Below are 72,089 nucleotides of genomic sequence, written 5' to 3' on the forward strand. Positions count from 1 at the left end.
ACATGTTTTCACACTTCCGAGCATATGAGAAGAAATGAACATTGTTGGGAAGCTTGTACAAAACTTAATGATGTTTTTCAATACAATTTAAGAGCGTGTTTAGGTTGAATTATTAAAGCTAGGTCTAGTCAAAGAGCATGTTTTGGTTAGATAATTTGACAAGAGAGAGGTATTAGAGCGTGTTAATATCTTTCAGTACCAAGTTAGAATGACAATCATTAATTACATCAAGTCATAATCAAGTTGAACAACAACATTAAGAACTAAAACTAGAACCATTCAATCAAATTGTTTACAAGTTTATTTCATTTTGTGCATGCTTTTAAAGTAGATTGTTATTTTATTATTTTACTTTTGCAAAAACCCCCTTTGTGACCAAAGTACCTTGCGTAAAGAGGTATAGACTTTTATCCCGTGTCTCTGTGGTTCGACCCTGCTTGCCTTGTACTACTTTTTAGTGCATTAAAGCAGTGCATTTGGAGTCTGTTGTACCCCTTTTATTTGTTGGGTTTTACACGCCTAATACCAGGGTTTTATGGAAACAATGATTTTATCTAAATGAAAAATGAAAATTTTATCATGATTTTTGGGATGTTACAGATTCTTTTTCGCCGGCAAAAATGGATCTCGTGAAATCCTTATCGCCAGAAAAACAAATTTAGAACCCCGGCGAACAGAAACCCTTGACACGATCTCTAGAATAACATTCGGAGAAGATCTTCATACAACATTCGTGCATATGTGTCTCTTAGAGTCAAAATCTACAAACGATTTCTTGCATCAAACTCCAGATTCAAGAAATTGGTCGGAGTTGTAGGTTTCGAAGTGGAGATGAAAATTGTCTGACTTGCAGGTTTCAAATGGGAGATGAAAACGATAGAGAGCTTTGGCTTTGAATATGTTTCCGGTGGCGAAACTTGAAGAAAGAGGTAGAGGTGGAGCAGCAATGGCCAGCGGTTTCCAGTGGAGTTATGGTGGTCGGAGTTTCCGACGGAGAGAAAAATATCCTAGTGGTAATATTGTTTACCGATGGCTGTCCGGTAGATGGAGAAGAACGAAGCTAAGGAAAGGGAAGAGGGAGGGGTAGGTTGGGGTGTAAATATCTATTTTCGTTTTCATTTTTTTTCAATTTAAAAATGATAAGTAAATAAAATAAAGGAAATTATTAAGGGCAAAATAGTCATTTTTTGTATGTAAGGACGAACCGAGTGAAAAAACTATTATATAAGGACGATCCGAGTTATTTTTAAAAATAATGACTAAACGTATATTTTGACACATGCACGAGGCATGATTTGTATAATTTACTCAATAATATAATATATTAGTGAAAATTGAAAAGGTTATCACTGTTTTTTCTAAAACAAACTATTCAAATTGTCTTCAATTGCCAACAAAACCAATATATTGTATAAAAAGTAATCAGCTTAGGTTTTATGTGTTTTGACATGCTATTAAAAGCTAACCATGTCATTTACATGTTTTTATTTTAGCAAAAGTTTTAAATTTTATTATAAATTTTGTAATAACTTTTTTTTCCAAATTTGTTTTTACAACTTTTTAAAAGAATTTTGCACAATTTTTTTAGAATATTTTATAGACTTTTTTTTACAAAAAAAGTAAAATAAAAATAACACTTTTTTAAATGTTTTGTAACTTTTTTTTATAAATTGTTTTACAACATTTTTGAACTTTTGTATAACTTTTAACCTTTCTCTACACAATTTTTAAATGTTTTTTATAATCTTTTTTATAACATATTTAAAAAAAATTTACAAATCTTATTAAACTTTTTTTTACAGGTTGAGGAACATAAGGAAAAAGTTTAAAACGTAAATAATTTTTTCTTAAAAAGATGATTTCACAACCAAGGTATAGTAGGTTTAGAGTCATGAAAAACTTTCGAAAAATTTTGATTTTTTTTTAAAACCTATAAAAAGAAATCTTCATTCTTCTTAAATATTTTTATTTTCGTTTCAAAATTTTAAACATTTTCCTTATGTTTTGTTCAACCTTCTTAAGTTGTAAATTAAGTTTAAAGTTGATATTAAAAAAAAAAAAGATATTGTAAAAAGGTTAAATGTGTTATAACGTAAAAAAATTATAAAAAGATTTTGAAAAACTGTGTAAAAAATTAAAAGGTTATTAAAAAATTTTAAAAAGGTTGTAAAAAATGTTAAAAAAAACTTGTAAAAAGGTGTAAAAAGTATTTTAACTTTAAAAAAAAGAAATTGAAAAGAAAAATAGTTTTGAGACAGTTTTGTAAAAATAAAGTTTGGACCAAATTTATAACAAAGTTTAACTTTGTCCAAAAATATAAATTTCTGGTATAAAATTGTAATAGCAGTTCAAAGCACATAATTATAAGTTTGTTACATTTATACACATAAATTCCAATTGTTCGCAGCTTGAAGAGAGCTTGAATAGTTTGTTTCATAAAATCAGTGATAATCCATATTGAACATAAAAAATGTGTCGAACTCAACATAGAGCATTTGTCTCCCTTAATTGAGATTACTAGTTTAAAACCAAGCAACTTTTTTTTTTAATAAAATCTGTACAAAGAAAAGGTTCGACAGTAAATTGTTTACAAAAAATTGCCATAATTAAAGTTCAGCAATCACATGACATCTTAAATATGTATTAAAAACCTAGTGGTAGTTTTAAACAAAAATAAAAAAATTATTAGTAAATCATATAAAAATTATTCACTATAAAATATGTACAAAATAAAAAATTGGTTATCATTGTAGGTTATTATTGTTTTCCTTTCGAAGGCAAACAAAATCACTTCTTAATAGGATGTCGCTTTTATAAGATATACAAATAATTTAGTTGTCATTCAAAGACAAACAAAATAATTCTTAATACGATGTTGCTTTTATAACATATATAAATAATTCAGTTGTCATTGTATTCCAATTACTTGTATTGTTAAAACTTAAATTTCTAGAACATTTTGCTATTATATATTGCCTAATTAAATAAATATCTTTTACGCTTTCTTGGATTTTGTCTATATATTATTTTGCTATTTTATTGTTTTACGTGAAAGAAAACCGATTGACAGATATCGGTTTAACCTATAAAGTGAATAACAAAAACAATTTTTTGGAGGGGAAAAAGGATTTTTTTTTTTCCAACGAAATCAAGTCGATTCATGTTAACCCCTCCATTTTCTATAGAAAAAAGAAAAAGAAAAAAAGATCAAATCAAGTAAGATGAAATCTTTGTTACATCTATTATAACTTATAGTAATTCATTGGACAATAATTAATAGATGAGATGACGTTAAATAATTACACAAAAGGGCAGGGCATATCTTCTCTTAAGTCCAAGCTGCAAGAGAAGCCATTAATCCAGCCCCAAGAAAAAGCGCAATAAAAGACACCATTTGATCCCCTAATTTGCTTCCCATCCTCTTGCTCAAAAACTCAGCAGCAATCAAATCCACTAAAGCCATATAAACTAAAATCCCAGCAGAAATAGAGTCCAAAATACCTTCAATAATCAGAGCTTTAGGGCTATTAGGATTATAAAATGAAGAGATCCCTATCCCTATCCCGACACTTAAAGGTGTCGTTATTGCAAAAAAAAACGCCATCACTGTGGATCGAAGCATCCCGAATCTTGCTTCTGAGATGCAACCAGACAATGCAAACCCTTCAAAGAACTGATGAACAGATAGTGCCCCGAGCAACGGTCTAATCGTACATGGGCTTTGTGAAACTCCGAGCGATAGACCAATGATGATCGAATGTGACACTATTCCAAGTTCCAGTACCTGTGTAAAAGTTAAGTTGTTAACAGGTACAGTACAAGTACATGAAAATTACAGGTACAGGTACAAATACATGAAAATTACCTGTACGGGTATATGATGATTACCTGTACGGCTGTACCGATACAAATACATGAATTTCATGTACATGTATATGTACTAGTACTCGACTACTGTTACTAGTACCAGTACTAGTACTGGTACGAGAACAAGAAGATTACCTGAGAAACGACAACATTTCTTGCAACACCGTCGGTATCATCACCAAAAGTATGCGAGTGTGAGTGGCTGTCCGAGTGGTCGTGCATTTGACCATATTGACCATCCACACTCGCGATTTGAATCCCACCGCCATCCTCGTCAGCACCGCCATCTTTCACCACCAACGGAACCACCACGGATGCAAAAGCCAAGTCATCCGGCTCAATTTTACTAGTTTTAATCTGCGTATTCTTGTGTTTGCTCTCATAATATTGAGTGGTTATGAAGTCAGCAAGCAGTGTGGTCAAAGCAGCCATCATTGCAATGAAACCAGCAAAAGGGAAAGTTGACCAAGGGATTTCAGGGAGACAAGGGTTAGATAATGCTGACATGGCATCTGGTAGCATGTGGACGAATCCTGTAGCAAGGATGACACCAGCTGCAAAGGATTTAATGGCAAAGAAGAAACTGGACTCCGTTTTGAGAAGTCGCCAGTTCTTGCCAACTAATGGAATGGCCGATCCTAGGGCTCCGGCGAGAAAGATGGAAGCAATGGCCACAATTTTGAGAATCAGAGCAGTTTTTTCATCCCGGCATGCTTCTAATTCCGGCGACCCACTGCAACTACTGGTTGACATTGATATTGAAAGATTGCGTGAAAGGGAGCCCTTTTTTGATCCAAAAGGAAGAAAGTATCAATTTTGGTACTTAGAACAGGAAGCTATCATGAAGTAGTTGCTGACTGACAGAATTGAAGAAGTCCATCAAACTGTTCAAAATAAATTCATTTTCATTGAAAACTAATTGTCGTTATTACAATAATAACGCCAAAAAAATCTCATTGACAAAATCGAAATATCTTTGTCAAATTCTGCAAATGTAATTGCTCAGTTTCACCAATAAAAACAGAAAAAGATGTTCAGATAAATAACTTCTCGATCATGTGATGAGGTGGTTTATTAAGTCACAAACAATTAACAAACATGTCTAATAATATCTAAACAAAACTGAAATTTAAAGCAATCAACAGAAAGATGGACAAGCTATGATCATCGATCAAATGGAACTAAACAGATATGCTACTGAACGGATAAATGGATTGTCGAAATCACCTGGTGAAAAGGGAACGTTTTCTTTGATTATGTGTAGAAAAAGCAATGGGAAGAAATCCTGAGAGAAGAAGAAAAACAGTGAGGAGTTATAGATTTGAAGAAACAACTGGAATTAAATGAAAGAAAGTAGGATGGGGAAGAATTGCCTGAAGCGGCGACATGGAAGTATTAAATTCTATGAATGATAAATTTGGGGAAATAAGATAGCGTCTGGTGTGAGAATTGAATAATATTATTGGAGTTTGAGGAAGATCATGGACGCACGCTTTCTCTCCTTCTCTTGCAGTTGACAATTGGGAAGAAAGTGAATATAAATGCCTTTTCAAAACTTTTTTATTCTGAAAATACTATGAAAAAAGCTATCTCTGTAACATGAGAATTTTTTTATTCAAAACTTGTTTTTTAAGAAATTTATAGATATACAAGTTATTGCATTTTCTATTAAATTTTGTGGTGGGCCAATGTATATTTGTTTGCGGTGGGCCAATGTATAACTTAAATTTTAGTTTTAGTTGTGCGATAATAAATGAAGATAATTTTGTCACATGTCAATCTCTAATGAGTTTTGACACTTGTTATTTTGTAATATTTTTTAAATAAATAATATTCACATGTCAACTTATGGTTTTTTTTTAATTTTTAAAATTAAAAACCACATAATACTTATAATTATATATGTAAACTATCAAATGTAATAAACATTATAATAAATTGCGATTAATATGTTTCTTATTTCAAAATTTCATTCCTTATTTCAAAAAAATTTATTTTAGAAAATACTTATTATTTATATTTTAATATTTTTTTTTAATCAATCCGTGTATTACACGGGTTTTATACCTAGTAAAAAATAATAAAATAAAATAAATAAGTTTGTTTGTGGTGGGCCAATGTATATTCATAGTCAATTAATTGTAAGCACCAAAGGTATATAAAAGATAATAAAATAATATAAATAAATTTGATGAGTCAAATAAATAAGTTAACGAATAAGCTTTTATATTGGAGATTTTTGTTAAGTTTTTTGAGTTAATGAGTTGAGTATAACATGATACAAGAAAGGTTTTATGACTTTAATAAAGATCTATGCGTACGATTATAAAATATATCATCAACCTGAAAAAGAAAATGATGTTGTTTTATGTACCCCATAATTCATAAAATTCCTTATGTACTACTTTTTTTTGTAATTTTATTGTTTTTAAAACTTTTTTATTAGACATATTTTGTCTTTTTGTTATTTTTTGTTTTGTTTTGTTTTTTTTTTGTCTTTTTTGTTGTCTTTTATTATAAGTATTATTATTATTATTATTTTAAAAAAAACTGATTTGATTAAATGTCTCTTTAGTGAAAAAAAATCACACAAGGATAATCTTAATGAAAAAAAATACAAAGATAGTGTCAATGAAAAAAATAATATATGAATACTCCAAACGGAAAAATAACAATCCCCAAAAAAGACAAATATATGATATATCTACGATTTCAATAATGTGCACTCAACGACTCCTAAAATCATATACATCAAATCAACAAACCTGGCTACATGAGTGACGTGTGTCGAATGGGTAGATAATATCATAGTAAATTATTTGGAAAATTCTATATGTTTTATATCCCCTTTGTAAGCGAAATAGTGTGTACCCCTCATGATTTGACAATTTATGTGAGTGAGGAAGATACATATAATAACACCCTAAAATTCAACGAGATTTAAGACCCGTGAAAAAGTGCAAGCAATCATCTCATATTTATATTCATGTTCCTTAATTTATATTTTCTTTTTAAAAATTGTTTTCTACATAACATATTTTTAGAAAGAATAAATAAAATATTCGACAAATTCATCGTCAATTGAGTTATTTGTAATGAAGTCATAGAGTAACATTTTCTTCGTCCTCAAATAAACTACATTTTAGAAAAAGAATAAATAAGATATTCGACAAATTCATTATCAATTGAGTTATTTGTAGTGATATTCATAGAGTAACTCAAATATAAAGCTAATGGTTTGATATATAAGTTAAAAGATGTTTGGATATGTTGCAAACATTATTATATGGTTTGGTAAAATCATTATAACTTAATTTCTTGTTTTGGTTACGAAATTATGACTTTTAGATGAGAAACAATTAAGTGGATGTATTCTTTTTATACAAGAATAAATTCCACCAACTTTACTGATTTGATACGTAAACGACAAAAAAAAAATAAAAAAAAATAAAAAAAAATAAATGACGTGTAACAATATAAATCAACCAAAGTGTCTTTGGCCTAACGGGGTAACGATATAAAGTGACTCTTTCATTTGGAATGTCATGAGTTCAAGTCTCACTTGAGACATAGGTGGTTATACTTAGGGATGAACAAAAGCAGGTACCCGGCCAAATTGCTTGGAACCGGAACCACCTACACCGGTTCTTAAGATTTCAGAACCGGTCCTGGAACCGGTTGAAAGCGGTTTCAATACCGGGTACCCAGTTAAAAAAAAATCTTATTTTATCACTAAAAGTCAATGTTTCAATACCCAGCTAAAAACTAAATTTTTAGCGAAAAAAGGTTTAAACCCCTTCTCTTTTAGATAGAAGATGGTTTAAAATGGCCAATTATAAAGACCCTTAGAAGGTGGTTTAAAAGGGCCAATTATAAAGACCCTTAGCTGTCCACAAAGATAGGCACACCAACGAGTGCTCTCAAGGCTTTTCCCTCTTGATTCCTTTACAAGCTTTCCCTCTTATAAGGAGTAACATTTTCTCTTTTTACTTCCCACCACCGATGTGGGATAGGAAGATTGAAACCGACTTCCCTTTATTCCTTCGACGCTTTATTTTTTTCTCATTCACATTTGATTTATCGTGTACAATTTTTGCTTAAATCTATTAGTGACCAACATATTACTAATTTTTTTTTTGTAGTATCTACTGTGGTTCATATAAACAAACATAAGTAGTAACATATGCAATAATTTATATATTTGGTAGGTAAGAAAACTTAGTGATTTCATGTCCTTGATGTGCAGATTTAAATACTGAGATTTGTATAGTTAGATTATAAGAAATTCATTTTAATATAAAATTCCATTATGAAAATTCATTTTAAGCACTCAAATTCCAACGAAACCATATAACTTATTATTATTATTATTATTATTATTATTATATATATATATATATATATATATATATATATATATATATATATAAACATGCATACAACCGGTTCCGGCGGGTACCCAGCGGGTAGCGGTTCCGAAAAAATGAGAACCGAAACCGGAACCGCTTAAGGCGGTTCCAAAACTTTAGGAACCGGAACCGGAACCGCCTTAGGCGGTTCCGGTTCCGAAAGCAGGTACCATGTTCTGATGCTCACCCCTAGTTATAGTTAGGAGTACACCACCATACCACGAAACCTATACCACATCATCTTCCACACCAATTCATTTTAGCTAGAAAATGGTCACTACACCACCATACCAACGAAACCTATATCGAACAACCTTATGAAAAAAGATAAGTTGCAATGCAAGAATTACTAGTGAGACATTGTTGCAATAAGCACAAATGTAAATCTATCGGAAGACTTGTTTGCTAAAATAGTTTAGTTATTAGTTATAGTGTCTAATTGTTTCAATTTCCCGAGTTTAAAGATAGTAGTTTTGCCGATTTTTCTAAAATAGTTTGATTATTAACTATATAAGTAAGACCAATGGGAACACCTCTTGTAACACCCTTTTATTTATTAAATAAATAAACAAATTAATGAACGAATAGAAGCCCTAAAATAAATAATTATATATCAAATGATGGTCTCGTAGAGCTAATTGTCACACTCTAAGAGATTGGGGGTTAAAAGTGTAAAATCCAGACTTAATTTCTAAGTTTTATGGAAGGCGGGGACTAAATGAAAATTATGGGGACTTCATTGAAGAGATTTTTGAGGCCTAGGGGCTGTTTGGTAAATCAGGTATCAAATTTGAAGGGGGTTTCCGAAGCTGGGGTAGAAAAGGTAAAATTTGGGCCTAGTTTGAAAAGGTATGGGCAGTGAGGGACTAATTGTGGCATTATGGAAGAATGTTTAAGGGCATCGGGTATATAGGGAACAAACCCTAACCCTATTGACCATCTTATGCAGCCGTCACCCTCCAACCTTATACCTCCCTCACCGGCCGCCACGCTCTCCATTTTCACTTCCGACTGCTGCCATCACCATTAGAGCCCTCGTCGGCCACCAGTTGCATCACCGAGTCCGACAGCTAGGTTCCACCTGCTGCATTGACGTGGGACGTCTGCCATCCTCCTCCCCCACTGTTTTTCCAGCCGCCGTTTGAGTCGCTGCACCGCCTGTGAGGAAGACGAAGCCACCGCCGGACGCCGCATCTCCCAGCGACGTCGGTGGCCCTTGTGCCGTCAGTGAAGACCGAGCAGATTCCCTCCTTCGTAGCTGCTGCTGATGTTATTTGCTTCATCCCTCCTCCTCCGTAATTTCGGCGCTAGACCACAGTCACGACCCGTCGCCCGCTACTACTGTCGTTGTGGCTCGCCGCCACCGTTGCCTCCTTACGGTTGGTTTGCTCCGTCCAGTACTCCGGCATGGGGCAGCCTCAGCTTGGCTGTGGGTTTCACACATGTATGTGCTCGGGAGAATTTATATCAGTTTATGTCCATTGTGTGTGTGTGTATGGAGTGGTTGGGTCGCCGGAAAGCAAGTGCACCACCATGGCAGCCAACCATGGTGGTTGTCGCCGTTTATACCTTTCTGCCGCTGTGTACCACCACCGACCACCACAAGGGTGGTAGCGGGTGTGTGTTTATTTAGTATCGTATGTGTGTGTTTATTTCGTGAGTTCATTGTAATTGTAAAAATTGGAATAATGAAAAGAAACTCAAACCACCACCGTAGGGTGGTGGCTGCCGCCACCGGCCGCCGTGTCGGGTGGCGGTGTGCCTTGTTGGATCGTGACTTGTTTGGATGTTTGGACAAAGGGACTAACAAACCCTAATGGGCCTAATGAACCCTAAGGGGCCCAATGAAGCTTAATGGACCTAAAAGCCCAAACAGATGACTAATGGGCCTAGTAAAACCTTAATGAGTCTAGTTAACCTTAATTGATCAAAATACATATCATTTGGGCCTAATGGACTAAGATGGGGTTGGAAACCCTAATTAGGGTTTAGAAAACCCTAATATTGGATTTATGGGCTTGGACTTATTGGGACCCACTTTTGGGCCATTGGAATAATGGAATTGTGTGATTAAGCCCAATCACACCATATGACTTATTTAGAAGAATGATGGACTTAATGGATTAAGTCCTTAATGGGTTAAGTGAGAAACACTTAACCCTAATCGTCATTTTATGTGAAACCCTAATTTCACATAGGTGTATTGTTGGGCCTTCTATTGGGCCTTGATGATTGTGTTATTAATGGGACTGGGGTAAGGCCCATGTAAGGGGTTTGGGCCCAATTTGGAAAATTGGGCCATAGATGGGCCATAGTTTGGGCCTTAATGATTATATGATGTTGGGCCTTAGAATGAGGCCATGTATAGGCCTAGGCCCAATTTGGAAAATTGGGCCATGTGTTGAGCTTTGATTCCTAATTGACTTTGGGCCTATGGTTTGGGCCTTGGGCTTGAATAAGCCAAGCTAGGGGTAATGTGGTAATTACCCAAAGAACGTACTTATGATTATGTAGTAGGACCCAATTATTAATTGGGTGTTATTTTGGTGTTGACAGTTCGGGAATCTGTCATCCAGCAGCTGGGGTTGAGTCTGCGGGACTTCAGCAGAGTGGGATTGTGTCTTCGGGACTTCAGCGGTGTGAGGTGAGTTACCTTCCAGTAGCGGTGGGTCTACGGCCACAATGTCGGCCCACCAGTAGGAGTTGTATGATAGATGATTGTCTTTGTGATATTCATCTAGGATTGCTACTACCTGATATGTTTATGTGCTAGCATGATATGTTATATGTGATAGTGGTAGTAGGGGGAGCATAGTCCCCAGGTTCGGTCGTTAGGACCGAAGGGTAGGTCGAGCACCCCAGAATTGTCTGACAGTATGTTTATGTTATGATATTATATGGTAGTAGTAGGAGGTGAAATAATCCTCGTATGTCGGTCGTAAGGACCGACGGGTACGTCAAGCACCCCAGAATGGCTTGACCTGGGTAAGTCAAGCACCCCAGAATGGCTTGACCTGGGTAGTCTGGCACCCAAGAATTGTCTGGCAGTATATGTGTGTTATATGGTAGTGGTAAGGGTGAAATAGTCCCCGGTAGTCGGGTGAAACAGACCGACGGGTAAGTCAAGCACCCCAGAATGGCTTGACCTGGGTACGTCAAGCACCCCAGAATGGCTTGACCTGGGTAAGTCAAGCACCCTAGAATGGCTTGACCTGGGTAGTCAGGCACCCCAGAATTGCCTGACAGTATGTTATTGTATGGTGTGTGGTATGATGGGGGAACCCACTAAGCTTCGTGCTTATGTTTACAGTTTTGGTTTCAGGTACTCGTTTTCAAAGGAAAGGAGTCGGCTTGATCGCAGTGCATCACACTATGTTTTCCGCACATGAGATCTTTGGGATTACACTCTGATATGGTTTTATGATAATATGTTTTGATTATTCACACTTTGGTTTTGACATGAGATATTAATATGAATGTTTTTATACTGATGGTTTTATATAATAACATAATTAACACGAAATTTTTGGTCTTGAATTGTGGGATGTTACAAGTTGGTATCAGAGCCTTGGTTTGAGGGATTCGGGCACACTCCCGGGTGTGTCTGAACTCAAACTAAGGACTTGGTATGGAAATTTTCAAAAGTAAAATCATTTTATAAAAAGAAGTTTGAAAAGAATTTGAAAGAGAATAGAACATTGAAAAGAACAAGGTGTGTGATGCGTGCAATCAGCCGAGCTCAAGTAAGTTTTCCCCAAGATACCTATACATGTTATGTTACGATATGATATGATATGATTATGAGAACTAAATGCTAGATTAGGGCTAAGGATCTAGGAAGGATGCCTTATATGCCTATTGTATGTGCTTGTAGACTCGCATGCTAGTACTGATCAGTTAGTGATAGGATAGCCTGTTTAGGTTATGCCTGATTGTATGAGCCTTTGAATTGCATGTACAGATTCCTGATTAGAGGATAGAATGATTTGATTGGAATATGATGGTTAGAGTTTCCATTGTCTGAATGATGCTTGCTTTGTGCTTTGTGGGACTCTTTGTGATGTGAGTTAGCTACTAAGTGAATATGCTAAGTCACATGGAACACAGGCCGGATAATCTCAGAGTGACAGATTGGACCCTATTGCGCAGCTCTTGTTTGAGTCCAACCATTCTAGGGATGGGTCTTTTTCTCGAAGGATTATCTAATCTCTGTTGCATGTGGCTATATTCATAAGGTAGCTAGTTGACATTACTGGGAATCTTCCAGCAGCTGAGGACTGGGTGGGTACGGGAACCTAGGGAAACCTAGGATATGATTCAGTGGGTTAGTAGTGAGGCTCAGTGAGACTTGGGTGTACCATTTTGAGGAAGTGACTTGGAGGATTCGGGAGGATTGCTGAGGAAAGTATGGATAGGTGTGGAAGGTAGTATTGGGCCCGTACTACTGAAAGCACAGGATCCATACTCGAATCGGTGAGAGTCTTGGAGAATCTAATAAGCTTCAGGGAAGAGTTTGTGACCCAGTTTAGGTACAGAGGATTTTCCAGTTGTTGCAGCTTAGTCATCGGAAAGCGAGCTAGTGAGCGTGACAGGGTGTCAGACCCTGAAGGATATGATTTCCAAGAGTTGCAGATGCAGGATCGATTTGGGAGCACCCTGGAAAGAGAGGTGTGTGCCAGGTGCGTATAGTAGAGGGTCCCAGGAAGAGACCCATGACTTCTGATCATCGGGTGAAAGGCCAGCAGGGCCTGATTCAGTGCAGCGCAAACGAGAAAGTACACGAGGGAGTTTGTCACTCCAACGGTTTAGGCTGCTACAGGTGTGGTAGGGTTGATCATATCAGCTGGAGGTGACTAGGATTCCTCCAGTTGTTGCGGGTATGTCATCTTTTACTGTTACTAGATGGACGTTAGGAATACGTATTGCGTTGGAATTGTGAGCAAGTTTGGATAAGTCGGATCTCGGGTCAGTTTTCTGCTAGTGTTTGGGTTATCAAGGATCATATATGCCATCATGCATGCCGAAAGGTCCTTGATGAACCCACAGAGGGATGCATCTAGCGGAGTGGGTTCCGCGTGTACCGTTATCATTTCGGATCTTTGTCGGGATCTACGCAGGAGTATTATTTAGAGGATACTCGGTCAGGGTTGGAGTGATAGTTCTCCAGTGAAGTCAGCATTCAGAGGTTCTATCATTCTTCAGGTATGGTCGGTAATTGTCTATGGATGAACTTTGGAGTCCAAGGCACTACTATTGGTAGAACAGAGCTGGTGACATGAAGAGGGTAGTGTCAGTTGCGGGTGTTAGATGCACGAGTGTTCGGTCATAGGATGTTCAAGAGGGTGGTATTTTCGCATGGGTTGTGTTCGGTTAGAGTTCAGTGGTACTACAAGATTGGAAGTGGGAACGAGGATTCGTCAGCTAGAGTGAAGATTAAGGTCTTCAATTGACAGCATGTTAGATGGATTGAGGTGTCAGACTGGATCAGATTTCAAGAGTACTCATCGAGATTTCCGAGGATGGGAGATCTCAAGGTTTAATCGGCAATTAAGCACTAGCATTGGCAGGCACAGGTTGTCATCAGTGGGATACTAGAAAGCGAGAAGGATTGGGAATCCCTCAATTCTCGCAGGCCGTGAGGACTTAGTTGAGTTTAAGTGAGGGAGAGACTTTTTATAAAGTCCTCCAAATGTGAGTTCTGGTTGCACGGGGTGCAATCTCTTGGGCACCTTGTCAACCAGAAGGGTATTCTAGTCGATCCGGCCAAGATAGAGGTCGTGATGCAGTGGGAGATTCCGAGGTCTCCATCTGAGATTCGGAGTTCCCTGGGTCTAGCGGGTTATTACCGGAGATTTATACAGGTCTTCTCCGAGATCGTGGTTCCTTTGACCCGACTGACCAAGAAGTCAATGGCCTTTCGTTGGGGGCCTGAGTAGCAGGCAGCCTTCGAAACTCTTAGACAGCGGTTGTGCGAGACACCGATCCTCACCCTGCCGGAGGGTGTAGATGATTTTGTGGTTTACGGTGACGCTTTGATCACGTGCATGGGTGCAGTACTGGTACAGTGGGGTCACGTGATAGCAGGTTTCGGGAACCAGGTTAGAGTTCCAGTTAGGACTCAAGTTCAGTTGAGGGTTAGGTCGAGTGCGTGTTCGACCCGGTTTGGAAAGTGTTGTAAGACTACGGGAGTAACCGTAGCATTCACTAGCAGTCAGATAGTATGGAAAGTGTTGTAAGACTACGGGAGGTAGCCGTAGCATTCACTAGCGGTCAGATAGTATGGAAAGTGTTGTAAGACTACGGGGGTAGCCGTGGCATTCACTAGCGGTCAGATAGTACGGAAAGTGTTGTAAGTCTGCAGGTGTAGCCGTATCATTCACTAGCAGCAGATAGTGTGAGGGGTGTTGTAAGTCTGCGGGTGTAGTCGTAGCATTCACCAGGTTGGCAGATAGTGTTAGGGTGTTGTAAGTCTGCGGGTGTAGTCGTAGCATTCACCAGGTTGCCAGATAGTGTTAGAGTGTTGTAAGTCTGCGGGTGTAGCCGTAGCATTCACCAGGTTGCCAGATAGTGTTAGGGTGTTGTAAGTCTGCGGGTGTAGCCGTAGCATTCACCAGGTTGCCAGATAGTGTTAGAGTGTTGTAAGTCTGTGGGTGTAGTCGTAGCATTCACTAGCAGCTAGATAGTGATAGAGTGTTGTAAGTCTGCGGGTGCAGCCGTAGCATTCACTAGGTTGGTAGATGGCATGAGCGTGTTGTTAGAACACGGGAGGAACAGTAGTACCCACCAGTTCGGGTGCAGCAGTGAGGATATGGAAATCTACAGATCGGTTTATGGATTTCCATAGAGGGATTAGATCTAGTTAATCCAGTAATGAGACTGTAGGGATGCCACTACAGTTATGAGATCAGGGAAGCAATGGACGGCTTAAGGTCGTTTGTGATGTAAGGCTACCATTGGTTAGGTAGCAATCAATTTTAGTCTTGGATTTGATGATGACAGGATTCGACGCATGGACCCGATCGGTTAGATCAGAAAGTTGTTAGAGCCTCAGTGGCATGATAACTAGTGGCAACTAGTTCCAGAGAAGGATTTCGTTTAGAAGTCGTGTAAGGCGACTAAGTGGGAGTCCGTTGGCTCCGCAGCCGGGCAGGAACCCGATATTTCATATAATTAGTGAACGAATGGGGACCATGGAGGTCTCATTAGATTTTGGAAAGCAGCCGTGTGGCAACATACTGCTTCAGGCAGTTCAGTGTTCGGGCAGTTTCAGCGTCTGGGCAGTATTAGTACTTGTGTCTTAGGTTGCAAGTACTCACGGAATAGCTGGTTTATTGGGGAGTGACAAGTCACTCACAACAGGAGTATCTGGGCCTTGGGCAGGTACAAGTGATCTGCAGAGATAATTAGGTCTATGATCCTGTTTTATAATGGGAACCTCGAGTTATCGGAAATTGAGTAGCCGGTTGAAGGATAAAGTGGACTGGGTCCAACGATAATGATTTAGTATGAGTGGTCTGCCAGGGATTCAGACCATCTCGAGACAGCAGATTCAGATCGAGTAAATGTTACCTTGTTGCGAGAAATTCGTTCATCTACGGATTGTAGGGCTTTACGAGGATTGGTCATGGCTACCCTGGGAAGGGTAGGGTGTGCCCAGGATGGTGACCATGTTACTAGAATGATTGGGTGTGTAAGGAATGGTAAGGAATGATTTCGAGGACGAAATCTAATTTAAGTGGGGGAGAGTTGTAACACCCTGTTTATTTATTAAATAAATAAACAAATTAATGAACGAATAGAAGCCCTAAAATAGATAATTATATATAAAATGATGGTCTCGTAGTGCTAATTGTCACACTCTAAGAGATTGGGGGTTAAAAGTGTAAAATCCGGACTTAATTTCTAAGTTTTATGGAAGGCAGGGACTAAATGGAAATTATTGGGACTTCATTGAAGAGATTTTTGAGGCCTAGGGGCTGTTTGGTAAATCAGGTATCAAATTTGAAGGGGGTTTCCGAAGCTGGGCTAGAAAAGGTAAAATTTGGGCCTAGTTTGAAAAGGTATGGGAAGTGAGGGACTAATTGTGGCATTATGGAAGAATGTTTAAGGGCATCGGGTATATAGGGAACAAACCCTAACCCTATTGACCATCTTATGCAGTCGTCACCCTCCAACCTTATACCTCCCTCACCGGCCGCCACGCTCTCCATTTTCACTTCCGACTGCTGCCATCACCGTTAGAGCCCTCGTCGGCCACCAGTTGCATCACCGAGTCCGACAGCTAGGTTACACCTGCTGCATTGCCGTGGGACATCCGCCATCCTCCTCCCCACTGTTGTTCCAGCCGCCGTTTGAGTCGTTGCACCGCCTGTGAGGAAGACGAAGCCACCGCCGGACGCCGCATCTCCCAGCGACATCGGTGGCCCTTGTGCCGTCAGTGAAGACCGAGCAGATTCCCTCCTTCGTAGCTGCTGCTGATGTTATTTGCTTCATCCCTCCTCCTCTGTAATTTCGGCGCTAGACCACAGTCACAACCCGCCGCCCGCTACTGTTGTCGTTGTGGCTCGCTGCCACCGTTGCCTCCTTGTGGTTGGTTCGCTCCGTCCAGTACTTCGGCGTGGGGCAGCCTCAGCTTGGCTGTGGGTTTCACACATGTATGTGCTCGGGAGAATTTATATCAGTTTATGTCCATTGTGTGTGTATGTGTGTATGGAGTGGTTGGGTCGCCGGAAAGCAAGTGCACCACCATGGCAACCAACCATGGTGGTTGCCGTCGTTTATACCTTTCTGTCGCCGTGTACCACCACTAACCACCACAAGGGTGGTAGCGGGTGTGTGTTTATTTAGTATCGTATGTGTGTGTGTTTATTTCGTGAGTTCATTGTAATTGTAAAAATTGGAATAATGAAAAGAAACTCAAACCACCACCGTAGGGTGGTGGCTGCCGCCACCGGCCGCCGTGTCGGGTGGCGGTGTGCCTTGTTGGATCGTGACTTGTTTGGATGTTTGGACAAAGGGACTAACAAACCCTAATGGGCCTAATGAACCCTAAGGGGCCCAATGAAGCTTAATGGACCTAAAAGCCCAAACAGATGACTAATGGGCCTAGTAAAACCTTAATGAGTCTAGTTAACCTTAATTGATCAAAATACATATCATTTGGGCCTAATGGACTAAGATGGGGTTGGAAACCCTAATTAGGGTTTAGAAAACCCTAAATTGGATTTATGGGCTTGGACTTATTGGGACCCACTTTTGGGCCATTGGAATAATGGAATTGTGTGATTAAGCCCAATCACACCATATGACTTATTTAGAAGAATGATGGACTTAATGGATTAAGTCCTTAATGGGTTAAGTGAGAAACACTTAACCTTAATCGTCATTTTATGTGAAACCCTAATTTCACATGGGTGTATTGTTAGGCCTTTTATTGGGCCTTGATGATTGTGTTATTAATGGGCCTGGGGTAAGGCCCATGTAAGTCAAGCAGACCGACGGGTAAGTCAAGCACCCCAAAATGGCTTGACCTGGGTACGTCAAGCACCCCAGAATGGCTTGACCTGGGTAAGTCAAGCACCCCATAATGGCTTGACATGGGTAGTCAGGCACCCTAGAATTGCCTGACAGTATGTTATTGTATGGTGTGTGGTATGATGGGGGAACCCACTAAGCTTCGTGCTTACGGTTTACAATTTTGGTTTCAGGTACTCGTTTTCAAAGGAAAGGAGCCGACTTGGTCGCAACGCATCACACTATGTTTTCCGCACATGAGATCTTTGGGATTACACTCTGATATGGTTTTATGATAATATGTTTTGATTATTGACACTTTGGTTTTGACATGAGATATTAATATGAATGTTTTTATACTGATGGTTTTATATAATAACATAATTAAAACAAAATTTTTGGTCTTGAATTGTGGGATGTTACACCTCTACCGTATTCCTCTCGGCCATCTAAATGTCACATCATTTTCTTTTTACTACACTGAGTTGTCCACCTCAAGAAGATTCACTGCACGGTATAAACATCAACAAGTTTGGTGCCCCCCCCCCCCCCCCGGCTTGGCCATAGTGTGTGGTGGGTGTATTCCTTTTGTTTTAAATGAACAAATGAAAGTTATATATTTTCTAAAGAACAAATTAAGTAAATTATCTTATTTATAAGGGATAATGTCATAAAAGTGTTATGTTTGTTAGAAACTTACGTTTTTACCATTTGACGAAATTTTGGTTTGTTTATGTCGCAAACTTGCAATTTTTTCTTCAGTTTTACCCTTTTTACATGTTAAACTTGTCACCCTAGGCCAGATGTGCGCCAACTGAGCGTGATTAGTTGACGTGGATACCCACATGAGCGTCCTCCATTTCACTAAAAAAATTAATCATTTTAGGAAGGAACTGGGGAAGCTATGATTCGTTTATGACACAAACTTGCAAAATAAAAATCGATTTTGCTCTTTGTAGAGGTTAAACCGGTCACCTTAGGCCAAATGTGTGCTGACTGGGTGTGGTTAGCTGATATGGATGCCCACATCAACGTCCTCCTTTTCACTGAAAAAATAATCATTTTTGGGAAGGAAATTGGAAATTTAAGATTCGTTTATACCGCAAACTTGCAATTTTTTCGGTTTTACCCTCTTTTTACAGGTTAAACTGGTCATCCTATTTCACAGGTCCGTTGACTGAGCGTGATTAGCTGACGTGGATGCCCACATCAGCTTATTCCTTTTCACTAGAAAAATTAATCATTTTGGAAAGAAAATCAGAAAGCCAGGATTCGAAGCCTGCACCTCCACCCTATACACCCAACGTGTTTTCCACTAGGCTAACAAGGGAACTTATGATTATCTCCTTCAGATTAATATATAACCTAATCGGAATTATATATATATATATATATATATATATATATATATATATATATATATATGTATTTTATTATTCATGTATTGAATATGTATTTTTTTCTATTTTCAATATAAATATTTATTTTTTTGTATTATCAATATGAATACTTTTTTTTATATTTTCAATAAATACGGATTTTTTCGTATTATTAATACATGTGCGTATTTTTTCGTATTTTTAAAATAGATATACGTTTGTAAAGGTATTTATATATCTAAAAACTTATTTGTACACTTAAAAAAGTTTACAACCGAAAACATATTTATATATTTGAAAGAGTATTTTGTAGATGTAAAACATATTTATATATTTAATTGTAAAAATACTTATTTAAGTGTATACACAAACAAAATACGTTTTAAATGTATAAATAGCTTTAAAAATTCACATAAAATATATACTTTTATGTTTTTGAATTTCAAAATCATAAAAGAGATTATGCTTTTAAAAATATTTTTATGCTTATTAAATATAAATCAATACATTTTTACTCTATAGATAGGATTTTCATTACAAAAATACATTTTAAAAGGCCTACATGTTTAGTAAATGAATAATACAAAAAAAATATATGTATTTATAAATTATATACGAAATCTATATATTTATATTGAATATATATATATATATATATATATATATATATATATATATATATATATATATATTGGTATATCGAATATAGGTATTTATATTGAAAATACAAAATATATATATATATATATATATATATATATATATATATATATATATATATATATAACTATTTATATTGAAAATACCAACAAAAAGAATATTTATATTGATAATACGAAAAAGTATGCATTTATATTGAAAATACCAAAAAAATATTTATATTGGTAATACAAAAAATACATATTACTACTGAAAATACATAATAAAATAATAATAATAATAATAATAATAATAAATCTAAATCAAAATTGTATTTAAATTTTTTCAATGATATCATTATAGGGAAATTATCAGAAAAATACCAATATTTTTAGAAAAGTTACACTTTAGTCCCAAGATTTTTTTTTTGAACATAAAAGCCTCGATTATTTGTAAAAACACGATAATATATCATTATTGTTAAAAGAAAAATATTTTTTTTTGTAAACTTGAGCTAAAATGAAGGGCTAATGCCATAAAAGCCCTTAGGTTTTTAAAAAATTGTCGGTTTTACCCTTTGGTCTCTTTTGTGTTCATTAAAGCCTAATATTTAGACTAATTGTGTCAATATTGTCATTTAACAGGTAAACAACCGGTTACCCTCTCTACTTTCCCTGTCTTCTCCTTCACACACATAAACACACACTCAAAAATTGATTTGCAGGTTTCTCTTGAGAAGCTTTCTAACACAACACGCACCAAAATCGATTGAGGGATGGATTATTGAGAAGAATGACTTTGTTTGAAGCTATCTTGAACCCCGCCACTTTTTTCTTCATTATTTTCATATTTGGAGTTACTTCGTTTTTTATTTCTATCTACAAATTGGATTTCAAGAAACGATTTTTTATTTCTATCTGGTAAGAGCATTGTCTACCCAATGAAATCGATCTTGGCATCCCAAATACGAAACAGCTTCAGTTTGAATCTATCTTGAACCTCATCACTTCTTTCTTTATAGTTTTCATATTTGATGAACAGGGGAACTACCAACACTCAAGTTCATTCACCCAAATGGAATTATTGAAATTTGTCGGGCAGCCATACTAACGTCGTTAACCAACGCATTCCAACTGTTCGATAAAATGCCTCAGTTAGGCTCATCAAGTTCATACTTCTCAGTGGCTGTCGAGATGGCCAGAAAGAAATTCAAGCCAATTACAACCACATTCGGCATCAAACAGGCACCATGATTGTTGGGGTTTACATCAGGATTCAGAGATTGTGTAAGTTGAAAAAGACCATGGAAGCTAATGCTTTGCTTGATGGATTCTGCTCGATTGATTCTTTCAAGAAACATGAAGCCTAATTCATATATTGACACATCTGATTCATGGATATTTCATGAAGGGGAAGTTAATTATCTATCCCCTTTTCTCTTATACGAGCGTAAGGTCATCAGTTTACATAGTTGTACATATGCATTATTTTCTTATACCTGTGTGAGAGAAAGAGGGCGTGCTTCGTCATTTTGGAACTTTCTATTCTTTGTCTCTATCATATACATAGGGCGTATATGTGTATACATTAAGACAATCATTTTTGTTTCCATAAAGATGGTGATGGTTAGATGATTATTAAGAAGGCGTGTGGCTGGGATGACGAGATTTGAATATCGCAGGTGGCAGAGATGGTGTTTGTGTTGATGATGTAGGATGGGGATGGTTTCTTTGTTGCAGGTTTTATTGATGTAGAGATGCAAAAGAAAGAAGAGAAGAAAGAAGTGAAGAAAAAGAGCACAATCAATTTCTTTCAATATTGGTGACCGGCAGTTGACTGGGAAACTCCCTAAAAGGGCATTAGTGAAAAAATTAAATCAAATATCCGGCTTTACCGAACATAAAAGAGGCCAAAGGGTAAAACCGATAATTTTTTGAAAACTTAAGGGCTTTTATGGCATTAGCCCTAAAATGAAATAATTGAGATTTTTATGTTAAAAAAAAATCTTAGGACTAAAGTGTAACTTTCCTTAAAATATTGAGACTTTTCTGAAAATTTCTCTGTCATTATATATCATTTGTTCAGGCAATAAGCACAAGAAGTCTTCTAGTCTAGTGGTAAGCTTATCTAGTGGTAAGCTTATGGGTTTATTAGTTGCAGGTTTTCAGGTTTGATTCCTACCCAACCCATTACCTTATTTTTGAGTTTTTATAATATTGCAAAGCAACACAATCAGCACACACATCGTTGACACGTCACCAAAAGTAACATACTCAGCGTACACGTGGATGCCACCTGTACAAGTTACCAACTTAACCTGTAAAAAAGGCATAATCGAATTTTTTTTTGTAAGTTTGCGGCATAAACGAACCAAAATCTTGTCAAATGGTAAAACTGACATTCACGGCCAAACTTGAGGCTTTTTATGACATTATCCATATTTATAAATAAAGTGTTGTTTGTTATTTAGAAGCAAAAAATACATGAAGTCTGCGGACCACCTCTGCAACCCTCCGCAACAGAAGAGGTGAACCACAATAATAACCTAATTAACTATGATCTCAAAACTATTGAATATAAATAAAAATCTTATTATTTAATCACCATATTAGTTAGACTTTATTCATTGTATAATGTTTCGAGTAATCAACTAAACACTTGAATTAAGCATCAGTCATGCCATGTTATAAACATGCATACCATGTTTATCTATGGTCCTTCCTTTGTGAACAGATCGATTGGACACTATTCCAATAATTCTCATTTTACAATTTCAAATTCTTATCACTACTTAGAATGTGTTAGAATTCAACCTTACATGCAATATCCTTTTGTGATGTCGAGGCTTCAAAGTCACAGAGACTTTGCCAACGATATTACAAAATGTTACATTGGACCTTTTGTTACTAAAAACAATTCCAAACAAAGTTTCAAATTCAAGGTACACACCTTGAACACCTTCCTTGCATTAAAGTTTTTAACTCATATGTAGATTTAATCATCAACTTCCACTATGGAAATATTTCCATATTCCCATATGACCATCAATTCTGAACAAGAGTCGCCCCCACTCAGAATTATGCCAATATGGTCCGTCCAAACTAATACCATACTTCCAACTGTCCACAAGCAACCAATCCTTTGGTATAACCTCATATTGTTCTTAACAGTTGTTCAACTTTAGTCACACAAAGTTCTAGTCCTTTTTCCCTTTCAATGCCCAAGGCATTTGGAAAAATCAGAACAAGTGAATATTATAGCATATGTAATGAAACCTATATCCAAAGCACATGGGACTTGATTCATAATGTCTTACATAAAGACCTGATATATGATCAGTCTCTTGCTATAATATTTCCCATATATCGAATTTCCAATGTTGAATCATTTCAACACGATATTCATATATGTCCGTCATAAAATTCTATGCAATCTAAACTTTTAGATTTGAAATGAAGTATAAGTGTCCTCTCCCCTGGAATCTTTCTATAGTAAAACAATTTCCAAACTTTGCAACTTGCAAACTGAAAACTTTGTTTCCTATAGTATTGCCAACTTGCAACACTTAGCATAACAATTATGCTCCCATTCGCATAATAATTATGCTCCCACTAGCTTTGACATGTACCCAGAAATCAACTGGACTTCTAGAAATCAATACTTTTTGACTTCCTTACTAAAGTGCAAATTTCTGATACGTGATGCTTCGATAAGTCTTCATCTAGACTTCTCAAGCTTATACACCCTCATTAGATATCACATGTGTGTGTTTAAACCATTTCAGAACTTATATCTATAAGTCCTAAACGTTCAAACAGTACCTTGCCATTTCTCACAATTCGAACTATGAAAAAGGGATGTCGTAATCATATTGCGAATTTTAGAATGCAATTATCACAACCACTAACCATAATGATATTTATCAAATCTTTAAAATCTACTAGCGAAAGTGTTTCCTCATAATCATTTTCATGAATTTGAGCGAAATCTTTTGCCACCTAGATTTTATGGTGTATTTGTTCCCATACATGTGAATCTATCATTTCCAACCTACAATTATAAGACAAGGTTTATGACAATTCAAATTCTAATTTAGCTTTCATGGACTGAACTTTACTTGTTCTTAATTTCTTGCCTTCCGGTAGCACAAGGGCCTACCAGCGCTTCCATGTTGTTTAAGCAGCTCACCTCCATTGACCAATGTACTATCATTGATCAACGTGCTCTGCCTTTTGCAGTTAAATGAGAACCATAGAACTCATAAGCATTGCCAACTCAACTGTCCTGCCGCGATCTCGGCACAAAAGGTCCCGAGTCGCTCATCCAACAACTCCATAATCCTAGTGTGGTACCCGTCTTGACGCTCCTCCATAATCTCCATGATCCCTTCCTTGACCGTATCGAAAATCATAGAAGTATGCTCCAAAATACAGCGGGTGATCTCTGGTGAAATGAACTCCCGCATCCGCTCATCCATCGGCTCAATGCCAACACTTGAGCCTGAACTACATCCTCCTCCACGAGTGCTCATCACCATTTTGAAAAGCAATCAAACAATAATCAGACCATACCCATAAAATTCTTCATCCTACAAGCTCCCTAGAATCTCAGTGACTATCCTTGGTTCGAGTATGGATCCTATGCTTTCAGTACTATGGGCCCAATACTACCTTCCATACCTATCCATACTTTCCTCAAGTACTATCCCGTATCTTCCAAGTCACCATCTCGAACTGATATTCTAAATACCCTCTAAACAACACAACCAAATCCACTAAAGCACTTCCTAGGCTCTCATAGGTTTCCGACCTCACCCTGGCATCAACTGCTGAAGAACTCCCACTGATGTTAGCTAACATACTTCATGAATACAATCACATGCAAAAGAGGTTAGATAATCCTTCGAGTAAAAGACCCAACCCTACAACAGTTAGACTCAAACGAGAGTTGCACAATAGAGTTAAATCCATCACTTTGAGATTATTAAACCTTTGCAGCATGCGACTTAACATATTCACTAAATAGTTAACTCACATCATCAAGAGTCCCATAAAGCACAAAGCGACCAACATTCGTGCAGTAACACTCCAAGACATAAACCAATCAAAGTACATCTCAAGCTCACTTGCTACTACCATGCTAGGAACTTCTACTCTCACTGTCGGTTACCTTATGGATGCAAATTATACACAATACATGATCAAATAAACTGTCGAATAAAAGACTCTATCCTAGGACCACAACCATACGAGGAATAAGAAATAAGGCTAAATCAGTCATTCTAGGACTATATGATCCTAATCGTATACAATTTTTAAAGCATAAACTTAACAATACTTGTGTGTCAGGATGCAACAGTAGTGGTATGCTGGTTAGAGTACCAGTAGGTTGGTTATCGTCTAGTGGAATGCCCTAGGGTCTGTATTTAGCCACGTAGGATAGCCTGAGAACTCTTGATCTAGGCTTTCTTGCATGTTCCTTGTTTGGTTGTGGATCTAAAGCAGGATCATCTGTTCGGGTGGCTATCTCACCTCTGGTTCCTTATGGTTATGCATTTCATGGAGAGTTTCCGGTAGCGGAGCAGTGTACTTTGAAGGGTCTAATATGCGGTAGTGAGTTGTATGATTGGTAGTTGCCTGTATTTATATGCATACCTGATCTCTTGTTTGTTTATATGTCGACATATTGTGGCGGTTGAGGTTGAGGCGGTCCTGCTGTGTGTTGTAGGCCAAGAGACCAGGTGCGGGCCGATTGTAAGCCGTAGGCACGGGGGCTCGGGAATAGCGGTTGGGTTGAGGCGGCATGCCAACATACCCGGGGTAATCTAGTCCGATGACTGTGGACCCAGTTTGCATGCTTATATATGTTCTATTATGTACGGTATTTTGGGGGAACTCACTAAGCTTTGTGCTTATACAGTTGTTTATATTTCAGTATCTATCAGTGATTGTGGGAAGGCGACGGCGTGATTGTTCACACTCATTAGCAACATTGAGGATTCCGCATTTATTATATTACTCTGATTTTCGACAATTGTAATTTAGAATAAATGGTTTTCTTAAAATGAATTTATAGTTGTGAAGTTTTACCTTAATAAAAATGAAAATTTTTGGTTGTGAAAATGGGAAGTTACAATCTCCTTCATTTGGCAACCGACTTTATCATGATTGGCATCGTTATCCAACAAGTTTAATCTTCCAATCTCCTGTGTTCCACTTTATTCTAGCAGGACTGAATTTAGCGCATTGTCGATTGACTATCACACCTTCACCCACTATCCCCTCTTTCGACCGTCACTACTCACTACGATTGCTGACTACAAAGGTGGTCGCTACCGCAACCTTACGCCCATCGCCCACCATCTATGAAGTCTGAATTGTAAAATGTAAAGTCTATACTAGCTTACGATTTTGCAATCAAAGTATGTTTCTCACTTTTTCTATAGGTAAATTTTGTTATAAATTATTCTACGATCTTCTCTAAACCATTCATTGTACATCACAAATCTACACCTTAATTTGTTCCACTGGTACCCTTCTATTTCATTTATGATATACAAGTACACATAAAGCTTGTCATACAATTACACATGAAGCTTGGCAAGCCACTTGGAACAAGTTTGAAACTTGAGAATTGGTATTTGTAAGTTGGAACTTTGTATTTTATATTTGATTTGAAACTTTGTATTTTACATTTTTTTTTGAATTTTATATTTGATGGTTGAAATTTTAGATATTTTATATTTGAGACTTTGGATTTATTTTTAACTTTAAAATTTAGTTTTCTTGGTTTGAAAACCGAACCAAACCGAATTTTAATTTGGTTTGAGTTGCCTTGAATTTTGTTTGGACCTAAAAAATTTCAAAGCAAGGAAACTTGAAAAACCATAAATCAAACTGATTCCCACCCTACGAGAGAGGGATATAAGATAGATGGTTTAGGAGATGATATATTGATATCGCTCTTACCATGAAGACATGATAATTTTATGAGAAGGTATATTATTTGACTAGGTATGAGACCCATGTATTACATGAATTTATTTAAAAGAAAAAACTAAATATAAAATTATAAACATTTGAGAAGTTTGAATTTATAAAAAAATGAGAAAATTATTGAATTATAAAAATTAAATTGTTTTTTTCTCTAAATTTAAACAAATAATTTAGATAAACAAATAAAGGAAATTAATGAAGCTTTAATTTAATAATTTTGAAATTAAAAGGAAATTTCATTAAGGAAATTAATATGCATTTATTATTGCATTTAAATACTATGTGAAATTTAATAATATAGAAAAAGCATAAAATGGCATGTGAAATAAAAACTAATTCAAAATAACCATAAAATGACATTTGACAAATTGAATAAGAATGTGACAAGTGACAAAAAAAACCTTAATTTATTAGAGTAGATTTGAAACTTTGTATTTTAAGTTTTTTTTTTGGAATTTCATATTTGATGGTTGAAATTTTAGATATTTTATATTTGAGACTTTGGATTTATTTTTAACTTTAAAATTTAGTTTTCTCGGTTTGAAAACCGAACCAAATCGAATTTTAATTTGGTTTGAGTTGCCGTGAATTTTGTTTGGACCTAAAAAATTTCAAACTAATGAAACTTAAAAACCCATAAATCAAACTGATTCCCACCCTACGAGAGAGGGATAGAAGATAGATGGTTTAGGAGATGATATATTACCAAACACTAAGTTACAATAAGATTAAAAAATAAAATAGCTTAATCACGCTAAATTTATTGTAAACGTCAAATCGAAATATGTAGTAATAATACATACACAAAATATACATTACACTAACAATATTTATTGCTACAATTATCAGTAGAGTTTTAAAAAAGATAAAACATATATCATAGAACCCTAACCTATTGATGATAAAAGGGCAAATGTCATATTAGCCCAACCAACTTATCAGGTTTGTTTTAAAAGGTCACTAAATTATTTTTTGTGTACATTAAAGGAATAAAGTAGAATGTGACTTGTTGAAATCGTCCCTTAACCCCTTACAAGAGGTCACTCAATTATAATAATAATATAAATTAAAACAAATTAAAAAAAAAAGTGAAACATGAACATAGGCATTAACCCATCTTCATCCCTCCGTCTTCGTCTTTACTCTAAACACCGAATCCACACAGCATAACCTCAAAGCCCGTCGAAGACACCCTCATCTATTCCACCTCCGTCTTTTCTTGTCGGAAATCTCCATCGACAACCAATGACCACGTACCGGTATCTACTTCGCATCCCTGTACCGCAATCGATCGAACCATCTTCGGAAAAATCCAACACCACACTGCCATAATCGATGTCCTACAAATTGATTGAAGAACACATAAACAGACAAAAACAAACATCTAAACTCTGACCTGGAATGCCCTTAAAGCTTCAAAATCGTCAATGGTAATCAAATCCTTCTCTAATTCTTCATGAACAAACATCGTGAGAAATTGATTTGTTTGAGTTCGAATCGAAAACTGAAGATATGAGTGTTTAATAGTTGATATGAATGTTTAATAGTTGATATCAGTTTTGGGATACATAAGTCGAATGCAATTTTGGAGTCGATTTTGACTGAAATCTGTGTTCGTTGAGTTATTGGAGTCGATTTTGACTGAAATCTGGCCGATCACCTTTATCATCAGCACCGTCATGGTGCCTCCTCATATATGTGACTTCGACAGCGACGACCATTCATTCACTTCAGATGATTTCGGTTGTCTGTGGTTGGCACGATGGTTGCCGAGGGCTTGGAATTACTTGAACGCCTTGTTACATGTCTTAAAGTGAAAAATCCCGCTGAAGAACCTGATTCACTAAGCTGCAAAAGCAGCGTCGAATAGTTAGCCATGTCTAGATTCTTTACCTCACTGTCGTCTTCCAAACTTCTCTTGATCGTTATTTATTAATGTTGTTGGTCTGGTCTGTAGTATGCAAGTTCTTAGGAGGGTGAATATGGCCCACGAAGGTTAACTATGAACAGTAGATTCAAAATCAAACCGGATCTCATTTTCCTTTATTTGTTGAATTGAATATCTGAAGACAGGATGGATGCACATGCATTAATTTTTGGAAATTTAACAAACATGTTAGAAAAAAAAAGAGAGGGAGATAAATAATGCATACAAGGTGTTCGACAAAATGTAAAGCCTATATCAAACCTCTTAAGTGTTAATCCCATTTATCAAGACACATCACCATATTTTATCCGATTACCCGGTAACAAGTTAAATAAGGACCTTTTAAAACAGTAAATTCGGACTTTATTCCCTTAGTGTGCAAAAAAAATAATTTAATGATTTTTTAAAACAAATGTGACAAGTTCCTTGGGTTAAAATGACATTTGCCCGTGATAAAAATGTTTTCCAAGTGACCATTCTGAAAATTATCAAATTTGATCCGTATTTTCATCCGAAAGACCGAATCCTAGTATCCTACCAGCAACAATGTTGGATTAGGCTGGGAATCTAAAATGATATGGGCCCAATAGAAAACAGCCCTAATTTAAAACCGATTTAAATTTATTCCCACGAAACAACACTTGCTACTGAACACTGAAGAACTCGGACGTTTTCTGTGATCTTACGAGAGACTTCGAAGAAGACGCTAGATCGAGGGAAAAAAGTATGTTTCTTCTTCAGAGTTTTCTTGATTATTTTGTTCTATAGACACATTCTTGTTAGCATAAGGAAATGCATATTTGAAGATCCGAATTTCGTGTTGATCTTTACGGTGACTAGAAATTGAGTGAAATAAAATGCAGTTCTGCTGTAAATCTTTGATTTATTTATCAATTTCCGTGACATTACGAATTACGAGTAAAAAGAAGCTCGTGGAGTTGAAATTGTTAAGGCCTGTCACATTTATTTTGCTGTAGGAACTACGTTGTTAATCATATATCATCTGTTGTTGATGTACATTTCTGATCCGGTTGTCAGGCTTCTCGGATTGCCCTCATGACCATGTATACATAAACATGAACATGACAAAAAGGCCTGTAGACCTCACAGAAGTTAGATTTTACGAATACACATGTCAACATTAGCTCTTTCCTCGTGAAAATTGGCAAAGTGACTGTTCTATCTGTTGTTAAGAATAGTTTATTTTTCGTTTTCACTTTTCAAGAGAAAACCTGAATTTATCAAGAATTATGTCTGCAAATTGGAAACCCCAGAAACAAAAACCTTGAAACCCCTAGTTATCTTTGTCACCATCATCATTTTTTGCTTGAACCAGGGTAAAATGAATAAGTCCATGGACGTGCAAAATGAAAAAGAAAAGAGTACAAGAAATCAGTTAAACATCAGCTGAAAAGGCTTATTTGCTATCTGTTTAAAACTCCATGGACTGTTTAGCTATCATTACTATATAATTTGTTTTGAATTTATGGTGAAAGTTCATTTACCCAAGTGGTTCTTTCCCCTATTCTTTTATGTGCAATGTACGGAGCAATTTAAAGTTCCTACTTTTATATTATATCTAACTAGAAACTTGATCTTTTTTGTTTCAGATCATAAAAACTTTCAAGGCTATTGGATTGCTTGCTTCTAATGGCTGTATGTTACTATGTTATCTTGATCACTGTTGGAATTACAACTTACAAATTTACAATAAGTCTTGTTTATACCCTACCATTTCCCTTTGGTAGTCAACATTTGATTTGTATCTCAGGTTGAAAAACTTTTCAAAGATGAAGCTACTGAAGAAAAGGGTGAACGGGCCCGGATGGTGAGCCTTCTAAGTCTCCCATGACTTATTTTATTTGACTTTATTTCAATTTTCAAATTATTATTACAACCTATTTTCATGATTCAGGCATCCTTTGTTGGGGCCATGGCAATTGCTGATTTGGTAAAAACAACTTTAGGACCTAAAGGAATGGTTAGTCCTCTTTTTTAAGTCCAAGCCTGTTTCTTAATATTTGTGATTCATGCATCAAGATTTTGATATTTATATCCATCTAATTAATCAATTTAAGTTATTACCTTTTTGCAGGATAAGATATTACAATCCACTGGTAGAGGACACAGTGTCACTGTGACTAATGATGGTGCCACTATCTTAAAGTCTCTCCATATTGACAACCCTGCTGCCAAAGTCCTTATTGGTATCCTTGCAAATTGTCGTTATTTATGTAGTTAACTAATTATCATGTCAACTTGAGATATTCAGAAAAAGAAAACAAAGTTTCTTAATTTAATAATCAGACATCTCAAAAGTTCAAGATGATGAAGTGGGCGATGGGACTACTTCAGTGGTAGTTTTGGCTGGTGAACTTTTGAGGGAGGCTGAAAAGTTAGTAGCATCAAAAATTCATCCAATGACAATCATTTCTGGTTTTTCTTCACCCCCTTTTTTCTAAATGTACATTTTGCTGTAGTGTATATATTTGTTAAAATGCCAGGTCACTTTTTCAGGTTTCCGGATGGCTGCTGACTGTGCACGTACAGCATTGCTGGACAGAGTTATGGATAATAAAAAGGATGCAGAGAAATTTAGATCCGACTTAATGAGGATTGCAAAGACCACTTTGAGTTCAAAAATACTCTCACAGGACAAAGAACATTTTGCAAAATTGGCTGTTGATGCTGTTATGAGGCTAAAAGTCAGTAGTTCATTACATTGTTCATTGTTGTGACTTCAAAAAGTTGATAAATCTCTTATACATTTCATCTTCAATATGTTAGGGAAGCACAAATTTGGAATCCATCCAAATCATCAAGAAAGCCGGAGGGTCACTAAAAGATTCCTTTTTAGATGAAGGGTGAGTCCCAAATCCCAAATCCCAAAATATTATTATTATTATTATTTTATTCTATGGTTCTTAATTAGTTAAAAATATGTGTTTATGCAGATTTATTCTAGACAAAAAGATCGGACTAGGTCAACCAAAACGTATAGAAAATGCAAAAATCTTGGTTGCAAATACAGCAATGGACACAGATAAAGTAAAAATCTACGGGGCACGTGTCCGAGTCGACTCGATGGCGAAAGTTGCTCAAATTGAAGGAGCAGAAAAGGAGAAAATGAGAGAAAAAGTACAAAAAATAATCGGTCATGGAATCAACTGTTTTGTTAACAGACAATTAATCTACAATTTTCCCGAAGAATTATTTGCCGATTCCGGTATTCTCGCAATCGAGCATGCCGATTTTGAAGGAATCGAACGCCTGGCTTTAGTGACAGGTGGCGAAATTGCATCCACTTTTGATAATCCGGAATCTGTTAAACTCGGACACTGTAAACTTATTGAAGAAATTATGATCGGTGAAGATAAATTAATCCACTTTTCCGGAGTCCAAATGGGTCAAGCCTGTACCATTGTTTTGAGAGGAGCAAGGTACCAATTTTTACTTTACTACCTTTAACTTTTGAATTTTGACCGGATGTTTTGAATTGCAGTTTTCATGTACTTGATGAAGCTGAAAGATCGTTGCATGATGCGTTATGTGTACTGTCTCAGACTGTGAATGATAGCAGGGTTCTTTTGGGTGGTGGGTGGCCGGAAATGGTGATGGCCAAGGCGGTTGATGAGCTGGCAAGAAAGACACCTGGCAAAAAATCTCATGCGATAGAAGCTTTTTCACGTGCACTTCTTGCGATTCCTACAACTATTGCTGATAATGCTGGTTTAGATAGTGCTGAGTTGATTGCTAGGCTTCGTGCTGAGCATCATAAACAGGAGAGTAATGCTGGGATTGATGTGATAACGGGCTCTGTAAGTTTTTATTTTTATAAAATTAAGTTTTATTATAGAAAATTGTTATTTTATTTTTTTGGTTTTTGATTGGTTACAAATAGGTTGGAGATATGGCGGAGTTGGGGATATCGGAGGCGTTTAAGGTGAAGCAGGGTGTGTTGTTGTCTGCAACAGAAGCTGCTGAAATGATTCTGAGAGTTGATGAAATCATCACTTGTGCACCAAGGAGGAGAGAAGATAGAATGTAAAAATGTAGTTTATGTGTTTTTAGTTGGTTAATAATGAACTTGATGTGGACATTATTTGGTGGATTTAATGGACTTGATATGTTTTGGTTGTTTTTTGTGTGTGAAATCACGTCATATTTATTGTAAGACCAAAAAAAAGGGAACCATATTAGGCATAAAAACATAAAAACCCTTTAGTTTTCAAGTTTCGTCCATTTGACCTTTTTGTAGATTTTAGGTTTATTAAAACCGGATTTTTTTTAACCCTCCGGTTTATTAAAACTCTTATGTTTGATTGAAATGTTTGGTTTTACCATTTTTTTTCTGGTTCATAAAAAATCTTAAGTTTGGTTCTCTGGTTTATTAAAGCCTTTAAGTTTGGTAGAATTTTTTAGTTTTACGAGATAAATCTGCAAAAAAGGTAAAACTGAAAAAAAAAAAAGTTGTAAATTTGAGACATTAATGGATCTAAAATACGACTTTAGGATAAATTGCAAAAATGGTAAAATTGAAAAAAAAAAATTGCAAATTTGAGGCATTAATGGACCTAAAATATGACTTTAGGTAAAAGCGGATAAAAAACTTATAATTTAAAGGTTTTTATTGAATTTGCCCTAAATTATTCGGATAAACCATAAATTTCAATAGGCAATTGGTTCTATCTTCTATGGTATTTGAAAAATGTGTACTTCAATGGTTTTAGAAGAAAAGCCATGAAAAATAATGTTTTGACGAAAGGATTTAGACCATTTACAAATTGCGTCACCCAAAATCATATAAAGCAAAGTTGAAGGATCGTTTATGTACATTTACAAACATGCAGCATTGGTATAAGCGGAATATCCACATTACAATGCTGCCTGATACCCAATTTCTGGGTTATTAATCAGGACGAAAGGAGGAGATAACAGAGCAAAAACTAAGTTCAGAATCCAGAACCACTGCAAATTGCAAGTGATTTTGTGCTGTTTTTATCAGTTATTACTCGGCAGGTATATGAAACTTCCTCTTATTTATACTCGTTTTTGTTCGGTTTTGTTAAGCAAGATTCTGCTCGTAGTCGGCAATTGAAAATGATCTCTTATCTTAGTTTATAGTATTCACTGATGGAATGAAGATATAATCATCAATGGAGTAATTCGATGATTCTGAATTCTGACAAATTGAAGATAAACCTACTCTTTTTATATTAATTTCTGCTTCTTAGTTCTTAGTTGTTGAATTTTAGGGTTAGAAAAATCGATAACCTAGCAGAAATGCTACAAATTGAGAATTGTTTCACATAACATCTAACAAAATCCATATTACAGGTACTGAATTGGATGTGAAAATGGCACATCTACTTTCTGCTTCTTGCCCACTGAACATCTCCTGCTCCAAAACCAGCCCTAAATCATTGAAACAAAGCTCATCTTCATTCCCCACTTCACTCACTCTACGCACTTCAATCCAACCATTCAAAACCCTTTCATTAAACAAAAACAACACAAAGAAACTTTTCTCTGTACGTGCAACCACTCTCCAACAACCTGGACCAAAACCAGGCTCCACCTCCGGCCAAACCTCCGGCGAACAACCAAGGCCAACCCGTGTGATGGTCATTGGCGGTGATGGTTACTGTGGGTGGGCCACTTCCCTCCATTTATCCAACAAAAATTACGAAGTTGCCATTGTTGACAACCTTGTTCGCCGCCATTTTGATGATCAACTTGGGCTCGATTCACTCACACCCATTTCATCAATCCATGATCGTATCAGAAGGTGGAGATCCCTCACACAAAAAGACATAAACCTCTACATTGGTGATGTCTGTGACTTTGAATTCTTATCAGAAGCATTCACATCTTTCAAACCTGATGCAGTCGTCCATTTTGGTGAGCAAAGATCCGCACCTTACTCCATGATTGACAGGTCACGAGCTCTCTACACCCAACAAAACAATGTCCTCGGTACCCTCAACGTCTTATTTGCTATCAAAGAGTTCTCTGAAGATTGCCATCTTGTGAAACTCGGGACAATGGGAGAATATGGAACACCAAATATCGACATTGAAGAAGGGTATATCACCATAACACACAATGGAAGAACAGACACTTTACCTTACCCAAAACAAGCAAGCTCTTTTTACCATTTGAGTAAAGTACACGATTCAAACAATATCGCGTTTACTTGTAAAGCTTGGGGGATCCGAGCCACTGATTTGAATCAAGGAGTCGTTTATGGTGTTAGAACAGCTGAAACCGAGATGCATGAAGAACTCTACAACCGATTCGATTACGATGGTATCTTTGGAACAGCCTTGAATCGATTTTGTGTTCAAGCAGCAGTGGGCCATCCCCTTACTGTTTATGGAAAAGGAGGGCAGGTTCGTCATTTCATATGCTTATTATCTTGAATGTATTGTCTAAACGAAAATCAATGAAAGTACGTTGTTATTTTTTGCATTTAACAGACTCGGGGTTATCTAGACATTAGAGACACAGTGCAGTGTGTGGAGCTTGCGATTTCAAATCCAGCAAAACGCGGTGAATTTCGGGTATTTAATCAATTCACAGAGCAGTTTTCAGTGAATCAACTTGCATCACTTGTTACAAAAGCGGGAGAGAAGCTTGGAATTGAAGTGCAAACGATATCTGTGCCTAACCCTAGAGTTGAAGCAGAGGAACATTACTACAATGCTAAGCATACGAAACTCATTGAGTTGGGACTCGAACCACATCTACTGTCTGACTCACTTCTTGACTCGCTCCTCAATTTTGCTGTTCAGTTTAAAGACCGAGTTGACACGAAACAGATCATGCCGAGTGTTTCTTGGAGAAAGATTGGGGCCAAGCCAAAAACTGTATCTGCTTAATATTGTTGTGTACTTGGTGAGTTACTTTGGGAACTTGACTCAGAACTGGACGATTTTAAAATATGAGATTATGGTTTTTAAAGTATGTTAATGTGATGCTAAAAATGATGCAGAACTTGTGAAAACAATGCTTTTGGAACTAATGATATGATGTGTAGGTTATAAATGTGGAAAAAATAGGGTGTCATTTGGGAAAGATTGTAAAATGATGTCAAAAACAATTTTTATGATTAAATATGACGAGTGACAATGTTCAAACACGCTATATGAAGCTTTGTTATGGGTATGGTGAAAATATCTTAACACAAGAAGGAAAAAAACCCGAAGTATGTTGTTATTTATTACATTACGGGGCATTAAGAAAATTTGATGTAAATGTCCATGAATCAAGGAAGTAAACCTTGGGAGTTACCTAATTATGTCATTTGAATAATGTTGTAACCTAGGAAGGCTTAAAAGATCAGAAGGTGAAAGTTGGTTGCCAAATAGTATTAGCATTAGGGTCGCAAACGAACTGAGCCGAGCCCGAACCTAATCAAGCTTGAACTTGGCTTGTTTAAATTTTTTTCGGCTCGAGCTCGTCGAGCCTTATGATACAGAGCTCGAGATCAACTCGTGAATAATTATACGAGATTGGGCTCGGCTTGGACTCGACTCGTATACGACATATCTTAATTCCCAGAAATGGTATTGGTTAAATACTTATTTTTTAACATATAAAAATAAAAAACAATTTTTTTTATTATATATATGCAGACTTGTTTAGGTTCCCGAGCCTAATGAGCTTAGTAACATTTAAGCTCAAGCTCGTTTAATAAACAATCCTAATATTAAGCTTGAGTTCGTTTAAAATCGATCTCATATCGAGCTTTTAATAAGTCGATCCCAAGTAGCTTGACTCGTTTATATCCCTAGTTAGCATTCATTAGGAAAGTACCACGACGTGATCAAGAATGGGATATTTGACTATTGCAAAGATGTTTTATCGTATATACAAACTGTATGAACATTAAACAAACATTTTTGGTCAAAGCATGAGAAAATTGACCCAAGGGAAATTTAATTGGGTGCAGACTTGGGGTGCCAACGTGCCAAATAGCTTGGTCCGCGCTGGAATGAAAAGGAAAAATGGTGCATACTTGTGTAAGGCACAATCCGAGTTGACCTAGTGCCAATTTAGGCATGGTCTGTGTTTGAAAAACAGTTGGGTCTGACTCATTGACTAAGGTTTGACCAACATAGATTTAAGCCAAAAAAAGTCATATCAAACTTTCCATAAATAGTCGTATGTGTTCTAGGGTGCGATTTGTGTGTGTGTAAAGCCTTAAGAATGTGAATTCAAGTGCAATTAACGAGATAAACCTAAAGAGAAATCAAATATCCTCTTACAATTTCCTCCTATCTATCCCCTATTCATTATATTCATTAGATCAAAACAAGTGTCAAACTAAAAAGAGATGATTAAAAAAAAAAATTAATAGTATCCACATGTTATATATATATATATATATATATATATATATATATATATATATATATATGACAAAACTGCAAATTTGGTCCTGTGGTATTTAAAAAACTTTGGATAGGGTCCAAAAAGTTTCCAACTTGCATGGAAAGTCCAAAATCAAAGTTTTTCTGGGTTTTTGGTCCCTGATACACTTGAAAAGTCGATTTTGCCCTTTTCATTTCTTTTTTATATTTTCTTTATTTATTTTGGTATTTAAATAATTAAGAATAAAAAATAAAAAATAAAAAATAAAAAATAAAATCTCACCCAACCCCCCTCTCTCTCTCTCTCTCGTCTGCAACCAATAACACTCACATTTATTGCTTTTTTCTTCAACATTCAAGAACACTGTTGTATCTTCCTCGCTCGCATCCTCTCTCGACTCCGGCTCCGATGAGGATTTTCTTTGTAATTGGTTGCACGAAACCTTCCACACATTCGCCTTGTCGTCCTCGCGTTCATTTACTTCGCGCCAGGAAACAAAGATCAAGCAGAAAAACCATAACGATTTTACCATAGCTGCAAACCCTAACTCTGCAAATCCGGAGATAACCTCCATGGCAGGCGGCACTGCGAAGCCTATATCTCAACAAAACCCTGAAAACGAAATGAAAATTAAAGGCAAGATATTGATTTCTCAACAAAACTTTGTCTCCGTCTTCCTCCATCTCGATTCAGGAACATCAATTGCCAAATATACAACACTATCATCTTCTTGAAATCTCCAACTTATTTTTTTAATCGATTTTTGATCTGGAAGCCTTGAACTTTTGGAATCGAGTTTTGAACCAATTTCTATTCGTCGGGGCTCTATGGGGGAAGATGAAATCTAGAGTTGAGTTACAGAGTAAAATCGGAGGTCCAAGAACACGCAGATCCAAAATCGGAGGTCCAAAAAAAGGGATTTTTAGAAGAAATCAAGAAATCTGTGTGTATATATGTTCTTGTGAGTTTCAGAATTAGACTCCCAAAAAATTTGTTGCTGCTGTGTTTGTTATGTTTTTCCCCCTTCTTCTTCCATCTCGATTGTTGTTGCCAGACGCAAAGGGAATGAGGCAGCGGAGCTGCTATCGCTTGCCACCCGTCACCGACCACCACCTCGTTGCTGCCACTGCTGTGAACCATCGCCACCTCCGAATGCTGCTTCCGTCGACCCTCTCTATCCAGCCACCACTCTAATTTGAAGGTGATTGCCTTCCCCCTCTTATTTGCTTCGTCCGATCGAGACAAGAGACTCACTGTGATGAGATTGTTTCCAATTGATGTGGGTGCTTTGCGTTAGAATGTGTGTGTCTTTGTGTTTGGGTTTCAATTTCTTTCTATTGCTTGATTTTGGATTTTGTTCATCAATTTGGGGATATCAAGTCCATGAGATTTTTGAGAAGACGAAGAGAGAGAGGGGTGGGGATATTTTTTTTCTTTTTTCTTTATTTTTTTATTAAAACAGCATTAGAATAATTATAAAAAATACAAAAAAGAAAATAAAAGGGCATAATCGTCTTTTTAAGTTTTTTTGGATCAAAAACCTAGAAAAACCTTGATTTTGGACTTCCATACAAGCTGAAAACTTTTTGGACCCTGATTTTTGAAAACCACAAGGACCAAATTTGCAGTTTTATATATATATATATATATATATATATATATATATATATATATATATAATTTTTCAAACCTAAATTAAGGTTGAATCAAGGTAAAGGTTATTGATTATATCTCCTTTTTGGAAATAATTGAGTTAGTTAGGGTTAGTTAAAAGTTTCTAAGATGGGAAACTATACTCGCATGTTTGAATTAAAGATGGATAAGATACAATTAAGATATAAGTCATCATTACATGAGTTAATGACTTCAATTAAGAAACAATATTAAAAATGTAAGTAAAAGAATTCAAGAACTAAGTGGATATCAATAAAATTATTAATTTCTTGATCAATATAAAAATAAATGGTAAGAGATTATCATGGTTTACTAGAGATGACAATGGAGGCGGGGAATACAGGGGACCCCAATCTCCTTCCCCATGCCCAAATTCTCATTGCAATCCCCATCTCCATCCCATCAGGGAATATAAATAAACCCCTATCCCTACCCCAACGGGAACTGGGGATCCCCAGCGGGGAATCAGGGATTTCTTTTCCTCTTTTAATATGAAAACTTTTACATAAAGAAAAACACTAAATATTCAATTTTGCTAGCATAAGTTTAAAGAATTTACAAAAATATAAAAATATTCATAGATTGCATAAAAAATATAAACTAATTTTCTACCAAATTTAAATAAATACATGAAAAATAAAGTAAAAAAATATCATAATGATATTTGAGGTAAAATAGATAAACCAGATAGAAAAAAATTATACACGAGTTTAAATTAGATAAAAGAAAAAAAAACTATAATTTCAACCAAGTAATTGCTAATGAGTTATGCTACTTGGATCAAATTTTATGTATTGTAAATTGTACTGTAAATATATGTTTTGCAATCCCCATCTCCATCCCCATCGGGGAATATAAATAAACCCCTATCCCTACCCCCAACGGGAACTGGGGATCCCCAGCGGGGAATCGGGGATTTCTTTTCCTCTTTTAATATGAAAACTTTTACATAAAGAAAAACACGAAATATTCAATTTTGCTAGCATAAATTTAAAGAATTTACAAAAATATAAAAATATTCATACATTGCATAAAAAATATAAACTAATTTTCTACCAAATTTAAATAAATACATGAAAAATAAAGTAAAAAAATATCATAATGATATTTGAGGTAAAATAGATAAACCAGATAGAAAAAAATTATACACGAGTTTAAATTAGATAAAAGAAAAAAAAACTATAATTTCAACCAAGTAATTGCTAATGAGTTATGCTACTTGGATCAAATTTTATGTATTGTAAATTGTACTGTAAATATATGTTTTGTATTATTTTTATATATTAGTATATATCGGGGGCGGGTCCAGGGTCGGGGATTAGGGGTATCCCCATCCTCATCCCCACTTTTTTATTCGGGGATTCCCCATCCCCGGTCAACTCGGGGATTCCCCAGTCAAAACGGGTGCGGGTTTCGGGTTCCCCATTGGGTATGAGGTTTTTTGCCATCCCTATGGTTTACCACTGTTTTGACGTATAAATTGCAATGTAAAGATTGTTAGTGGATATGGAGGATTTTTGGGAATTGAGTAGTGGACTAAAAAGTCTAAATTTGACAATTGTGAAAGATGCAAGAATGTGGGAACTTATAACTTGATAGGCACATTACATGATATTGAAAGTATGGAAAGTGTTGACATAAATAAATTGAACTATTGAAGGGTAGAATAGCCTAATGATGTCACCGGAACATAATGTAAATAAGAGATTGGTCAATATGAAAGCATGATGCTATTACTGTTATTCTAAGACTTTTTGGAGTATTAAACATTTGTTCTTAGGTAATTTGACAAGTTTGGGATCAAATATAGAGCAAGATCAAGGTAGTTGTTAATGGTTATGATAGATTAACCTTTGACGCGAGTACATATGAATTTTACCTCTTGGATTATATTTCACAAACCATATTATTTCATTATACATAAGCTTTTACCATCATATGTCACACTGGGTTGCAAAGTTTTATTTTCTATGAAATATGATGCTTAATATAATCTTTTTAATAATATGTTAGCACTTGCATCTCTAACACTATTTGAGTACTTTGAACAAGATTGCATAATAGCCTAGTAAGGGTCTATACCAAAGGTCATTAGTGGGACCAAAAGACACTATTAGGATGCTACCTCCATTCGCAGAGTAGTAGCCTAAGCTATCTTAAGGGGTTGGTTTGTTTAGGGGTGTTCGTTTGGATGGATCGGTTTGATCCGATCCAATCAAGTGAATCCGAATAGATGTCGGTTTTCAAAATATGGATCCGAATAGTCCAAACTAAATTTAAATCCGATCCGATCCAACCAAATTACAATTCGGTTGGATCGGTTTTTACAATTTGGTTTTCAAGAGGCAAGACATTTTGAAAAATATATAACTTGAATATTAGCAAAATCTATAAAGAAACTATTTTTTTATAAATTATAATTTATAAACAAATACTAAGAAAATATATTATAGTTAATATTTCATTGACAAAAAACTTTTGATAAGAAGAAATTTTAAAGTATTATATTGGATGAAAATTTCTAATAACTAAAACTAATAATTTAGTAAATTTATAAATAGTTAAAGATACATATGAAAAATAGATAATAAGTTGTTATTCAGTTTTTTTGGACTATTTGGTCCTTAGTTTATAAACCAAAACCAATCGAAATCCAAAATAATAATTCGGTTTTTCCTGAAAACCAATCCAAAAATCAGAAACCAAATAGTTCGATCAAAATTGTCCAATTGTCCAATTCGGTTTTATCCAAATAATGAACAACTCTAAGTTTGTTCTTCGAGGATTGTAATAATGACTAGTGATGATCATAATCAACAACTAATGACGAGTGGTGGCCATAAGCAGAAACGAACTTGCTTTCGTATGGGGATTCATGCATTTAATAACATTTGCATAATGACATGAAAGTATTTTATAGAAATAAAAAATAGACAAAACTTCAAAAATGGTCCCTGTGGTTTTCGAAAATATCAAGTTTAATCCCTAAGTTCAAAAAACCTCACGGATCGTCCCTGTGGTTTCAAAACTTTTAATAAATGGTCCTTTTCGTTAACTTCGTTAGCTTTTGGCCGTTAAGTGAAGGGCATTTCGGTCATTTCACTACTACAGGGACCATTTATGAAGTTTTGCCTTATTTAAAAAAAAAGAAAAATATATATAATTGTTTAATATAAAAGGGGCCCACCCACCCACCCACCCATCTCTCTCTCTCTCTCTCTCTCTCTCTCTCTCTCTCTAAACAACCAAGAAACCACCATAACCCACCACCCTAAACCACCCTTATACCTCCTTCTTCTGATAAAAAACGTCACCCCAAACACCACCTCACATCTGTTTCTGCCCAGAAAAAGGAAGGAAGAGGTGACATCCACCTTGCTGCCACCAAACTGCCACCACCCCAACCTTCACTGCTACCACCGGAGAGCACATCCCCAACCCTTTGTTGCTGCTGTTTTCGATCACCACAGCTCTCTCCCTCATCCCATTTGTTTTCTCTGGTAATTTTAAGCAAGAAAGAAGAAGCAGAAGGCCACCGAAGCAGTCTCCTACTGTCCAACGCCACCTACTGCCGCTGCATTAAAAATCACCCGCCACCTCACTTTCTCACTGGAAAAACCACCCCTAAGCTGCTTAGTGACCTTCTCCACACTCCCTTAATTGAATACAGTCGAAGGAAGCAAGAACAGGGCATCAGAAGACCACCGGAGTGGCCTCCTGCCACCCCCGTCGTTGTTCCAAATCACCGTCATCACCACCGAAAATTGGTCAAATACCCACCCTCACTACCATTTTCTCTTTGTTCCTCTCATATCTTTCACGCCTTGCAGGTCCAAATCAAGGTAAATAGCCCTCTCTATCCCTACTCCCCTCTCTGCCTCGGTAATCCCCATCTCCATACGAGATTTCTATTTCGATCTTTAATGGTTGAGTTCCTTCGATGGCAGAAACGATCTTCAATAAATGAGAATTAGGGGCGATCTATCGGCTATCATCTTCAAATTCAGATGAGATCCATTGTTTTTATGCATCGCCTGAAGTTGTCGGAACCCTAGCCCTCATCCTCACTGTCACTGTTGACATCTCTTTTATCTAAAATCCCTAACAGGTCCTGACGCTTAGTACCTACAACGATACAAGCTCCTAGAAGGTAAAGGATGGAATTCGAATTTGAGAATAGAGGAGTGAAGCATAAGATTGGGAATGAGGATGAACGATGGAATTAGCTGAAACTGATTGAACCAGTGGAGAGAGAGAGATGGAGAGAGAGAGAGAGAGAGAGATGCATATTAAATTTTATTTATTTATTTAAAAAAAAATAATACAAAACCTCATAAATGGTCATTGGGTAGTGAAATGACAAAAATGCCCCTTACTTAACGGCTAATTGGTAACGGAGTGAGCCGGAAGGACCAAATGTTAAAAGTTTTGAAACCACAGGGACGATCCGTGAGGTTTTTTGAACTTAGGGATTAAACTTGATATTTTCGAAAACCACAGGGACCATTTTTGAAGTTTTGTCAATAAAATATGTATAAAGTTTGAAAATGGTTTTAAGTAGAAGTTTTAACAAATGTTTTGTGCCAAAACCTATGTATCTCAGGCAGTCGCGATTCGCGAAGCTATATGGGTCGACGAGGGTACTACATCATTAAAAAATTTGTTATATATATATATATATATATATATATATATATATATATATATATATATATATATATATATATATATATATATATATATATAAATGCTCTATGTTATTGCACCTCTAATTAAGTGGATTATACCATATTTTTAATGTTTGAGATATGATAACTATATAAAATATATCTTTTGGCAAAGATAATTAAGTTTTAAATGACTGTTTAATCATTTTTATTGAGAATAATGTGTTTCTACAAGTTTTTGATGACGGTATCATTGATCGATTTTAAGTCATTATGACTAGATAAATACAATTGTAACTTTTCTTAAATTGTTTTTGTTCTTTCCGATTTATGACTTTAAATATTATGAAACTCTTTGTATTTACTATTTTGAACCTTGACAATGTTTGTACCCCGTATCAAAATTTTTGGTTACGCCACTAAGCTGATGGGTGGATTTAGAGGGTTCCCAGCGTGACCGATGCAACCTTTCAAATTTTACAGCATGGTTTAAATTTGTTGGAAAATTTTCGACATAATATAAATTTTCTGGCGTGCAACTTCTAAAATCATGTGTGCAACCCATATAATTTTATCCTACATCCGCCATTAAATTGTTCATGAGACTTTTTATCTTACATATCTCTTTTTTCATGATATGTATTTCCATGTGTGGGTGAGAACTGAGAAGTGATAGATGTCTTATTCTTTTAGACTTGATTTTTGGGACATCTAGAAGATCCAAATTTTAGGCATAGCATCTTGCCATCTTGGATAGGAAACACCTGGTCAATCTTTTGTTATATAAATATAGATATATAATTTACTTTGCTTTCATATGCCTTTTGACAATCGTTGTAACCCCAATACTCCATTCCCTTCCCTCTCTTATGACCTTGTCTAGAACCTTGCTTCCTGTTGTAGTCGATATTATAACCAATAATGTCTCGTTATTATCATATTATGCTTATTCCCAAAGGCATGAATTGGGGTGTTATCAAAACCAAATCATATCACGTAACTAATATTTCGTCAATTTAATTCACCATTCGATTTTGATCCAACGGTTATTGGTTTAACACATAAGGTTTTTCTCTGCAAAAAGTGCATCTAAGATAATAAGTCTTTCGGCACCATTTGACAAATAAATGACTTCATATCATTGGTGGGACATAAGCATTAAGTCAAAATTTGTACAAACTCTTAAGAGTTTAAAACCCATACGATTCTCACCCCTTCAGATATTTATTTTGAGTTTTGACAGGTAAATGGTTTGTTATTATCTACTATGATATCAATTTGAAGTAAAATAAGCGATAATAATCACTAATCAGTCTCATAAGTATTATAAAGAAAAAACAATAATAAGATATGTTGACAGTGGGACCAAAAGAGGAAATAATCTAGTTATCATCCTCCGATCTTAATCTGGAAACACCAAGCATTTGCTAGTGATGAGGAGAAGTGCCATTTTTTTCGCAATATTTCTGGTGCTTCACTTCGATCATGTTCGGTCCAGCAGTAGTACGTCGGAATCTCGGCTTGCTTCTTCATCGGAGCAGCCTTATCGAACGGCGTTTCACTTCCAGCCTCCCCAAAACTGGATGAACGGTGAGTCTTTCTTCTTAATTTTGACTTCGTTTCCTCTTCAGCTTTCCCCTTCATTCTGTACGTGTTCTAACTATCACAACGCCTCCATCCATATGTGACGGTGAACTTGTCTCCCCATTGATTGCTGGATGATTCAATGGCGCAGATCCTAATGGTACGTAACTCTCGAAATTCAATTTTTGGTTCGTTGTTCCTCTGTTTATTGCATCAATTAGGTTTCAAACCATTTTTGTTTTGTTGCAAATTACTGATTTTGAGTAATTTTCAGTGGTTGCTTTTAACAATTAGATTATGACTAGTTTACAATCGAACACATATTATGTTGGAAAGCACGTTGACTTTTTGCTTATGGTAAATGCATATGCATCCAGGACCAATGTACTACAATGGAGTATACCACCTGTTCTATCAACAGAATCCATTTGGTCCTCTCTTTTCGAATCAAATGTATTGGGGACATTCCATATCACATGACTTAATAAACTGGATCCCTCTAGACCTCGCCATTTCCCCAACCGAACCTTTCGACATCAACAGTTGCTGGTCAGGTTCAGCCACAATCCTCCCCGGAAACATTCCCGCTATGTTATACACCGGAATCGACTCTGAAAACCGCCAAGTCCAGAACTTAGCCTTCCCAAAAAACCTATCTGATCCGTATCTTCAAGAATGGGTCAAATACACCGGCAATCCAGTCATAAACCTTCCGGAAGGGATTCAACACGATGACTTCAGAGACCCCACCACCGCTTGGCTTGCAGACGACGGAAAATGGAGAATACTTGTCGGAAGTCAGAAAGATAAGACCGGAATCGCGTTTCTTTACCAATCCAAGGATTTTGTTAATTGGAGTAAATACGATTCCCCACTTCTTACAGTTCCAGGAACCGGAATATGGGAATGCCCTGATTTCTTTCCGGTGTGGGTCGATAGCACGAAGGGGGTCGATACATCTGTTATGAATTCGAGAGTAAAGCATGTGTTGAAAGTGGGATTATTTGATTATGCAACAGACTACTACATGATTGGGAATTACAGTCCTGCGAAAGAAAACTATGTTCCTCAAAATGAATTAACGCTTAATACTTTGAGGTATGATTATGGAAAGTATTATGCTTCAAAGTCGTTCTTTGACCCTGTGAAGGATCGAAGAATCTTGATGGCGTGGGTGAACGAGTCTGATTCTGAAGCAGATGACATCGCAAAAGGATGGTCCGGACTTCATGTAATTAATTATCCAAGATTTATTTTGTTCTTTATACATTTTTACTTTTTATAAGATTATAAATTCGTTTATAACTTTGATGCAGTCATTTCCAAGGAGTGTTTGGTTGGATCAAAACCAGAAGCAGCTAGTACAATGGCCTATTGATGAAATCGAAATGTTGCATGAAGACGAAGTTAGTTATCAAAATACGAAGGTTGTGCTTGAAGGTGGTTCTTTACATGAAGTTCTGGGCATATCTGCTTCTCAGGTATATTATATATAAGCCATGATAAAATAAAAGTCTTCATAATACCCTAATAATTTATTGTTCGAAACTTGAAAAGGCTGATGTGAAGATTTCGTTCCAACTGGCTAATTTGGAAGAGGCTGAAGAAATGGATCCGAGTTGGGTTGACCCGCAGCTTATCTGCAGCGAACAGGATGCATCAAAGAAAGGCAAAATTGGGCCGTTTGGGCTGTTAGCTTTGGCTTCTAACGACTTGTCCGAACAAACTGCAATCTTTTTTAGGGTTTTTCAAAAGAAGGGACGATATGTTGTGTTAATGTGCAGTGATCAAAGCCGGTAAGTTTTCTTGTTGAAAATATTCAAATAGTAACAAAGATTTAACCTATTCAAAAACTACATATATATCTCAGGTCTTCTACGAGGAATGGAATCGACAAAACAAGTTATGGAGCATTTGTGGATATAGATCCTCAACAAGATGAAATTTCACTCAGAACCTTGGTGCGTAATTAAACCTACTTCTTTTGTTGTTTTGTGTATGTTCAACATTAGGTGTAATGTAGTTTGGTTGGATGTGGGGTTTTACAGATAGATCACTCGATTGTTGAGAGCTTTGGAGGAGGGGGAAAGACTTGCATTACGGCTAGGGTTTACCCGACATTGGCCATTGGAGAAGAAGCGCACTTGTTTGCCTTCAACAATGGAACTGAAACTGTGGTGATTTCTGAGCTGAATGCATGGAGTGTGAGAAAAGCTCGAATTAATGTTGAAGAAACCATAAGCTATGCGGAAAAATGATGTGGAAGAAGATGAGAGAGAGAGAGAGAGAGAGAGAGAGAGAGAGAGAGAATGGTTAAGATGTATTCTTGGTAAGGAGAGATGGAATAACTTATTACATTGGAAGCAAAGATAGCCAGATTAGATGATTTGAGTACTTAAAAGTTAAAATAAGCTCATTTTTTTGTGGTCTAACTTTGGAAAATAGAAAACGGAAAAATCTACCAATTATATAGTCATACTTTCGCGTTAGTAAAAATTATTCAGGGATATTTATGAAAAAAAAAAGACGTTTTTGTAAGATCATATAAAATTATAAAATGTTTGTAATTAAAACAAGAGATAATGACTTAAAAGGGTAATGTATTTTTTGATTTGTACACATTTAGTCACTGATTTTTTTTTTCATCCACATTTACTCATTCAACTTGTTAAACTGTACACATTTAGTCCTTATGACCGGCTACTCCAGGTTAGCCGGTAAAAATGACTTAATAGAGTAATATATTTCTCACTTTGTACACATATAGTCCTTAATATTTTTGTACACATTTAGTCATTAATATATTTTTTTGTTGCAAAATAAGCCATTTTTGTTTTTGTACTCATTCAGTACTTATGAATGATTTCTTTAGGTTTTTCTCACGACATCTTACGTGGGATAGCCATATGGTGGTGAGATAGGTTGAGATGGTCTTGATATATGCTGTAGGACAAGATACCTGGTGCAGGCCGGCTGTAAGTCGTAGGCACGGAGGCTCGAGAAGAGCGGTTGGGTTAAGGCGACATGCCGACAAACCCTGGGCAGTCCGATGACTGATTGGACCTGTTGCATGTTGGCATTCCAGTCCGATGACAGATTAGGCCAAGGTATTCCAATCTGATGAGTGTGGGTTCGTTATGCATGATAATACGTTTGTTGTATCAAATATTTTGGGGGAAGCTCACTAAACTTTGTGCTTACCCAGTTGTTTATGTTTTCAGGTTCTATCGTTGATTGTGGGAAGGGGAATGCATGACTGTACACACTCATCAACAATATTGAGGATTCTGCGTTTCTTATATTACTCTGGTTTTTGATAAATGTATTTTGGAATAAACGTTTTTTCTTAATAATGAATTTATAATTAGGGACTTTTGCCTTATTTAAAAATGAAAAGTTTTGGTTGTGAAAATGAGACGTTACACATAATCATCAACAACCCCACACACTTCATCAATGATTGTCTCACGTAAGATGTCGTGAGAAAAACCTAAAGAAATCATTCATAAGTACTGAATGAGTACAAAAACAAAATGACTTATTTTGAAATAAAAAAAATATTAAGGACTAATTGTGTACAAAAATATTAAGGACTAAATGTGTACAATTACCCTATTAAGTCATTTTTCCCGGCTAACCTGAAATAACCGGTCATAAGGACTGAATATGTATAGTTTAACAAGTTGAAGGGGTAAATGTGGACGAAAAAAAACTCAGTGACCAAATGTGTACAAATCGAAAAATATATTACCCTTTTAAGTCATTATCCCTTAAAACAAAGTTGCCCAGCTCTCTAAAATTTATAATTTCAAACCTAATAACAAAGAGGGTCTACCCGTTTATGTGGTCGACCGGTCTTCCTTTTTATAGAGCGTAAGATTGAAAGGAGTGGGAGTCGCTACCAATCTCGTTACACTCGCTAGATGGCCTTGAACACCACCCCCTAGCGCTCGCTAGGGGGCTCGCTAACCTCCGGTCGTTGCAATATTGGCGAGAAGAAAGAGAACCAAACGTAGGAATCTGATTGGTTGAAGGAGGTTGGACCGGATTGGTTCCCTTTGACCGAATTCAATTCAACAAATTTATATTCCAACCACTCCCTCTTCATTTATTTTCCACCAAACAACTTATATGCATCTATATACATTTAATTAAAAAAAAAACATTTATATACATTTTAACTAAAAAAACATTTATATACATTTCAACCTAATCCATTTAACTTTCAACCACACCATCATCTATAATTCTAATACTATAAAATCAAACCACACTCTCAACATTTCACATACACACAAAATATCATTATCTCCCTCACATACTCTCTTAATTCATCAAAGAAAAATATCTTCATCTCAACCCAAAAAAATCCAAAGAACCAACAAAAAAAAATCTATAAACCTTCCATCACTAAACCTTCCACTTCAAAACACTCAATCACCAAACCTTCAATCACCACAATGTTATCGACCTTCATACGATCAACCCATTCACTCACCCGCTAGCTTATACTTTACCTCTATGGCTCCACAAATGTTTCCATTCAATCTGTACTCCTCAGCCCATGCATTTTTTTTACCACAACCAATCTCAACCACTACCTCGTTCAAATTTAGATCTTGATCCGTTTGAGACGGTTCAAGAAAATCAATTCTTTTCTCAACCTCAACCCCAAAGTAGTTTTCAATGTCAACCACGCTGCCTACTCGACGAGTCAACCGATTCTTCCGATAAAGGACCCGTTGAAGAGTCATTTCAAGAGCCGAAGTCGAACCAACACGAAGGAAACACGATATGTGTGTACGACGAGAATGAAATCATCCCAGAGACACAAACACTAGAATATGCTAGTCAAGAATGGCTACAAAGAATGATGATAATCAACAGTGTAGTAATCCATACCGATCTTCGCCACCATTTGACCGATTATCTTTGGACGATGGACAATCTTGATCTAAATATGCCACCAGAAGACGAATTGGAAGGCCAGTTTCGGAGGAAGACTTGTTTCTTTAGTATTTTTTTTATGAAGTGTGTTTTTTTATGTATTAAGTCGTGTTTCTAGGTATTAAGTCGTGTCTGTCGGTGTGAAGTCATGTTTGTCGTGGTTTGAATTACTAAATTGTGTTTCTAGGTATTTTACGTTTTAATTTAGGGAAATCTCCAGAAAAGTCCTAAAATTTTACCCTAATTTACGAAAAAGTCCCAAACTAAAATTTGTTTATGAAAAAGCATGAATTACAGGTAAAAATGACGATTTGACCCCTTTTTTTCCCGGTTTATCGGTTTCATTACTTACCTGTTTCATTAAAGTCCCATTATTTTACCCTAATTTACAAATAAGTCCCAAACTAAAATTTAGTGATGATTTAACCATTGTCTCCATCAAACATACATTTTATCGGTTTCATTGCTGATTTAGACATGTAGTCATTAAATTAGTTGATAAGATGGATACAATGGGTTATCTAATACTATATTTATTGTAAAATTTGATATCCATCTCATCGGCTCATTTATGACTATGTATCTAGGTAAGCAATGAAACCAATAAAATGCGTGTCTCCAGGAAAAAATGGCAGGAAATGAGTTGATGTCTTATGTGATGGATATATTGCGTTACATAAGATTAGAAAGACAATTTAAAATTTCTTATAAACGTAAAAAATGATGAAGTTGTTGCTAGTTTATGTAATTATTGCAGTCTTCGTCGGATGCATTTTATATTCCAAAAAAATATACAATATATCAAGATATCAAGTTTTATGGTAAACATAGCATTATATAACCTAACATATCCATCTCATCAGCTCATTTAATGATTATGCGTCCAGGTCAGCAATGAAACCGGTAAAATGTATGTTATATGGAGAAAATGGCCAAATCATCACTAAATTTTAGTTTAGGACTTATTCGTAAATTAATATAAAATAATGGGACTTTAATGAAACATTCAAGTAAAGAAACCGGTAAACCGGGAAAATAAGGTCAAATCGCTATTTTTACCGGTAATGCATGCTTTTTCGTAAACAAATTTTAGTTTGAGACTTTTTCGTAAATTAAGGTAAAATTTTAGGACTTTTCTGGAGATTTCCCTTTAATTTATTGTAACTTTTTTAATTTAATATGAAATGTTTGTGTTTAAAAAAATATAATTAATATTATATTAATTGTTTGTGGTTTAAAAAAAATTGTTCAATATTTGTGCATAAAAAATGTTTGTGTATTAAAATAAAGTAATTAAATTAAATTAGAAAAAGAAAATAAAAAATGGAGTGTTAGGAGTGTTACCACTCTCTACCAAATGCTAAGATTAGGTGTTAAATGCAGAAAAATGAGGTGACATTCAAAAAGCGGACATGGCAAGGTGCTAGGAGTGTTACCACTCCCTCCAGCCTAAGAAATGTGGTATCCACCAAATTCTGGAATAATATTAAGATTCTTTCATCCATTTTGATGAAAGAAAGTATAGATTTAAAGTCGGAAGAGATTATGATGACCATATTAATTCTACATTTTCACTCCTTTATGCTTTATGAAAATTATCACCACTTTCACATTTTTCTATGTTACCAACATTACTTACATTTCATGAACCACCTCTTCTTCATCAAGATCATTAAATGTATTTGGAACCACCTCATCAAATTCACTTACACCTCCATGACCTTCACTACTACTATCATCGGACGAATCATGAAATTTATCATCACTCTGTTAACAATATTCCTACCATCACTTTTTCTTGTATAAAAGACATGACTCCTATTTTGATACACATATTTCCAGCTGCAAGATTATTTGCCTCATCGTCATCCGAAAATAAAATATTACCCCACAACAAGGCAACCTTTTTAAAAATGCATGAGTTCCAAGCACACAATGGAAGTCTAGAAATCTCCAACCAAACTAACATCTATTTAATCACAAACACATTGGTAACTTGTAGGAACTTAGCTAACACATTTTGAATTCCCACATTTGACATAAAATTGCCACATATTTCAGAATCCTCACATGCTACCCATACCCATTACCCTCCAACATAGCAAATCTTTATGTTCATAAACCCCTCTTCACGACACAAATTCTCCAATCACCACTTTATGAATTTCCGAAGTAGGCGTTTTTTCCAAAATCCTCACCGTGTAACATCCTGATGTTTAGATAATTCCAAATTTTAACCCTAAGTACGAAGATTATTGCATTTTAGCCCTTATGTGTGAGAAATGCTGCAAAATGCCCCTTAGTGGCAATTTTGTAAATAATGGGCGTGGGGCACGTACGCTGGGCGTACATATCGTACACTAGGCGTATGTGATAGGGTCCCAAAACCTAATTTTTAGGGTTTGGACCCTATTTAAACATCTTTGTGGCGTCCAAGTCTCTTCTCTCATCAGCCTCCACCACTTCACTCGACCTTAGCAAACCCTAGACTCTTGTTTGAGCATTCTTGACCTTTGGTGTGCATTTTAGTAACCTTGAAGGAGAAGGAAAGAAGTAGAATCACCTTGGAAGCTTGAAGAAGCTTTGGATCTGGAACCCTCACCTACCTAGCAGCCTCGAGGAGGTATAAAGTTCTGAACTTGAATTGCATTTCTTTAGATCTTGTTAGCTCTTGTTTCTTGAAGCATTTTGGTCCCAAGTCTTGACCTTTATGAGTATGGCATACTCCAGCCCATATAAGCTGTCCTTTCAGACGTTTTAAGATGTCTAGAAGCATAAAAAAATAATCTTGGTTCTTAGTTCTTCCCCATTCATGTGCTAGGATGTCCTAATGGATTAAGAAGTTAGGGTTTGTTAGTATTAAGCACTTTTAGCCATGCAAAGTCATAAAGTTGGAAACTTTATGACTTATGATGATATTTTGAGCTTAGATCTAGACCTGGACGTAAGGAATTGATGTATTAAGCTCCTAATAAGAAGTTGAGGTGATCAGGTACGTACGTTGGGTGTACTAAATGGTACGTTGCACGTAAACGATCAAATCCCCGACTTCTTGGTCAAGAGGAGTACGCCCTGCGTACAACTGAGTATGCCCAACGTACTCAGCTGGGTTGTTGACCTTGACCTTTTGACCAAGGTTGACGTAAGGGTAGTTTGGGCATTTTAGGTCCTTTGGGATTATTAGCTAAGCATGGGTCACCGATTTCGTTTAGCTGATCGGTAGAGTCGGTGTTGGAGTTGTACTCAATGCTATGTACTTTCTGCTACTCGTGGGACTGAGAGGTGAGTTTTCCACACTATACTCGTGGGTCGAAGGCACCAATGTCAGCCCACTAGATCATGTATCCTGGTTATAGGATAGTACTATGCTAGTATATGACTGATTAGTTGATCTGTATGATTATATGTATTTGTTGGTTCTGTGTTTATGTTTACCTGTTACATATGTCGACATATTGTGGTTGGGTTGAGGCAGCCCTGCTTTGTGATGAAGGCCAAGACACCTGGGGCGGTCTGGATAGGCTGTAGGCCATGCGAGGCGGTCCAGTCAGGCCAAAGGCCCGTAGAGCGGTCCAGATAGGCTGTAGGCCCTGCGAGGTTGTCCAGTCAGGCTGAAGGCTCATATTTACATGCTTTTGTTTGTTATATTGTGTGACGGTACTTTAGGGGAACTCATTAAGCTTTGGTTTACAATTTCAGTTTATTGTTTCAGGTACTTCAGAGGATCATGGGAAAGCGAAGGCTTGATCGTGCACATATTGCTATTTTTATGATAATGGATCTTGGGGTACTCTGATTTTGAATAATACTTTTGAAACAATGATTTTGTAAACATTTTATGGATGAAATGGGTTGTTTTTGAAAATTTTAAATTTCTCTGATTTTTAGGATGTTACAAGTTGGTAGTAGAGCCCTGGTTTGATAGAATTGGATGAGCATTCGTGTGAATCTAGAGTCAAATTAAGGATCTGTAAAAGTTTTCAAAATAAAAAAAATGGTTTTCAAATATTGTTTTCAAAAGTAACCAAGGAAGGATGCAATGTGTATGATCAACCGAAACAAGGAAGTATACCCCAAGTTACCCACACTGTTATTTGTTATGATATGGTAGAATAACATGCTAGTTGTAGGGTAGGGATCTTCAGGAATTGCATGATAGAATTGCCTGATGTATGATGCCTTATTCCTAGGGAGTTTCTTGCTTCTTGTTGTAGGACTCTTTCGGGTGTGAATTGACTACTAATTGAATAGGATAAGTCGCATACTACACGGGTTAAATAATTTAGAGTGAAGGATTTGGTCCTATTGCGCAACTCTTGTCTGAGTCCACCTGTTGTAGGGTTGAATCTTTTAATCTAAAATTATTTAAGTTATGTTGCATGTGACTGTATTCATGAAGTAGTTAACTGGCACCAATGGGGGTCGTTCGACAATTGATGGCAGGGTGAGGTGTGGATCCTAGGATAGCCTAGGGAGTATGTAGTGATCATGATGCACTTTTTAGCAAATGTTGGGCAATATCATTATGAGTGAGTATGGATGTAGCAGGCCAGTTCCAGAATGTTTAGTCACTCTCGAGAGAGTAAGGATGGGATGTATGCGTATCCTAGTTGTTGTATTTGTTTTAGGTGGTTGTGATGATCCTTGAGACAAATACGGGTAGGAGCAGAAGATGGTATGGGCCCATACTACTGAAAGCACAAGACCCGTATGCATAACAAGGAAGTCACAAACCCGAGGGGTAGTCTCTTCATGTGGTTGTAGCAATGTGTATCGCGGAATTCCTGATGCATTTTTAGTTCGTTTTCAGTATGGAGTTCACAAGGGGATCTGGTTCAGGATCTGGTGCTAATGGTGAGGAAAGGTCGGGGTTGACTGTTGATCATATACGAGAGATGATTATCGTCGAGGTTTGACAGATATTGCAGGAAGAATTGTCTGGTATCGTGGATCAGATCATTGGCAGGCTAATTGCCAAGTTCGAGGAGCGAACTGCAACTTTGCAGACTGTGATAGGGACTACTGAGATGAATACTGGGGGAGATCATGATGTGGGGACACGACTCAGAAAGAGAAGGAGGGCTCATTCAACGATTGACGAAGAGTTCGAGGCTGCTAACATGGGTACTGGAATTCAAGGGAGCTATGATATCTGCAGGAAGTGTGGGGGAACCCATGGGTTTACTTGTCACAAGTTCAAATGCTATAAGTGTGGAGAGAGAAGGCATGTATTTTGCGACTGCAAGAATGATCAAATGTGTTTCCATTGTCACCAGCCGGGTCATATCAAACCCGAGTGTCCTATATGGGTAGCAGAGGGAGTACAAGGCCAGATGTCCACCATCCGGCTCAAGGATGAAACGCAAGAAATCGCAGGTATGAAATTTTGATCATCGTTTTAATTTTGAGTGGATAGTCATTCATGTAGTAGCATGTTAGAATTATTATGCTAGCATCTATAGGCCTTAATGGGTCAGGGATTCAACTTTCGGGGTGCTCTGTGCATCATAAAGTATGAGGGCTGTTCTATAAGGGTTGGAAGCTGTAATGTTGGGAAGGCTTCTGACATACCCATTCAGGGTTTGGGATTTCCTCGTGATTGTTGGTTACTATTCAGGAATTGCCATATGTCATTTTGTATACCGATAGCATCTGAACGAACCATTTTTTGGGTTGCGATGTGGAGAATGTCGGACATTAAGGGAGCAAGCTCCGAGTGGGAGAGAACTTAGCATTCTGCTCGGGGGATCAGATTCCACAAGGTCGGAGGACTAATAACCATATTGATTTTGATGGGTTCTGGACGACGAGGCGAAGGAAGTTACAGTGTAAGTTTGTTGGATTTTTGGTATTCAAGACTGTTGAGATCTTTTATGATAAACATGATTGGGAGATTGATCCGAAGCGGGTGTGGGGTGAGTTGTCAAAAATTCCTGCTCTCGGGGTTGTGCATGCAGTTCTTGCGTCGGAGGCTTCTAGACAAGATCTCACTGCAGTCGGCTGTCCCTTCTAAGACAACAAAATAGAGTTAAGAGGAGTGCGTGTTGCTCAGGCTGAATATCAATTAAGGGAGGTAGGGTGAGAAGGAGTCAATCAAACCTTGGTTTTTATGACATTCAAAGTTTGGGGTTCAGTCGGTGAGCAACTGTAGGATCGGTTCGGTTATTAAAGCTAGAAATTTCTTTGAGAAGGGTGTATGGATGGTGATCAATCTGAAAAGCTTAGGATCCAAATGCTATGGATTGTGAGCGAGTAGTAAAATTCTTGAAATCGTTAGAGAATAACTAATTCCAAGTGGGGGAGAACCGCTTGGAAATATCGGTAATAATTTCAAATGCGGATTATCTTGTAATTTGTATCTAAGGACAAGAGAATAGTTGGTTTTGAGCATAGTACGGGAATCAGAGGCTAATGATTTGGATTATCTCGGTCGGAGGATCCGGCTCGTATTGAGACGGTGGCAATTAAGGAAATGTTTTGAGAACGTGGGGTAACCGTAGAGTTCCCTAGGTGGTAGTCAGGCGTAGAAGAATGGTAAGTCTACGATTTGGCCGTAGCATTCTATGGGATGAGTTAGGTCGTACCAGGAATGGTTGTGAGAATGTGGCAAGAACGGTGAGGAACATCGAGCTTCTCATTCCAATGATTGGATAATGTCACAACGTGTTACGGACCCTCATGGATTTCATCTATGATATGGCAGGTGCAGTTATTGGTTATCAGATCAGGGGTAAGCCCGAGTATAGTTATTGGTTAGGCGGATCGAGGAAAGGATTTGTAGTCAGCGGATGGCAGGGCTGTCGAGCTGAATGAGTGCTTGGGTTAATCTGGTATGCGACCAATTAATTTCCATTCAGGTCTCGCCAACAAATTTATATGTTGAATATTCTTTCCGCATGTTTTGATGGTGTTCCTAGTCAGAGACTAGGGGTAGGTACGACAATCGGATGATCACCAATTCTAGAGTGGGGATACTGAATTTAGGACTGACGGGTTCCCAGTTCCGTGAGGTATATTGATGGAATTAGTTGTGAGGTTAGTTCGAGAATGTACGGTTGTTGGGTTCTCACTGGAAGTTGGGTCTTTATTTGGAGGGAGAAGATAGTCGTGCAATTGAGTAACTTCAAGTCATTGTTTTTGGCAGTTGTGGGTTTCTGTGTAGTCTCTCGAGTTTTTCTAAGTAAGATGCTTGATTGAAGTGGTTAAAGGGAGTGTGGGATATGTTGACATTGTGGTGTTTCACAACAACATCTAACATTCCAGTATCGGTGCACCGCCATTCGAGCTCCTCTATCGGAGGAACTGATGGGTTTTAGGCAAAACAACAATCCTATGGTGCACATGCAAACCCTAAAGCTTTGGATCGAGTTTTTCTAATTGTACATGCAATAATCATCCAAAGCTTGCAAACCCTAATCTAGCATACATAAAATCGAAAATCATAACTAAAAACTAAGTTAGGATGTTACCTTTCAATTATAGCTTGATCTTTAACCTTTGAGAGCTTTAGTATCACAAGTGTAATACCTCTAATCGATCACAAACACCAAGAGCAAGTTGGAGAATATGAGAGAGAGGAGGAGGCTCAAAATCGGCTCTAAGATCCTTCTAGGGTTTCTGGTAGCCGAAAATGTGATGCCAAGGGGTTTCTTATATAGCTGAAGAATTAGGGTTTCAGTCAAAGACCAAATCCGGTTGCTTAGGCTCTAAGCAGCCCATAAGATCCTTCCAGAATCCTTATCATGGACTAAATCCTTATGGGCTATCCATAAGATTTCATCCACCCCTATCCATAGAGCTCCTCAGCCCATATTGCAATTATCACATAATTACACTATCAGTCCCCTTAATTCAATTAATCTCTTTTGACCACATAATTAATTCTAAATTAATTCTTGACCAATATCAATTAAATAATATGATTTATCTTTTAATATATTATTCACATAATATATTAATAAAGCATAATTAACCTCTTTCTCCATAATTCATCCAGTCAAGTTGCTTTGGTGAAGGCAACCCAAAAGGACCATGCTACTATCGGGTCAAGTACATACCAAAAATAGTTATGGGCTTAGACACCTAATCCAACAGTCTCCCACTTGGATATGTCTAATAACTATAAATGCAAGTAAAACTTCAAAATCCAATTAACAATCGTAGCTCTCAAAATCCGTTGTCGAACTCTGACACGTCCTTTAGATAAGGTATCATGTAATCCTCCGTTCTCAAAATATCATGCGGACAAATACATGAAACATCATCATACTTATTGTCCAACAGTTTGTTTCCTGATTTCTGATTTGTCTGACATAGAACTTAATTGAACACATCAACTTAGTCCTGACCGGGCCCGACACATAAGTCAAATCAAATCATCGAGGGGCCCAAGATATCGCTTTTAACCTCGTCGGATAAAAGGAACAGATAAACTTCGACTTATATGCTTGTACTATTTACTTATCAAATCATACACAACACTACGTTTTATAACATCAAGTTATTGATGCGTTTACGCATTATCAATGCACAACCAACTCGTAAACAACAACTCATAAACAACAACTCATATATCTAGGTTTAAAGACTATATGATATTATCGTCTCACAATCACTCGTGATTAAATTCCATGAAGTGATTCATGTGAGCGCGGGTTTAATCCAATACTCAAATCTTATTTCACAAGCACTCATGAACGTTGCAGCAAACTTTTGCTATGTCTAAATGGTTAGACAATCTACAAGCCAATTCATGACAGTCTTCTTTCATACTTACTTCCAACGTATGATTGACTGTGGATAGTTTAAATAATCTCATTATTTAGGAAGTCAAAACATGCAAAGTGAAACAATAGTAAATAATTAACACAAGACAGTAACATTACTTATAGATAATACTCCTTTATTTAATCATCAAATGTTAATTACAATTTATCTATTACAAGTTCCTAAAAGCTATCTAATCACTAAAAATGATATTGTCCTTCAGCCAAATACTCCTAGCATGCTGCAAGTGCTTAACCCTACTCAGTCCCTTCGTAAGGGGATCTACTGGGTTATCCTCTGACGATACCCTCTTCACTATGAGGATTCCCTCTTCTATCCGATGTCTAATAAAGTGATATTTTCTATCGATATGCCTGGATCTGCCATGATCCCTCGGTTCCTTGGTTAAGGCAACCGCACCTTCGTTATCACAGAAAATCTCCATAGGCTCTTTTATGGCAGGTACAACTCCAAGGTCTCCGATGAAGTTCTTCAGCCATATTGCCTCATTCGACGCTTCGCTCGCTGCTATGTACTCTGATTCACACGTTGAATCATCTACGGTCTCCTGCTTGGAAACTTTTATATGTTACTGCTCCTCCATTCAGGGTAAAGACCCAACCTGACTGAGAGCGGAAATTATCTCGGTCGGTCTGAAAACTGGTGTCACTATACCCTCGCACTCTCAAGTCTTCACTCCCACTGAGGATAAGAAACCAGTCCTTAGTCCTCCACAGGTACTTAAGAACGTTCTTTACCGCAGTCCAATGTGCTCCACCATGATTCCCTTGATATCTGCTGACCATGCTCAAAGCGAAGGACAAATCAGGGCGAGTACACGTCATAACATACATGATTGAGCCAACTGCGGAAGCATAAGGTACTCGGCTCATCTCTTCTATCTCGGTATCGGTACTCAGACTCTGAGTCTTACTCAGTTTGGTATTGCTTTGGATTGGTAACTCCCCTTTCTTGGAATTCTCCATGCTATAACGTTTTAACACTTTATCCAAGTAAGTACTTTGACTAAGTCCTATTAGTCTATTACTCCTATTTCTCAATATCCTTATCCCTAAAATATAGGCAGCTTCTCCGAGGTCCTTCATAGCGAAGCACTTCCCAAGCAAGGTCTTAACCTCGTGCAAGGTTGGGATGTCATTTCCTATGAGCAGTATGTCATCCACATACAAAACGAGAAAGCTAACTATACTCCCACTAGCTTTGACATATACGCAAGACTCATCCTCGCTTCTCGAGAAACCAAACTCTTTGACTTTCTCATCAAAACAAAGATTCCATCTTCGAGATGCTTGTTTCAATCCATAAATGGATTTCTCAAGATTACACACTCTATTAGGGTGCTTGTCATCTACAAAACCCTCTGGTTGACTCATGTAAACATCCTCAGCCAAATTCCCATTTAGGAAAGCGGTTTTGACATCCATCTGGTATATTTCATAATCATGAAACGCAGCTATGGCTAGCATAACCCCTATAGATTTAATCTTTGCTACTGGTGAGAAGGTCTCATCATAGTCAACTTCGGGAGTTTGAGTAAAGCCCTTCGCAACCAATCGCGCCTTATACGTGTGTACTTTCCCATCCGTGTCGGTCTTCTTCTTGAAGATCCATTTGCACCTGACCGTCTTACGACCTGACACATTGTCAACCAAGTTCCAAACTTGATTGTTATACATGGACTGAATATTGCTGTCCATTTCCTCTTTCCATTTTGCAGACTCCGGGCCTGCCATGGCTTCCTTGTAGTTGTTAGGTTCATCCAAATTTATTAGTGTGCTATCACTAGTCATAGTCAACTTCGGGAGTTTGAGTAAAGCCCTTCACAACCAATCGAGCCTTATACGTGTGTACTTTCCCATCCATGTCGTTCTTCTTCTTGAAGATCCATTTGCACCCGACCGTCTTACGACCTGGCACATTGTCAACCAAGTTCCAAAATTGATTGTCATACATGGACTGAATCTCGCTGTCCACTGCCTCTTTCCATTTTGTAGACTCCGGGCCTGCCATGGCTTCCTTGTAGTTGTTAGGTTCATCCAAATTTATTAGTGTGATATCACTAATAAACGTATCACCTTCAGTTGTTATATGGAAACCATACAACACAGGTGGAACACTAACCCTACTGGAACGTCTTAGAGGTAGGGACTCGTCAATCAGTTCAACAGGAGTTTCCTCCTCGGGTTGAGCGCCAGTGTTAGAGGTTCCTTCATCGCTTGATTCTTGAAGCTCTTCAAGAGCAATTTGCCTCCCACTGTCCTCCTGGCATACGAGTTCTCTCTCTCGGAAAACTCCGCTCCTCGCAACAAAGACAACATTGTCACTCGGTCTATAGAAGAGATATCCAAAGGACTTCTGAGGGTAGTCGATGAAAATACACCGCTCACTACGAGGTTCGAGCTTGTGGTGAATTTCTTGTCTTATGAAAGCCTCGCAACCCCAAACCTTGATATGTGCCAACGAGGGAACCTTCCCTGTCTACATATCGTGAGGTGTTTTGGCAACCTTCTTAGTTGGGACTAAATCAAGGATATGGGCGGCAGTCTCTAAGGCATACCCCCAGAATGAGATAGGTAACGAAGCTCGACTCATCATGGAATGAACCATGTCCAACAAGGTTCGATTGCGCATCTCAGCCACACCATTCAACTGTGGTGTTCTGGGTGGCGTCAATTGCGAAACAATTCCACATTCCTTAAGATAATCGTGGAACTCGATATTAAGATACTTACCACCTCGATCGGATCGGAGCATCTTTATCTTCCTGTCCAGCTGATTCTCCACTTCTTGTTTAAACTCTTTGAACTTTTCAAAAGTTTATGACTTGTGCTTGATTAAGTAGATATACCCATATCTGCTATAATCATCGATAAAAGTCGCATAGAAGCGGTTCGCATCCCTTGTGGTAGATCTAAAGGGTCCACATACATCCAAATGTATGAGATCCAATAAACCCTCACCCCTTTCACAAGTACCAGTGAAGGGTGGCTTGGTCATCTTTCCAAGTAAACAAGATTCGCACGTGTCATCCGACTTGAGGTCGAATGATTCCAACACTCCATCCTTTTGGAGTTGGGCTATGCGCTTCTTGTTGACATTTTCAAAGACGACAATGCCACAAGCATGCTTTGTCCAAACCATTGGACGAATCAATATGCAACACATTATTTCCTAAGTTATCTACACCATTCACAGTTTCATATACTCCATTACAAGGCAATGCTTCAAAATAGAAAGTACCATTCAAGGAAGCATTAATAGAACTAATTTCATTATTAAACAAAATTCTAAAACCTTGTCTGTACAAACCGTGAAAAGAAATAATGTTTCTCGCCATTTCTGACGAGTAGCAACAATCATTCAAATCTAAACCTAACCCACTACTAAGTATTAATGAATAAACTCCAATCTTGGTGACAGACGACAGTTTCCTATTCCCCGTGATCAGGTTCATCTTCCCATGCTCTACATCCTTACTTCTTCTTACACCCTGCAAATCAGAACAAATGTGAAAACCACATCCTGTATCAAGGACCCAAGAACTAGCATGTGATGAGTTATTAGATTGAATAGTGTAAATACCTACGAAGGAAGGATTTATCTTCCCATCCTTGATGTCTTGCAGATACTTCGGGCAGCTTCGTTTCCAATGCCCTTTCTCATGGCAGTAGAAGCACTTTGCTTCTTTTGGGTTGGTAGAGGGGGTAGCAGAACCAACTTTGGTCTCACTAGAAGAGGATCCATCATGGGACTTTCCCTTGTGGCTCAAGGAAGGAGCCTTCCTCTTCTTCCCTTTTCCTTGCTCAATATCCAAGACAGGGGTAACAGTAGTAGGAGCAGCTGCAATAGATTTGCCTTTTAGACTACTGTCAGCAGTCCTTAGCAGGCCTTGAAGCTTGCTCAGAGTGACCTCCTCCTTGTTTATATGATAGGTCATACGAAACTGGTCATTACAAGGAGGGAACGAGTGAAGAATGATATTTATAGCCAGCTCCTCATCGAAGTTGACATTCAACTTCAGCAAGCGGTCCACAAACATTTTCATTTTCTGCAAGTGGGCCGTGATGGACTCTCCATCCTTTATTTTGGTAGTGATCATCGAGGCGATGATCTCGTACCTCTCCTGCCTAGCACTTTGATGGTACCTTTCCATAAAATCTTGGTGCATCTTGTATGGATAGTAGTCCTCGTAGGAATTTTGGAGTTCAACAGTGATTGTAGCGAGCATGATGCAATGGACCTTTTTTGCGTCCCTTTCATGAGCCTCGTAGGCAGCAATTTGCTTAGGAGTAGCAGTATTTTGGTCAATCTATTTCAACTCCTTGTCGAGAACATACTCTTTGTCTTCGTAACGTGTGACCGTTCGAATGTTGCGAATCCAATCATTAAAATTGGATCCATCGAAGATCACCTTCCCACACAAGTTCATGAGTGAGAATGAGCCAGAAGGGGTTGAGCCAGAAGCATTGTTGTTTGGAGTAGACATCTGAAAAAGAAAAGGAACAAAGTTTAGATTAGATAAGAATCCCCAATTAAACACCCAAATGAGAAATTAGGGCTAGGACCCAACACAATTATTTACAATTCAGAAGAGGGATGCCGTAATCTAATTGCAAATAATTTGAAGGTAGGTAAATGACGATTTACCAATTTCCACCATGAAAAACGAAAAATAAAATTAAGTTTTAAATAAATTGAAATTCCTAGATTCTTTTGAGATTCATTGAACTTTTCAATGGCATGTTTAAATCTCGATTATGCCCTTCAAGTTTGTGACTGGGATACCGAGGATCACAAACAAGGTGTGAATAACCATGCAAATGTGCTTGGTACTCTTGATGTCATTTATCACCTAATCAATGTGTCGGTTAGCCACACACGCTCCATCCATCTGTGATAAACATCGAGCCACCCTTTGCCACCTTTGTTAGTCCCAAATTAGTGTGCCGGTTAACCACACACGCTCCACTAACGACTTGGTAAAGTGAAAAGTGCAATTTCATGGAATAGCATACATTTTCACATTTTTTCCTAAAGTAACTAAGATTGGGAATTTATAAAAACATTTAGTTAGTTTATATAATCATTATACTTATTAATGAGGAAATAGTTGTCCTATCCTACCCGTTGGGCTAACGACCCTCCACCAATCAAGGAAGCGGTGGGTGAGATTGGACACCCATTAAACCACCATTTTATAGGCAGTAACCTTATACACCCCTTATAGACCGGCTTCGTGAATGAGGCCTACTAACGGTAAGACTGACTCGTCTTATATATATATATATATATATATATATATATATATATATAATTATTAATCTTTTAATATTATAATAGTATAAATGTTGAATTTTAAACTTTTAAAACTCTAGAGTTTAGAATTTAAATATTTCAAAATTAAATTTTTTTAATTAAAATTTAAATTTCAAAACTTGAGGGCAAATTTTGAAAATTTTGAAAATATATTTTAGATCAAATTTGCAAAATAATTAAATATCATATAATTAATATTTATCACATAATTTGACATAATCTATTTTCAACACATGATAATTCAAATCAAAAATAAAAATAATTAAATTTTTATCATATAAAACAAGTAATTATCTTAAATTTGACAATTATCCTTTAATTTGATTAGGATATCAATTACCATAACAGAAAAATCTGATTTTAATTTGAAAAATAATTTATGGTAATTATCCAAATCAAATTAGGGCAAAAAATTTCGAAATTCTGCAACAGAGCCAAACTCACGTCGTGACAAGCCCTGTGTCACGTCGTGAGTCGAGATAGAACCCAAAAATGGAAATTTTCCAGCTTTGAAAATTTAACTTTGCATCAAATACAATAGAAGAACAACCCGTCTCTGATACCACTGATGAGTTTTAAGCAAAACAACAATCCTATGGTGCACATGCAAACCCTAAAGCTTTGGTTCTAGTTTTTCTAATTGTACATGCAATAATCATCCAAAGCTTGCAAATCCTAATCTAGCATACATAAAATATAAAATCATAACTAAAAACTAAGTTAGGATGTTACCTTTCAATTATAGCTTGATCTTTAACCTTTGAGAGCTTTAGTATCACAAGTGTAATACCTCTAATCGATCACAAACACCAAGAGCAAGTTGGAGAATATGATAGAGAGAGAGGAGGAGGCTCAAAATCGGCTCTAAGATCCTTCTAGGGTTTCTGGTAGCCGAAAATGTGATGCGAAGGGGTTCCTTATATAGCTGAAGAATTAGGGTTTCAGTCAAGGACCTAATCCGGTTCCTTAGGCTCTAAGCAGCCCATAAGATCCTTCTAGAATCCTTATCATGGACGAAATCCTTATGGGCTATCCATAATATTTCATCCACCCCTATCCATAGGGATCCTCAGCCCATTTTACAATTATCACATAATTACAATATCAGTCCCCTTAATTCAATTAATCTCTTTTGACCACAAAATTAATTCTAAATTAATTTTTGACCAATATCAATTAAATAATATGATTTCTCTTTATTTACATAATATATTAATAAATCATAATTAACCTCTTTCTCCATAAATCATCCAGTCAAGTTGCTTTGGTGAAGGCAACCCAAAAGGACCATGCTACTATCGGGTCAAGTACATACCAAATATAGTTATGGGCTTAGACACCTAATCCAACAATGTTGTACCCCAGTTTGTTTGGGAGATATTGGTCATAGAGTCATGTGAAGGACTGAGGTAGTCCTTCAAACGACAGAGCTTATTCAGCAGACTAGACAGATATTGTAGACAGCTCAGAGTCGGCAGAAGAGTTATAACCGACAAGCGTCGATCCGAGTTGGAGTTCCAGGTCAGTGATATGGTTTTGATGAAGGTATTACCATGGAAGGGTGTAAATGTTTAATACGCTTCGTGAAGAGGCGCAAGTTGGGGCCCCGGTATATTGGACCATTTTGAGTGATTTCAGGGTTGGTAAGGTAGCTTACGTGATAGATTTGCATGAGGAGCTCAGCTAGATCCACAACACCTTCCATGTTTTGCAGCTTCGGAAGTGTATGGCTGTTGATTCAACGGTTGTTCCTCTGGAGGATATTCAGCTTGATGATCGCCTGAATTATGTGCAGAGACCAGTGTCGATCTTGGATCGGAAAACAAAGGCCTTACGCAACAAGGTGGTGCCTTTGGTCAAGGTTTGGTGGCAACATCATAAGGGTTCCGAATGGACGTGGGAGCCTGAGACAGAGATGCAGGAGCACTACTCTGAGTTGTGCACGACATCCGACTTCGAGGACGAAGTCTAGTGCAAGTGGGGGAGAACTGTAACATCATGATGTTGTGATAATTCCAAATTTTAACCCTAAGTATGAAGATTATTGCATTTTAGACCTTGAGTGTGAGAAATGTTGCAAAATGGCCCTTAGTGGCATTTTTGTAAATAATGGGCATGGGGCATGTAGGTTGAGCGTATGTGGAAGGATCCCAAACACTAATTTTTAGGGTTTGGACCCTATTTAAACATCTTTATGGCCTCCGAGTCTCTTCTCTCATCATCCTCCATTACTTCACCCGACCTTAGCAAACCCTAGACCCTTGTTTGAGCATTCTTAACCTTTGGTGTGCATTTTAGTGACCTTGAAGAAGAAGGAAAGAAGTAGAATCACCTTATAAGCTTGAATAAGCTTTGGATCTAGAAACTTCACCTATCTAGCTGTTGGATTAATGTCTAAGTCCATAACTATATTTGGTATGTACTTGACCCGACCCGACATGGTCCATTTGGGTTGCACTTCACGGGCACAATTTATATGGATAGTCTTTTGAGAATAGTATATTTATGATTTATATTAATATATTATAAGTTCTAATATATTAATATGGAATCATATTACTTAATTAGTATTGATCAAGAATTAATTCAGAATTAATTAAGTGATCAAAAAGAACTAATTAAATATGGACTCTTATATATATGGAATGGGCCAAGTTCATTTAGGTTGGACTAAGCTTTCATGGATGGTCCATGGAGCTTTTAACCCATGGATCCTATGTAAATGAAAGGTCATGGGTATTAGGGTTTACATGGATGTAACCCTAATCCCCCATAATATATAAAGGGGTCATTGGCTCACAAAATTGGCACAAGTGTGTGAAAATAAGAGTGGGCCGATTTTAGTGTGCATACATATTCTCTCAAGTTCTTCCAAGGTGTTTTGGTGATTTGTGATTCCATTTGAGGCTTCCACACTATTGGGGCTAAGCTCTTAAAGCTTGAACATCAAAAGGTATGTCATCTAACTAGAACTTTGTAGTATAGGTGCTTCATAATATGCTAGTTAGGATGAAACCTTGGAATAGTTAATATTTGCATGTATAATAGAGAAAACAGAGATCCAAGGTTTATAGGGTTGCATGTACACCATAAGAGTGTTAGAATGCTCAAAACCCAACAGTGGTATCAGAGACATGGGTTGTTTTCTGTTATATTGATGCAAATGTTTTATTTTCAAGTTGGAAAAAAAGGAAAAAAAAACATGACGTTTGTCAAATTTTAAGATAATTACTTGTTTTGTGAAAAACGAATTATTTGTAAAATTTGAATCATTTGTTATATGAGTTGAATTAGGTCAAATTTAGTAAAAGATAAAATGATATGATTATTTTATTAGTTTTAAAAGTTTGATCTAAATGTTTTAAGGAGTTACATATTTTGTCATAAAATTTTGGAGCTCTAAAGTTTTTTTTTAAAGTTGTGATGTTAAGGGTTTTTGAAACTTCTATAAGTTATGGATATGGAAGTTTTTTTTTAAAAAAAAAAATTTGATTCAAAGTTTTTATGGAGTTACAAAATTTGGTGTTAATGTTTTAAAGAATTCCATAACTTGTTCTTAAGTTATGGAACATGGAAAGTTTCATCATAAAACACCATTAATTCCATAAGTAATGGAATCCAAAGGTTTTCAAGAATTACAAAACTTGCCCTCAAGTTTTGGAATTTGAGAAAAATTTTTTATGAAAAAAAGAATTGAATTCTAAAACTCTTGGGTTCATAACTTAAACAATTAATTAAATGGTTTTAATTTTGAGTTTAATAATTGGAATTATGATGTTTTGTTGAATAGTTCAAATTAACTCTTATGAAATTTATTAATAGTTAATTAAAGCGTTTAATTAAAAGAGTATTATTAATCCATAAATATATGGTTTGAGTTTAATTAAATTAAAAGTCTAGTTTAATTAATAGATTAAACCACCAAGTATTTTAAATGTCTAAAATACACCCTTATACTATTATAATATTAAAAGTTTAATATATTATATGTATAAGAGCAAGTCGTCTTACCATTAGTAGGCCTCATTCACGAAGCCGGTCTATAAGGGGGGTATAAGGTTACTGCCTATAAAATGACAGTTTAATGGGTGTCCACTCTCACTCACCGCTTCCTTGACCGGTGGAGGGTCGTTAGCCGAACAGGTAGGACAAGGACTATAATTCTCCCTTCATTATAAGTATAATGATAAATACTAAGTAACTAAACACTTATAAATTCCCAATCTTAGTTACTTAGGAAAATGTGAATAAGGTGCTAATCCATGAAATTACACTTTGCACTTTGTTTAAGCTGTTATTGGAGCGTGTGTGGTTAACCGGCACATAACCTGGACTTAACAAGGTAGGCAAAGGGTAACTTAATGTTTATCATAGTATCGTTGGAGCGTGTGTGGTTAACCGACACATCGATTGAGGGGTAAATATTAAGGGTACCAAGTATATTTGCATGGTTACTTCTCACCTTGTTTTGTGATCCTCGGCATCCCAGTCACAAAACCTGAAGGGCACACTCGAGATTGAAACATGCCATTGAAAAGTTCAATGAATCTCAAAAGAATCTAGGAGTTTCAAAACCAATTAAAACCTAATAATACATTTCGTTTATCTTGGTGGAAATTGGTGAATCGTCATTCACCTACCTTCAAATATTTTATAGCTTGGATTACGGCATCCATCTTCCAAGTTATAAAATAGTTTGTTGGGTCCTAGCCTTAATATATTGGTGTTATATTAAGGACTTAAATCAACTTTACGTGAATTTCTCCCATTGTTGATGTCTGGTTTAGACAACAATGATCTTCCCAAACCAAGCTTTCCTAATGAATATGACTTCCCGAGTTTGGCTCATGGAAGTCATACTTCTCTTCCTCCACCTCCTCCAATTATTCTCCCTAACCCACAAGTTCAAGGTCACTCAAGCCCTAATGGCAAGCAAGGTCTATGTGTGATCACATCTTAGAGATGAAGTCACATATTGACAAGCCGGGAGAGTTGGGTGTCAAAGTCTTGAGAAAGTTGGATGTTCAATCACTTTCTAAGTCACATAGTGAGTTCCTTTGGGACTACTATGAAACAGACTATGACATGAACCTTAATGATCATATCTATTTGCTTGGTGCTGCTGAATCAGCAATGATTTGGAACGATAGTAAAGCAAATTTGATTAGAAGATCAACTTCCCAAAAACTTTATGGACAGTGACAATGGTGACACTGGAAATCCAGAAAAAGCATTCTCTTCCCAATGGAAAGGGATTGACCATAGTCAACCCGGTTGACCAAATGGTAAAGAGAAAGGCTAAGTCTGAGATAGTCCCATTACCAAAGGGTCCATATGTTTATTTTGCCAAAGGAAGGGGCGTTGATTGCAAAGCTGCCAAATTTACCTGAGGATGTTAAAGTCAATAAGTTTGACTCTACATCAGGTAGAGCCCATTATCTAACTCTGTTAAGTTCTATTCTGAGATCCTCATTACATGATGTGACTGGGTCACATGTTGATGTTTTAAGAATCAAAGAATAGAGAGAAATCTTAAAGGAAGTATATGCTGATTCTGATTGCGAAGGTGGATTTCGATCGCATCAGAATTTTGAGCAGTTGCTTAAGAAGTTATGATATATTGCTAAGGAATAGATAACAACAATTTTCCATGTGGATTGTAAGGATAAGTTTTTCCGCAAAGTTTTAAAATAAAAGAAAATTGTTTAATTTTATTTATTTGAAGTATCCTTACAATGGCATTTGTGGAAAATTGTTGCTTATATGATTCCACTGACAGCAATATTGGAAAATGGATTTGATTCTTTCATTTGTGGTAGTGTCTAAATTTACCAAATCAGGAAAGTTCCTCATCACCCAAGTTTCAATTGGACCGAAACTTGGAATCATGAAAGTTGAATAGTATGATGAATGAGAACTTTCAAGCATTGGGAAATCAAGACTAATTACTTGTTCACATGGATGTGTGAGTCAAGTGAAGGACTAAAGGGATCGCGTACACATTCTTGTGCACTGGTCATGTCAACCACAAAGCTCGTTAAGACTATTTGATTTACTAAAGTTTAGTAAATATGGTTATACTTACAAGTTTAAGTAGAATTATGAAACATTGGAAAAGTCTCAATGTATGGCAGAACGAATGGGAAGAATCAAATTAGGCAGAAAGATAAAAGTTTCTCAAATCTGAAAAGATGGGAGAGTACTTTAGTATCATGTTTGTGATCATCTTAATGATTTAGAAATCATATCACAATTAGTCCTCTAAAGGTCATCTTAGTGCATTCTTATGACTAAGAAGAGGAGTCATGAATTGTTGAAATGGTTAGATCAGGAAGATGAGGCATACTTCGTTCCAAAACAATTCTTAGAGTCATACTCCAAGATTGTAACTTGAGTGACATATCTTAAAGAAAGGTTTAAAACACTTGTCAAATGTAAGAGTAAAAGTGTCCTACTCTTGCACATTTGAAATTGGTAAGTTGTGATGTTTTGGATAAAACAAAGACCAACTAAGGCCAATTGTGTGAAGTGTTTGTCTTGATAAAGAATCCGCACTATCTCTTGAATATTTGGCAAGATAGTCTTATATGTCAAGAGGATAGTGGGAGTCTTAAAGATCCTAAAAAGAATTTCAAGAGCTAATCAAGAATAAAACCTGAGGTTCTTCACTAGCACACGACTTGAGGTTTATAACCTATCGTGTTGACATATTCTGTGCCCATTCCAGTTAAAGTTGGCTTTGCATAGGAGTTCTGAAAGTTCTCAATTGGTTGCATAACAACTTGGAAGCAATGGCAGGCCCTGTACTGCCAGGTGGCAAGAAGTTAAGATTGCATAAGTTCAGTCCATATGAGTTTGGATTTGTCATTATCCTTGTCTTATGACTATGGTTTTGACGATTCACATGGATAAGAACACATACACCATAAAATCTAAGGGTCATAAGGTTTCTCTCCGATTCATCAAAATGATGGTGAGGAAACACTTCCACCAAGTAGATTTGAAGCAGATGGCAAAAGGTCTAAACAATTGAGACTATGATTACGACATCCCTTTTCATAGTTCTAAAATTGTTTAGACACACATGTATGCTATCTAAGGAAAGGTGTATGATTTTGATAAAGTTTTATCAAAGCATCTCGTATAAGAAATCTGAACTTTGGTAAGAAAGTCAATAAAGTATTGATTTGTAGAAGTCCAGCTGATTTCTGAGTACATGTCAAAGCTAGTGGGAGCATAAGTGTTATGCTAATAATCATCATGTAAGTGGGAGCATGATAATTATTGTTAGTGTTGCAAGTTAGCAATGTTAATTATAGAAAACAAAAGTTTCAATTCGTGAGGCTGCAGGGATTGAAAAAGTTGTTTCGCTATAATTAAGGGAGAGGATATACTTCATTTCAGTTCTAAAGGCTTAGATTGAGACCTTAATCATCTTTAGTCAAGAATATATATATGAATTTCATGTTGGATTGGTTCAACTTAAGGAAATTCTATATATTGTGTTCTCAAAATTCGATTACGATTACGACATCCCTCTTCATAGTCAAATTTTGAAAACATGGCAAATAAAAATATTGTAGCAAAAGACTGGTCTAGAATCATGTCTTTATGTGAGACATCATGAATCGTGTACCATTTGCTTTGGGTACAGGATCGATTGCATGTGCTATAATATTTGTCATTTCTAAATTTTTCCAAATGCCCAAAGGCATTAAGAAGGGAAAAGGTCTAGAATTGGACATGACTAAAATGATTAAGCAATTGTCGAGGACAATCTGAGGTTTACCAAAGATTGGTTGCTCAGGGACAGTTGGAAGTATAGTGCTAATTTTGGAAGGACCATATTGACATATTCTGAAAAGAGGCATCTCTTATTCAGAAGTGATAGTCAAAATGAGAATATGGAGTTGTCTCCATAGGTGGAAGTTATCTGTGTAAGATTAGAAAATTTAATGCAAGAAGCATGTCCAAAGCAATGTACTTTGAATATGAGACTTAGTTTCCAT

The 72,089-nt window shown here is 36.7% G+C and overlaps 4 protein-coding genes across 10 annotated transcripts; 3 read left to right on the forward strand and 1 right to left on the reverse strand.

The window, feature by feature from the left end:
* Nucleotides 1-3,217: 3,217 nt before the first annotated feature.
* On the reverse strand, nt 3,218-5,390 carry LOC145165668 (zinc transporter 4, chloroplastic-like). 6 transcript variants are annotated; one of them, XM_079084462.1, is made up of 4 exons: nt 5,241-5,390; nt 5,095-5,152; nt 4,003-4,650; nt 3,218-3,784 (listed from the first exon to the last, which is right to left on the reverse strand). In XM_079084462.1, the coding sequence occupies exons 3-4, from the start codon at nt 4,618-4,620 to the stop codon at nt 3,329-3,331; spliced, it is 1,074 nt and encodes a 357-aa protein (XP_078940588.1). In that variant the 5' UTR covers nt 4,621-4,650; nt 5,095-5,152; nt 5,241-5,390; the 3' UTR covers nt 3,218-3,328. The 6 variants fall into 6 exon arrangements, with proteins under 6 accessions (XP_078940588.1, XP_078940587.1, XP_078940584.1 ...); XM_079084461.1 differs by having other exon boundaries at nt 4,003-4,724; XM_079084458.1 differs by having other exon boundaries at nt 4,003-4,751.
* Nucleotides 5,391-29,290: 23,900 nt separating this feature from the next.
* Nucleotides 29,291-32,869, forward strand: LOC145165670 (T-complex protein 1 subunit beta-like). Its single transcript, XM_079084463.1, has 11 exons — nt 29,291-29,453; nt 30,340-30,385; nt 30,501-30,557; nt 30,645-30,710; nt 30,825-30,936; nt 31,037-31,165; nt 31,247-31,434; nt 31,517-31,593; nt 31,684-32,169; nt 32,232-32,547; nt 32,631-32,869. The coding sequence occupies exons 2-11, from the start codon at nt 30,380-30,382 to the stop codon at nt 32,775-32,777; spliced, it is 1,584 nt and encodes a 527-aa protein (XP_078940589.1). The 5' UTR covers nt 29,291-29,453; nt 30,340-30,379; the 3' UTR covers nt 32,778-32,869.
* Nucleotides 32,870-33,601: 732 nt separating this feature from the next.
* Nucleotides 33,602-35,875, forward strand: SQD1 (sulfoquinovosyldiacylglycerol 1). Its single transcript, XM_079084464.1, has 3 exons — nt 33,602-33,748; nt 34,067-35,121; nt 35,209-35,875. The coding sequence occupies exons 2-3, from the start codon at nt 34,087-34,089 to the stop codon at nt 35,608-35,610; spliced, it is 1,437 nt and encodes a 478-aa protein (XP_078940590.1). The 5' UTR covers nt 33,602-33,748; nt 34,067-34,086; the 3' UTR covers nt 35,611-35,875.
* An 8,920-nt stretch (nt 35,876-44,795) lies between these two features.
* LOC145165672 (fructan 6-exohydrolase-like) lies at nt 44,796-47,462 on the forward strand. Of its 2 annotated transcripts, XM_079084467.1 has the most exons (7): nt 44,796-45,036; nt 45,182-45,190; nt 45,408-46,261; nt 46,347-46,511; nt 46,588-46,826; nt 46,901-46,991; nt 47,079-47,462. In XM_079084467.1, exons 1-7 carry the CDS (start codon nt 44,880-44,882, stop codon nt 47,286-47,288), a joined length of 1,725 nt encoding a protein of 574 aa, XP_078940593.1. In that variant the 5' UTR covers nt 44,796-44,879; the 3' UTR covers nt 47,289-47,462. The 2 variants fall into 2 exon arrangements, with proteins under 2 accessions (XP_078940593.1, XP_078940592.1); XM_079084466.1 differs by lacking the exon at nt 44,796-45,036 and having other exon boundaries at nt 45,158-45,218.
* The last annotated feature ends 24,627 nt before the right edge of the window (nt 47,463-72,089 follow it).

Source organism: Lactuca virosa, chromosome 3, assembly GCF_052849685.1.
Source record: "Lactuca virosa cultivar CGN04683 chromosome 3, Lactuca_virosa_CGN04683_v6, whole genome shotgun sequence".
In the NCBI taxonomy this organism is placed as follows: Eukaryota; Viridiplantae; Streptophyta; class Magnoliopsida; order Asterales; family Asteraceae; genus Lactuca; species Lactuca virosa.

What these genes read in the sequence shown, in the direction of transcription:
- LOC145165672 (XM_079084467.1), top strand. Translation starts at nt 44,880, where the DNA reads ATGAGGAGAAGTGCCATTTTTTTCGCAATATTTCTGGTGCTTCACTTC. An exon ending in AAGGATGGTCCGGACTTCAT is followed by an intron (nt 46,262 to 46,346) that starts GTAATTAATTAT and finishes ACTTTGATGCAG; the next exon opens with TCATTTCCAAGGAGTGTTTG. An exon ending in AAATTTCACTCAGAACCTTG is followed by an intron (nt 46,992 to 47,078) that starts GTGCGTAATTAA and finishes GGGGTTTTACAG; the next exon opens with ATAGATCACTCGATTGTTGA.
- SQD1 (XM_079084464.1), top strand. Translation starts at nt 34,087, where the DNA reads ATGGCACATCTACTTTCTGCTTCTTGCCCACTGAACATCTCCTGCTCC. An exon ending in TTTATGGAAAAGGAGGGCAG is followed by an intron (nt 35,122 to 35,208) that starts GTTCGTCATTTC and finishes TGCATTTAACAG; the next exon opens with ACTCGGGGTTATCTAGACAT.
- LOC145165670 (XM_079084463.1), top strand. An exon ending in AGGGTGAACGGGCCCGGATG is followed by an intron (nt 30,558 to 30,644) that starts GTGAGCCTTCTA and finishes TTCATGATTCAG; the next exon opens with GCATCCTTTGTTGGGGCCAT. An exon ending in ATGCTGTTATGAGGCTAAAA is followed by an intron (nt 31,435 to 31,516) that starts GTCAGTAGTTCA and finishes TCAATATGTTAG; the next exon opens with GGAAGCACAAATTTGGAATC.
- LOC145165668 (XM_079084462.1), bottom strand. Translation starts at nt 4,620, where the DNA reads ATGTCAACCAGTAGTTGCAGTGGGTCGCCGGAATTAGAAGCATGCCGG. An exon ending in GAAATGTTGTCGTTTCTCAG is followed by an intron (nt 3,785 to 4,002) that starts GTAATCTTCTTG and finishes ACTTTTACACAG; the next exon opens with GTACTGGAACTTGGAATAGT.